Source organism: Sipha flava, unplaced genomic scaffold (assembly GCF_003268045.1).
Source record: "Sipha flava isolate LNK unplaced genomic scaffold, YSA_version1 225_pilon_pilon, whole genome shotgun sequence".
NCBI classification, from domain to species: domain Eukaryota; kingdom Metazoa; phylum Arthropoda; class Insecta; order Hemiptera; family Aphididae; genus Sipha; species Sipha flava.
In genome coordinates this window covers 408,030-480,118 of record NW_020272859.1, presented here as the reverse complement: position 1 = coordinate 480,118, position 72,089 = coordinate 408,030, and the positions used below count along the sequence as shown (strand labels likewise).

Here is a 72,089-nt window from a genome sequence, read left to right as displayed (position 1 = left end):
ACAAATATTTATAGTTTTGCCATTGTTAATATGTGGCAAATATTTTTAATTTAAGTCCAAGACTCACAACTGGTAAAAGTGAAAGAAATAAAAGGGTTAAATGTGTATATAGAACGCAGACGGACGCTTTTTTTCTATCATTATACATATAATGTTTCATTTATCCAGCAACACTTGAATTTGAAGGTATTTATTTAAAATTTGAATGTGTTAAAATGTATGCGAGTGGGTCTGAATTAAATTCATACGTTATTTACGCATGTCTAAAATCATATAAAAGTCTTATTTTAGTTGTTTCAATTTATAAAATACCTAATTAAAAATAAACTATTATTGTATAAACAGTAGACTCTAAAAGTAAAAATATGAAAATGTATCATTAAAAAGCCTCATTGGAAAAATTACCTTATTTGTATAAGTATTATAATGTTCATGGTAAAGTGTATTGAAATACTAATTTTATTCCATTACTGACATAATTTGATTGCATTATAGTATGTGTTAGTGAAAAAACTTATTTTAAATGTATTCCTTAATAATTGTTCATTAAGCTCCAATTATTACAAATTTAATATCGAGAATGAATAATTTAATAACAAAACAAACCGATGTTTTCATAGTTCGATATTTATTAGATGAAAATTATATTATAGTCGAATAAACGACATTAATAAATTATAAACGAGAAATTGTTTTTCAGTGAGCATATAATTTAGTATGTACATTAATAAAATTTCAAAAACATTTTAAATTATGTTTATTCAAAATGCTTATTAAATACAGAATACCTAAAATACCCGTGTCAGTAAAACTTACACATATAATAAAGTTTTACCCTAAACAAAAATTTGTTTAGGTACATAAAAAAAAAAAGTAAAAGTTAAAATTTTTTTAAAAGTAAAAATATTATATAAATTATATTTAAATTATTTTTAGAATTATTAAGAGAATAATAATTATATCAAGATGATTTTATAACGTTAAATATTTCCTTTATGCATAAATTGGTATTAAAGATAAAATGTTGAAGCTATTTTTTTATTTCAAGTAAGTAACAAATAAATTAACAAAATATTGTAAGATCAGTGCTGTGTAAAGGTTTAGATTTATTAAATTGTATTCCCATGGGGAATGCACAAAATTGCATATTTTCAAAATTGAACCAAAACATCATTGAAAAATTGTGTCTAAATGTGATTTATGAGTGTAGGACAAATTATGATTGTTATAACTAACAATATAATTATTATAGGAAGTAAACTGATTGGATAATAAAACTAAAAACAAAAAGTAGTGTTCTTATTATTATTTTAAGTGTTTGAGTTCTAAAAAATGATATTATGAAAACATTAAACTGATAAAAATAAATATGTATATATATATATATATATATTTTTTTTTGATTTAAGTAAATTTCATAAATTGTATCACTTATATTTTATATAATAAATTACATTCACGAGTTTGTACGTAATAGAAGAAACAATATAATTTTTATAATTTGCCATAGAATTCTCCATAAAATATTATGTATTTTGTTTAATTATACATGAATAATTTTCAAATTAACAAAAATTTAATAAGTTATTTTATATTTATATAATGTAGGTACAACACAAATCAACTTATAATTAGAAGCATATTTTTATTTAGTATAAATTTAGACTAGGCAATATTTTAGACCATCATTTATTTAAGAACCAAATATACAGATAAGTATTTATATCGTATATATCTTATAATCCATCAAATATTCGAGAATAGTAAATAGTAATCTAAGCAACATAAATGATAATATAGTGATACATTGGCAGGATTTAATATCCACAACGTAAATTGTATTTTACTATCAAATGTTCATATTCGTATAAATATGTTTTATAAACTTATAATAACTCATATCGGGAAACTAAATAAAATACAAATGTAGATAATTCGATTTATAATTATTAGATTTGGAACTTATAAAAAAATTATAAAACACAGTAATAAACAATAAAATATGCACTAAAAAACAGTAAAATATGAATTTAGTATATTTATTATTAATAATTATTAATTAGTATTAAAAATGTAAAAGATAATAAATAATCATATACTTAATTAAAAATTTCTCAATTTCTTGAAATAGGTACCTTCCTAGTTTTTAATTTTAATTGAAATTATAAAATAACTTTATTATTATCGACCACTATCTGTCCGAATTATGTTTATCCTTTAACCACACATGAATATTTTATAATTACATTGAGGAGTACAGCAGATACAGACCGTATTTCCTTAAAATAAAGTTATTTTTTCAACACGAAAATAATATTGAAATTTAAATCAGGCACGGCTCCGAAGGAATGAGGGAGTTACAGCCCCCCCTCAGGGTTAAGAATTCCCTTAAATAAAACTAATAATTTTTTCTAATTCTAAAAATGTTTAAAAACATTAGGACATTTATTGACAACTCTACAGTAAACATCACTACTGTAAAAAGAAGTTTTTAAATTCTAAGAAGAGTAAAAACATGACTTCGTTCGAGAACGACTGAAGAATTTATATTTAATAAAATTTATTAAACATAAATTCTTCAGTCATTCTCGAATATACGCACATAGATAAATTGAATAATAACATATATGAAATGTTAGATACTCTTGCTAAGGTAGACGCCTAGAACTCGTTATTTAAAATGTGTTTTTTTTAAGCTTTTATCTTAGATCTTGCCCCACCTAAAAAAATAATTCCCTAGAACCACACTTTCTGTAAAGTGTATATTTACAAATAGGTACGTACGATTGTATTAATATTTTATTTTTTCGATCCTCTGAAATTTATATAATTTTTAACTTTTAAATTTGAATAATTTATCAAAATATGCAAAATAAACACAAAAAAGTACAAATAAGCATTTTCCTGCAAAAACCGATGAAATATGCAAAAATATACACATTTAAATTTTTAGATTTGAAATCATGGCATCAAAAAATAAATTTATTTTGTACACTGCTATATTGAACAATAAATAACAAAAATATGCAAATGCAATAAGTACCGAACCCTGATAATTATAAATAATCCACAAATAAATACATACATTTGCATAATATAAGATATCATGGTCCAATTAAGTATTAATAGTACAAATTTAATTCTGATAAAACCGTTGGATTATCTATCGGGTCCTTTTACATTCTCCACAACAGAACAATCAAACGGTATATATTTATTTAAAATTATACTAATAAAATATAGATAGATACCATATTGATTAAAAATACAATATGATGTCAACTCATGTAATTGAGCTTGAATAAGTGATCGCCGAAAAAAATTTTGCAGACTTATAACAATCATTATAATTATTAATAGACAATAATATATCTTGATGATTACGACATTTTATAAAAAATAATATAAAATCAATATCTCCACTAAACAGTTATTATTAACAGTACTTTTTCATTTATTTATTGATCGAACTGTATAAAATAAAATTGTAGTTTGTTAAAAAATAAAATTGGAATCACACAATCCGTATGATAAATATTTTCCGTGAAAATATACATTTAACTTATATTTGATTATATGTACCTACATTTTACGTTCGGATATATACTTACCAGATCTGTAACGGACTAGTCATTCATGCATCAATTATTGGGCCTACATGTAACTAAATATTAGATGAATACCATTTCGGCCTCCGGGCTATAAACAAGTTATAGGGGTTGTAATAATATATTTATAAAAGAATCCAGTTAGGTGCTAGTATATAATCCAATCACGCGAAAGTATAAGAATCATCTTAGTGTACCAATATCTACCGTATTTTGAAGTATTGTCTTGCAATACATATTGTAGTACCTTGTACCCGTGAAAGTAAAATTATATTTTTATTTCGATTTTAATACAGCTCGAACATAAATTGAATATATAATTGTACTTGTTATATTATAATAAGCAAACATTCGTAAAATCCAAACATATATAATGTTATCTCACACACCTTCGTACTTGTTAATTTCGAGTTTATATTATGTATTATTTATATATTGCAGTCATCAGAATTGTATTTTAATAATTTATTGTATTATTTATTTGTGATACACATAGTAGCGCCGAAAGTAGACTCGAAACCAAACAATTCAGGTTGAGGTTGTTCTCAAAAAACGGAGGCACCTAACTACCGACACACCATTGGATTTAGAGCCTAATAATATTTACATTTTATTAACTATATTATTAGATAGCTAAATAAGATACGCGGATTAATCTACTGGGTAGTGTGTACCAACGAGTTGATTACCAACCGTGTTTGTTTATAATTCACAATAACTAATAACTTGCCTATCCAACCACTGGAGACTGGATTAACTCAATTACCACTGAAATATTATCAGATAGTACATTTGCCCAACCTGAACACAGGGTTTGGCGCTACTAAATAAATATAGTTTTAATGATTTAAGTTTAAATATCAGCTGATTTAAATCTATATCAGATAGAAGATCCATTTAATCTATTTCAATAAAGTATTTTAATGCAGTTAAGAAAAAATGTTTATCGGTTTTGATGACACTGATATTAAGTTATTAATTAATCAAAAAATGTATTGTCCCATACGGTTTATATATTTTACATATCATAATGGATCGGACCAAACTTCCATCAGCTATCTAATCCAGTTTATAATAATTTCATAAAATTATATTTTTAGTAAAGAAAATAACTAATATAATTTAATTGAAATTCGTTTTAAATTATAGTAAAACCAAATAGCCCTCCCTTCATTGAGTTCACTCAAAATCAAAAATTATGTTATCACATATAACTAGGATATATTTAATTGTGTTTTGTATCAGAAAAAACTTAAAAAAAAAAGAAAATAGTTAATTATTTGGAAAGAACCAAATTCGTTTGTCGCATTTATTGAACCGGACATAACTATGATAATGATTATTTTATTTAACGGGGTCCAAGTAGATTCTTATCATTTTTATTATTATTGCATTATATATATTATAATATTATAATAAGCAAGCATTTTATTAATAAATAAAATCAAAGTACAAAACTCTAATATAAGACTTTTCTATTTTTTTTTTTTTTAGTTAAAATTGGTTTCATAAATTTGATAATGACATTATAAAGTGCTTATATTGATTTAATAAGTTAATTATCTTCAGTAATAAAACTAATACACTTATTCTTTTTGGCTCAAAATTGTTTTCAAAATCAATAATATATTGATTTAAAAATTATAAGAACAATTTATTTATTTATGCAATCACCTGTTCATGTTTTTTTTTATATATATCAATATGTATAGTATTATATCTCTACCTATATGAATTTTTATGGTTGTGAGTTTTTAATTATTAAATAATAATTAATACTTCGTGTGTTTTTTTTTTGTATAAACATATTTTATATACCTACAATTTTTTAAGTATTTTTTTTCATATCATATTAAATTCAGTGTAATATCATTTTGAACAGGTCTGTACAAGTTTCTTGTATAAAATATTCCTAATTTACTATCAATAACTTAATTACACAATATAACTTGTTTTCAGTCAATTAAACAAAATAACATCAAGTTTAATTTACAATTTTAATCCATTACATTTTAAGTTAATATAGTTACAGTATATTTAGTATGAGTAATATATGAATTCATTCGATAAAACACTTAAAAATTAGTTATCATTTATTTTGAAATAATTATCCTTTTACTTAACGTATTTATCGCATTGTAGTTGTATACATATATAAGTATAATTTTTATAATATAAAATAATCAATATATTTTTAATGTTAACTCTACTAATTATGTTTTAAAACTTGCTAGAAAAAGATACTTTGGTAATTTAAAGCTATTCATCAGTAAATCAATTTATTAATGAATTTAAAAAGTATTAAAAATGTAATTTTAATCATCCGATAACTTGTCTTATTAGCATAGAGATACTTAACTTTTTATCTAAACATAATATAAATAAATAAATGTAAATAACATTTGTTTAAATTATAATATAATAAAAACACGGTTAACAAGATTTTAGCTCAATTATCAATATATATATATATATATATATATTTATATTACTCCACAGTTTTTTAGTGTTTTAATTCCAATAAAATCAATTTCAAGTATGTTTACTGTTTAATCTATAATGAGTAATCACATTTGTTCGATACTATACACTTATTTACAATCATTACGTATTACTAATTTACATATATTGACTTATCTGGATTTATAAGTTGAGATTTGTGTTTACAATTCGTTCGAGTATTATTTCTTGTTGTCCTGTGATTGTAATTTGAACTCAACCAATAATATTTTTGTGGATCAAGATTACTAATCATTTGAATATAATGATACTAGATATTTTTTAGAAACTGGTAACCTTCTCATAATTCATATAATTCAATGATATATATATATGAATTGTTCAGAATACATACGTAAGTGTACATGAACACATACAATATTAGAGGTATAAACACCTGATAAAGAAATGTCACGGCTACTATTAATAATGATAATTATTAATCGAGTATATAACGAAACGATTTATAAATCGAAATAAAATTATACTCCTAAAATTTAAGTGTTTATACATTTTTTCGAAAATGAACGAATTGAGAAGTAATTTGAATGACATCTAAGACAAATGTGGAAGATAGAAAAAAATTAGTGGTCAACGGTTACAGAACGATTCAATGAAGAAAATAGCTTCGACTAGGAGGACATAAAAATTATATTTTAAAATGAAAACATGATTTTGCAAAAACGTAAGTACACTTTAAACTAGGCGTTTACAAATTAGAAATCGTGTGTGAAACGTAAAACCAAGAAATTTTAAATTTTTTTTGTTTTGTTTTACAGATAAAGCTTAGGTTTTATAGATATGCATTGCGTTCTCAGCAGATGTGTAAAAAATCATTTGGATGCAAAACCTGTGATAAAAAAAGTCAAATTTGGGGAGGGGGAAATACGATTAATGCATTAAGAGTAATTACGTTTTACTGGAACGGAAACGGATATCAACCGATTGGGCAACTATCGGCCGTGGAGGCTCGAGGCCGCGCGTTTTTCGGTCATTGAAGATTTGAAGACTGGGTGGCGGCACGATCACGTCGTGACAAATTATCAGTGGCGTGCAACGGCGGGGTACGTTTGCCGGGGACCGTTTCGACGTGATGACAGTACAGAACGAGACAGAACGGGACAAGTGTTACGAGCGTGCAAGAAAATCGTATAAGCACACGTAGGTCATGTAATGTTATACTCACGGTACGTGACAGTGACGCGACGACCACGGTGTACGATCAGTTCCGGTGAGAAGGCTGCGGCGACGACAAAAACGACCGGTGGCAACGGACGCGGCGTACAGGACTGCGGTGCTGCGACGACGAGCGTGTCGCGCGTGTGTATACGGACTGTCGTTAGCGCGCCGCGCGCCTGTGGATGATCCGTGCGGACGTGCGAGCGACGGCAGTAAGATATTATCGGACGTGACGCGTGTCGACCAACGGATCCGCAGCGACGCACAGAAGCGGAAGCAGCGGAAGCGATGGTCCAGCGGCAGCGGCAAAACAGCAGTAGCAGCAGTAGCAACGGCCAGTGGTAGGCGACAACGGTACAGCAGTCGGCGTTGGGGGCGGGCGATGGACGAGCTTAATAAACGTGGTCCGCCGGCGGCTGGGGAGCAGCAGGCGGCGGCAAAGGAGAGTAAATCGGTTTTTAATATTGAACGTCCTTTCCGGTTTGGCTGACGACGGTATCTGTTCCTCTCCTTCCAATCATCCCTTTCGTTTACTCTGCCTCTCTCACTCTCTCACTCTCTCTCTCTCTCTCTCTGTCTCTCTTTCTCTCTTCGCAGAGGGTATCCTCGTCTGCCGTGCAAAACGTTTGACTACATTATACGCGCATATAATACACGTATATATGTATATAAATCGGTGGCGCGCGCGAATGCGTTATAATAAGGTATATTATCGTGCTGTGAAACGGGACTCATGGGCCCCTCGAGGATACCATCGCCGCGCCCCGACCTTCCTCGGTGTCAGCCACGCACGTCATCCCTTCCGACTATTGGCCCACTCCCATTTTCGCGCTATGCACACGCCCTCCGCAGCGGAACGCGCGCGCGCGTCCTCGCGTTGTCGCTCCCGACAATTGATTTCCTCGACGTCCTGCACTCGCTGCCCTTCAGCAGGGGGGTCGGAGGGCGTGGCATCGGATTCGCGCGGACGGGTGGGTTTTCCGTACGCACGCGCGCCCGTTCCGTCCACTGCTGCGCCATCCTCCCGCGTGTATATTGTACATTATCCTGCGCGCGTTGTCGTTTATATCCGCGGCGGACGCGCGCAAACTAATAGCAACGATATTAAGGATTTAACGGCGTGAATAATGGTTGTCGTTCAGATTGTTTTCATGAGTATTTCATTTGCCACCCCCTCCACCCTCCTCCGTGCACCCGCGCACCGCACCCTTATCGCGTCCGCTCGTTTCAACAATAATAATATACACACACATAAGCGCGTGCGTGCGTATTAAATCCGTGCGCGAGACTGAACGCTCCCCGGCAAGCTATAAGTGTACATTATTATTGCACACATGGGGTACGCTGCACGCACAGACGCGCGACCGTGGAGAAATATTGCGCCCGTACACATACACGTGCACGTGCATACCGTACTAGCACGCAAACACCACCCGCTCGCACGTTTCGAACGAGCGAAAAAATCGAACAACTCTGCATGCCGCCGTGCGCCCGTGCGATTCGTTTAGCGGGCGGAGGACCGGTAACCAATAGTCGTGCGCAAATCATGTGCGTCCTGCGAAATATTAATCGTTTATTTTTCGATATCATCATTTTCACGCGCTACCCCTGCAGAACTTATTATGTGTATACAGTATATATATATATATATATATACATGTGCGACAGACTTGGGTAGAAAAAGGCTAACGATCATTCTGCAGTGACGGAAATAAAATGTAGGGCTATTTTCATAATTGTTACTACAAATTCGTTGTATCCTTTATTCAGAAGTTATTAAAAGTGTGTTTAGATTTTTTCACCTCGTAATCGCAGTACGTACCCGTGCGTACACATACACGGTTCTTTCAAATTTTACGTCACAGCTATCAATGCTCCGTCATAACATTTATAACGTTTGATTAAATTGTTATTCTTCTTACTGGTATCCGTTACATTCTGTGTCGTGTGTATGATATTTTTTTTATATTTTTACGATACAATACATACTTTAATTACAGTTACGATGTATCATTTTTAAAATTTGATTCAGTGAATTAAATAATTGCTATTTTTATATTAGTAAATACACAAAAATAATGAATGTATTTTCTAGCTGTTATATGATCTGTCTGACGATTGGAAGTAAATACACGATAGATCTTAAGCATTTTATAAGCACATACAATGATGAAATGAAAATTCTAAATATTTACGAATCGCTCGTTACAATAACTATAGCAGTAGATTTCGGTGGGGTGCATGTTCAATGAAAAAAAAAACTCAAACTAAAAGGGGGAAAAATGATTCGTGATATTAAGATAAGATATACATTCGAAGAGGTCTAAAATGGAAATCAAGTTATTATAACACGAGTATAATATTACATATTTTACAATTGTAAGTAATATTATGAAAGCGGTCATGGTTATCAAATCTCCAATAAGTCAAATGATTTTTATAGTGCATTATAATACCTTCTGCTTGTTTGGTTACTCATCGATCTATACTTATACGTATACTCATGATTTGGTTAGGTACATAGTTATTTTTTTTTACTTTCTTTATTTCTTTTTGGAAACTTGTAGGAGATTCTAACATTTAGTTTATACACGAATTTTTTACTTAATTCTATACTTAGATTTTACGTATTCATTTCTCGTAATATAGTATTTAATATATAGTATTAAATTTAAATGAAACAGTATATAACGAGTATTCATGTTTCACTAATTTTATGTAACTGATGACGTTCTCGTCAGAACTGTCTCATCTTAAGTCCTATGAATCTCAGTTGTGCTATTCCTGAATCACATTAATGATTATTTCAAAATATTTATTTCATTTTAAATGTAATTGTAAATGTATTTTTAATATAAACGCATTCAGTTTTAGATTATAACACAACGATCTTCAAGAATATTTGAATGCATATGGGACACTGTCCCCATTGGGATAGCATATATCAGGCATGAAAAACCCATGGAACACAAAAACAATTTTGAGGGCACACAAAAAATTTAAATATTTATATTATATTTTTATCGATAATAATAAATTACAACATCATAATATTAGTACCTTTTTACTATTGTTGATGTCTTACAGAAAATGTCCTAACGTATATAACATACTAACATTACATGATGCAACATAGTAGTCAAAGGCGCAAATAGGGGATTTCAATGGTAAGGCCTTCAGCCTTACCATTTTTAAATTATTATTATAAAAATTATAATTTCAGGCTTTGTCCCTATACCTTTTAATGATCCAAAATTATCATTAAATTATTATTATTAGTTAGAATCACTAAGAGCTGTAATGGTGTAAGATAAAAACTTAATTAAATGGTATTCGTGTAGCAGATTATCTACCGCCTCTTTTTAGGTGTATCAGGTGTGATATTATTTCAGGTGTACCATATTATACAAGGTATAGTTGGTGATCTACATTTATTATTATCAGGGTTCGGATTTAATAGCACCGAAAATACTAAAATATGCGCTATAATATGACAAAAAATAACTTTACATTCACACAATTTGCAAAATAGAATACTTGCGTCAATCGTAAAAACATCATTGCCACCAAACTCAGACACATATCTAAGTCTTATAATAATATCTAAGTCTCGAATAGTTCGATGTTTTGACTTTCGGCGTTTTACGTTAAGTATCGAAATAGAAAAACAAATAATATACAATCGAGTAATAAACGAATATGAAACAAAATCAAACAATACGGAGAACTGACACTGAAAGCATGAAATACGTACGATAGACGATAATATATAGTAGAACAATAATATAATAAAAATAAATAAAACAGATAAGACGGCATAAATGAATAAATATATTTGATATCGTCAGGCTACTTAAAAATAGATTCTAGTAACATGTTAAATAATAAATACCCTATTATTTATCAATTATCAATATGAAACAAAAATGTGGGAATTTTTGAATTCATCTAAATGAATAAATTTTCATTAAATATAAACGAGATTTATGAAAAATACAAAATAAAGTATAAAATCATGTATATTAGCAAAAAATATCACTAAAACTTCAAAATTAGCATTAAAAATCTAAAATACTTCAAATATGCAAAAATTAGCAAAATAAAATTTCATATTTGGAGTCCCTGATTAATAACACAAATGAATATCTCACTCTGCTATCTTTATCTTTATCCTATTATAAGTAGCGAATGCTATAAAATCCGAACCATGATTATTATTATACTATTATTATACGTAAATTATCGTAGACCGCAGTGGGACAGTATTGTGATAACGATTAATGACATTTACAATATAACACGATTCATTAGCAATTTTGTTGGATAGGTTACTTTCAAATTGTTTATTGGTCGGAGTTTGTCTATAATGCGTGCGTCTGAATTTTATAAAATGTTTACTGTAATTGAAATTATAATTATATTTGGCTAATTATTTTTTTTATTTTTATATTTTACGAATATTTGTATGATATGACATACTCGTAGTAAAAAATATAATCTGTTTTCAACTATTAAAACGTAGATAACTCGTCCTGAATTCGCAGATCACCTATCCCCCGGTATATCACCTGCTACACGAATGCCAATTAAATTTAAAAAATCACAATCATATAAAATAATAAATTTATACGATATAAAATGATAATAAATCCGGGGGTTGAATTCATATTAGATGAGCTTAGCCCTATTTGCGCCTATGATAGTAATATTAGTGTCTATTTTTATTCAACTTATTCATATGAGTCACCATTTAAGAAAATTAGTTTATAAAATCTGATTCAGAAAAACTAACTCATTGATGGTTAGATAGATGGCTTGATAGTGCCGCATGAACTTTATTAAAAGTTAATAATTATTAACCAAATATTAACGAATTGACAATTCAACAAAATAAATCACATTAAAATGATGAATAATTATCAAAGTAATGTAATTATATATTTATTTAAATATTAACTTATTTTTATTAATACTTTAATAATAGTATATAATACATACATACTTATTTTTTATAATATTTAATGGCACACTCGAAAAAAAAAGTTAATTTTTGAACAGAGTGTCAAAATAATATGTTACTTCTAGTATAGATACTACTTAAAGTCTGAAATAATAAATTCAAATAATAATAAGTAAAGAAACATCATAAAATTATTGTTATAAAATATTGAGCTACAGTTGATAAAAAAATACATTTGATGATTATTTGTAATGTATCAATAAACAGTGATACATTTTCACATTAATAAATATTATTATTATTTACTTTATAAGCATAAAAGTAGTAAGATGTGACGAAAAACTTTATAATCGGAACCACAAAAAACCTTAGGGCACACTACATTATTGCCATTAAAGTTATTATGAAATTTTACTAACATTTTATTAATCATTATTATTTGTTCCAAAACATAATATACAAACTCACACAAAAATAACTAAGGTTGCGAATATCTATAAAATATTATTATTCCATATAATATTCATAATACAATCATTCTATTATTGTTTAAAAAAAATACCATGCACTAATAGTTATATAGGTATTATACGTTTTTATAAAATTCGTCAATTAGTATAAATAAAGTTCTTTAAGAGCTTCTGTTGAATATGAATGAGTATGATAAAAGAAATGTAGTTGGGTGAGATCATTTTTAAATTTAAATCATCATATTAAAAACCGGTTCTATGAGTAAATATCGGTTTACTAATATTATAATATATTCATATATAATATATATGATACATGTATATAATAACTGTAAAAATCTTAAGTAATAATTTTATTATTTTTTTTGTCAAGACTAAATAAAAATAAAAATAAAATTTCTATTAAAAATCGTGATAATACTAAAAAAAAGAAGAAGTTCACCGTAATCCAAATATTAAAGGATAATGTAAAATAATCTTTATTATATTATACTAAGTATGATTATCTATAAGATATAAATAAATAACTAATATGCATTTAATTTTGTTTTATAATTTCAAGTTTTATAAATTTGAAGAAATCTAATTGGATTAGCTGTATAAAGAGTATTTTATACTGATAGGTATTTTTAAAATTATTTATAATTTAAGGACATCAAAATCCGGTATTATACTTAAAATGAATTCAATATAATTTTCTCAAATTTGATACAATTTATTTGACACATTTACTATTTTAGTTCATATATGTAATTAATTATACAGGTGTGCCATACGTTAACTCGTAATTTCACGGCGTACAGAAAGTAAAAATATAAGTATTATAATCTATTTCTCATTTGTTAAATTATATTACTTGAAATTTATGTATTTGAATTTCGGGTGTACATATTGTATTTAACGATTATATTTTTATAATTATAATAATAAATATCAAAATAAAAAAAATATCAGATTACTGATTAATACATAATTTTAACTCTTAAATCATTTTAACTCAACTTTGACAGCTCAATAATATGTTATAGCTTAGCTGGAATAATAATAAATACAAAAAAAACTAAAATTATTATTCATGATCTTAGATATTTTTATTCAATATTTATTTAATAGTTAAACTATAAAACTTAAATATTTAACGTCAAGTTTACAATAAGCTATTTAAAAATATAGCATTATGTATTGTATAATTAAAAATTATTTTGGGTTTGATTTAAATTTTACTATATTATGTGTATTAATTTGGAAGTTGTATTCGATGGCGTAAAATGGATCCAATTTCTGGTGGTGCAGAGGAATATTCTCAACTTATAATTTCCAACATACCAATTTTCCAATTTCCTAAGTAAAATTTTTCCCAATAAACTATATATTTTCCCATATATTTCTTTAAATAACAAATAAATTTTGAATTATTTTAGCATTAAAACCTTTATTATTATAATATTAATAAAAAAAACAATTAAATTTTGTTTTTAGTATGCTGATTTCCTTGGTTCTTGAAAATAATATTATAGGTATACAAATTTCAATAATTTTCTGATGGTGCAAAAACATATCTTTGTACTACATTTTAGATGTGGTGTTGCAAGTGCCACATTTACACCACCCAGTTTACGCCTCTGGTTGTATTTATGAATAGATCCAACAAAATATTCCTGGATCTGTGCCTTGTATACACACTAAGGATAATCATATTTAAATTTTGATGATTTAATATAATAGTTTTCAAACTATATATTTGTAAACTTCATGCATAAAAATTATGTTAAGAGATAATGAATGTTTATTAATTTACCTTAATGCGTAAACTAAAACTCTTTAAATTTCTTAATATATTTTGCTATAACTAATAAACAATAAATAATACACATACACATACACATAATACATTAATATATATTAAAGTATAATATAATATTATTATAGTTTGTTAGTTGAATATTTGAATATTTTATAACCCTCTAGTGAAAATTAATGTTTTAAGTCCATAATGCTTATGATACTATGCAATATTATACATGGAATATTTAATGATTTTATTTATTTAATCTCTGATGACTGTTCATCAGATGTGTTAAGAATAGTTAGCATTCATTTTAAATTGATTAATTGTTGATAAATGTAAAGCTCTTTTTAGTTAATAATTGCATGTGATTAATAGAAATATTTTCATAATACCTTGTACATTTTTAAAACAATCGGTGATAATTTTTATTTCTATTTAGTTACTAATTTTCAGCTATTTCGGAGATACATCAAATAATCGAGTACATATTTTTAATATTAAAATTTAGTCTTAAACCGAATCAACACAGAGACGAAAAAATTAAAACAAAACAAAAATTCTGTGTGTCTTCAACTAAATCGAAACATTTTGTTTTAAATATCAATCACAGTTGTTTTAAATTGTAATTTTTCCAACAAATTGTTATTGATTTTCAAAACAAAGTCTTGTATGCTCGGGTTTCGGTAAACATCAAAAGGTTTTTGTTTTGTTGTTGTTTTTATGAAAATTGTCGAATTTTTGTGGACAATGTTTTGAAAACAACTAAAAGGCAATAATTATTGGAATTTCACGAGTAGTACCAATATGGTTATTTATAAAAAGATATCTACGAGTATGTATGTTTTATAATCACAAATTCGTTGTCTATCATTTAGTATAAATTGTGGTAATTGTTCTGTTGTACTATTGACATACATAACACGTGATTTCAATTTTAAAAACTAAATTATTTTAGTTTATTTTGTTCAATTTAATGATTTCGTGAAAATCAATACAAAAATTAACAAAAAAAAAAAAAAAAATGGACTGTTAAAGAAACCTGTAATGTGATAAAATTGTACCGTGAATCACCAATATTGTGGAACACCAAAAACTTAGATCACAAAAAAAAAAAAACAGCTGATGCGTTGAGAGAAATTGAGTTAACTGAATAATAATACTAAATAATATTTTAATTTTGTATATATATATAAATTGTTATTAATATATTCAGAATTAAATGTTAACTATAAATCCTATGATTTTATATGTAATATGTCCATTTAAAATTTTTTTTTTCAAATAAATATTTTAATATTCGTTTAAAATTCATCTAAATTGTAGATATATTAAAAATTAAGTAATTGAAATTATTTGAATATTATTGGTTTAGTAAAATGGCTCTAGAAGGAGTGATGATAAGTATAATGAAAGTATTGAGGAATGCACAACTATTTCGAAATCTAATGAAAATGAAGGAACTACTAATCTATCTGAAGTTGATAAAATCAATGAAGATGCAATGCAAATTATTAATATTAAAAATGTATCAGATACTCCCAAGTCGGTTAAAGAATCACATAAAAAGTACCGAAAACTATCCAAAAGTTCTAAAGAAAATGAAGATAAGTCGCGAAACCTATATGAAATGATAGAATATATTAAAAAAAAGCCGTGTGGAACAGAAAAATTTGGATGAATTTGACGTATTTGGTAGTATTAGAATTAATTTCAAACATAGGTGTCTGATTATTTGCAATAGAAAAATCCCTCAGCATAATAAAAAAAATGTATTGTTAATAATAGTATAATTAATTTTCATTTTTTTTTAAACACTTAAATAATTTTTAAATTGGTATTAATATTTAATTGTTTTAAATTTAAGTGCAAGTTCCTAAATAAAAGTTCGGTTTTTTTTTTTTTTTATTAAAGTTATAGCTACGTTATTTAATAGTTGTTATTATTATTTGTTATTCTAATAATAAATATTTTTTTGTATTTTATTTACAACAAATATGGATAGTAATTGATAGCTTGATAAATTTATTTATATATGTGCCTACCTTGATATATTATGAAAAAAACATTAATTATTGTTTCACAAGCTTCCGGAACTATAAATGATATTGACTGAGTAGATATTTTCAATTGATACATCATGCTATGGTAAGAGTCTCCCTTTGCCAAGAACCTTAAAGTTAAAACTAAGGTTAACTATTAACAGTAAATACATTTGCTATTAAGTAATTATTTATTGTTTTAAATGTATAGTTTTAGTATTGTTTATTTGTTTTTCTAACAAAAATCTGTAAAAAGTTTGTACTTTTTGAACAGTTTTCAGATTTATAAACGGTCTGAAAGCAAAACTTAAGTGAATAAATTTTATTAAATGAGCTAATTACACATTATAAAAGATTAAAAATAATGCTAACAGTTATTTTTTATTAAAACTTAATTGTTTTCTTAATAAACTATTCTTCATAATTTAATAGTTATAATTAACGTAAATATTTTAAAAAAATTTTCATTTTAACTAATTACTAATTACATTATTTACATGTATTTAATTCCTAATAATGTAAATTTTACATACATAAAGAATTAAAATGAGACTAGAGGATTAATGGTTTTATATTTAATGGTATTCGATACAGTTATTATTTATTTTACATTATTTTTTTCGTATAGTACGAGGCATATTCGAAAAGTAAGGGCCGTTGGCTTATATTTCAAAATCGACAAGTCGTAACACGTTTAAATTTGTGTATAACTGTACAAGCACTAATCGTGCAGTTATTTCAGGCGTTGTTCTGATACAGTATAAATTTACCTCAATATGTTTCGAATTGAAACGTTCACGCAAATACTGTAACTAGAACTGGATATTATTATACATAAATCATACATGCACATTCATCATTACTATCCATATTTTAATAGTTATTAATAAATATTACTACTTATTAGTCAACGCATAAAGTATGTTGAAAGGAAAATACTGTAAAATATCTGCGCGTTGTTTTTCATTTTCTGCTATACTGAAACTGTGAGCTTATAGTATACTTATATGTTGTTATATATTTAAACCAAGAATGACATTGTAATATAATCAGCAAAAAATAAATATATATATTAAATTCTCGGTTCACCTACATGTTGTGATGATTAATTATTTTATTCGATTATTAAGATATATATAATTTCATAGAGTGATGAATTCAACAACATGTATTGAAATCACGTACAGGCGCTGTCGTTTTCACGTGAAAAACACATTTTTATGCAATCAATTTATCTGTTGTATGTATTGTCGCTGTGCGTAATGTTGTGTGTACTACGACGTATTGTGTAGTACAAAAAGTAAAGTGTGTAATACAAAATTTGAAATTTAATAATAAAATCTTACTAATTGGAGAAAAAACATATACGCCTGTTATATAATCAGCTTACGCTAAACTCAGAAACTAGTTATTTACGTATATGAAAATTGTTTACTTAATTTCTTTGACATATTTAGATAGATTTACAGAAGGTCAGGCTCATCTTTAACTGCAGAATACGCCAATAGTTATAAATATTTATTTAAAATGTACTACGTATATTTCCTGAATAACATATACACACACGCGCGTGTAAGTATAAATTGTACGAGAAATTGTAGATGATCTGTGTTATATATTATATTATTGTGTCCCATAACGATGACAGTGTTAAATAATAATAATAACAATGTTAATAACAATAACAACAATCATAATAATAATATTTCGATGGCAATAATAATGTTTCATCACGATTATTAAGCAGGGTAGACGAGCGGGGGCGTGACTGATAGAGATGAGCGAACGGCTGATAGGGGGTGACTGCGAGGGGGTGGCAGATACACGACATTAATACACGATGACGGTCTCATCTCGTCTCGTTAATTCGGCCGTTTATCGGAACGAGAAACCGGGCGCGGATTTAATCCCGTTCGGGCGCTGCAGCAGTTTAAAACTACAATTATGACGGCGAAACGTTGTTTTTAATAATATCCGTAGCGCAGCCAATTACGACGAGGGTTAATGATCCATCATCGCGGGCGGAAAACATTGTGCCGGTCGTAATAGGAAAACGGCCGGCAACGAAACGATTTTAATATTCATAAGGTGTGTAATACACGCGCGCGCGCGCGCTACAGAGAACGGATACAGTGTATACAGGCGGTACGAGGTTGAAGGGATGATGAAGTCGACGGGGTCGGTCGGCGTGGCGCGCGAATCCCTTCGGGACAATGATAGAATAGTGCCGCCGCCGACTCGTCGCTTCAGCAATTCACTTGTTCGGTTTACGGCGGCTTCGCGCAGCAGTATAATAAACACCCTCGCGGCATAAGGCGCGCATTACAAAAGGGGACCATCAATAATACGATTATAACTACGGGTCGGTTATGCGCGCGCGAATAAAGGGCGTTAAATTGTATTTTATCCTCGCGCGTCTACGTACGTACGCGGTAACCGGTGCACGTTGTACGCACGCGCGTTTTAACGTGCGATCCGAGGCTTCAGGTGTTAAACTAGTAGTTCGTCTCTCCGTTTTACCGACCGTTTACGCGTTCGTTGCACGCACGCACGCGCGCACCGCGGTGAGGGCAACACTCGTAGTTGTGTTTTATAAATGATAATATTATATTATGCGATTCTGCACGACGAACAAAAATGTACACGTTTACATCGCGTGCCCACGTACCTGTCCGAGTGTTTCTGGTCAATGCATTATAAACGCCGTTACGTACCTATCTCATGACGAAACATGACGGCCATATCACATCACCACGTCGACTGCCGGCCGTAACACATGTAGACACCAACTACTGACCTGTATAAATATTGTTTTTGCAAATTGTTGAAAAAAAACGAGTAAAACGAGTGACCGTATACGCGCACGTACAATGTTGTAGCCAAGGGTTGTAGGGGGGAAATTGCCCCCCGACTATAGCTAACAAATATATTAAAACTGCTCATAAATTTTCAAACTTTTAATCTTTCATGATCGTATTCTTAGTATTCAGATGAAAATTTCCTACCTGATGACAGACGTTTTTTTATTTTTTATTAACGATAACATTTTGCACGAATATTTTTAATACATCAGCATTTTTTTTTTTGTATTCAATTTTTAACTTATAGTTAAGGATCATAAAATTAAATAAAACAATTTTACATTTGTAAACATTTTAAAAAAAAAACTCTTAATAAATAACACTAAACATGTTTCGATAATGGTCCCTCCTTCCCCAGATGAAACTCCTAGCTACGCCCTAGAATGTAGATTTATAGATATTTTAAATTGGAATCGTAGTTGTTCAATATTTCGTATTGTTTTTTCTATTGGTTAAAATAAAACATATTGTTGTGTATGTTTTATTATGGACTGGAACTTCCATTACTATTTCATTTTCGTTTTTTTCAAATTTACACTAAGCAATCTTTAGATTCGTAAATAAACGAAGGTTGTTAAACAAGCCAATTGTAATAATCTACATTAATTGTGTATGTATGCGTTTATACTATTTTTTTTTTTTTTGTATAAATGATTGTCTTTTTTTTAATGTTACATCATATTAAACTAAAACTAGTCTGTTTATTTATTGAACAGATTAAAAGATAATTATAAGATTTTCTGGTTTAATTTTTAAAAGAGTATTTAATGTATTTAAGTAAATGTTATACTACTTATTTAATTTACATTTATTTAAATAATTAGGTTTGATATTCGTCTATGATTATTACGAATTTGGCTTAAAAATTAGTAATACAATATTTCTACTTTTCTAATATGTTTTTCTTTTAATAACGAAATGTACGGTTTTTTTTATTTTTTATCGTGATTAATCTAAGAACAGTCACTTACTGAGTTGGCCTATATAATCTCCTTGCTCTTAGATGATTTTTAGCAATGAATTATTATTTTTGAATTCAAATAGTTTACATTTTGATTTCATTTTTATTTTGTTGCTGAATTTTTTTTTCGAAGTTTAATTTACATAATATGTAATACGATATATTATATCATTATGCTGAATTTTTATTTTCAGTATTAATTAGATACATAATAAAGTACATAGTACAAGTTTATAATTTTTCACTCGTTTTTTATAATTGTTTAACGCCGCAATTTTATTAATTACTATTATTATTTAATATTAAGAAAAAGCATGCAAAATATTTTCATAAAGTATACAATTTAAAACCAAGAAAAAAAAATTTAATTTATTATGGAGTTTATTGTCTATTAGTATAAGAAATAGTAAACGTTAATGGTTAAATAATTGTAATTGTAGAAACAGTTATTACAGTGGTTAATTTAACTAATACTGATTATTATATCTGGAAAATTATATGTACTAAATAAGAACAATGGTTATTAATTTTTCCTTTGTTATAATGTGTATTCGCATCAGGTTCACTTATATCCTATATAGTGTGATAATAAAATATAAGTATAGCCATTACGACATTAAAAGTATTGAATATAGTCTACTTAATATAGATTGTAAAGGAAAATAATAATTACTAAGTATCATGTGCTTATACAAATGATAAACTGAAACTGGTTTTAAACTTTAGGTTCTTATTTGAAATACTTATTGTATTTCAAGAAAGGAAATAGTTCATTTTATTATTTTAAGGATTATAAAAATGCTTACAAAATTATTTATGAGTATATTATTTTAAACATTTCTAAATAACCAAAGAATAACGAAAGTAAAAAAAAAGTTTACAAATTTTGAAAATCTAATAACTCCCCATTTTTACTCATTATTTGGAACGAAAATATTAATAATGGTGTAGTAACTATGAATTAAATATTTTTTAAATAATAATAAAATAAGAATGTATTGGTTTTACTATGATGAGTAGTTTTGCAATCATCATAATCACAAAAGGTTTTTGATATAAAATATTATAAATTAGTACTTCGGCACAGGTTGTTTTACAAATTTTGAAAATTAAATATAAGATTTTACTTATTGCATAAGAATAAAAATTAAAGTCGCAAAAAAAGTTAAAAATTAAAAAGTCTACTTTATTAACCCTTTCAGACCCAGAATTAAATATTTCAAGTAAGAATTTTTTTTTTATTAAATATGTAGTAAACGGGGTATAAATATACTAAAAAAATTCTTAAAAATTTTTTTTGGTTATATCCTAATGAGATATTGGATTGTCCTCTGTGAGGGACATTGGGTTCTTACGCAGTCATAATTAGAATAAAAACAAATATTATATGCTATTATTTATTATGTATTTAAATTATAAAAAATTAATATAATAGTCTTATCCCTTTTGACTAGGCCATGTATAATAATAAAAATTAAAAATAGTTATAAAAATAATAAAAATTTGTTTTAGTTTTTTACTTTCTATGTTTTTGACGGTAACATTCTCGCCCAGGAATGAAACATAAATGTATATTACATTTGTCACAATAAACATGTGTCCTGAATGTGCATGGGGCATTTTTGCATCAAAAATGAGTAAAAATAAATTAATATGTTCTTATTTCGTATTTTGATAACATATAGAAATGATAATATTTTATCATAATTTGACTTCATAACAGCCCAATGTCTCTTACGAGGGACATACATAACAGCTGTTATAACTTCACTGATACTAGTTTTGGGGAAATAATGGTCATTCGTACATATTGACTATGATGTTATTTTATCAAAGAAAAAATTTCAGATTTTTAAAACCATTTCATCCACTAGAAAAAAATATTTCTGTTATCTATTTATTTCAAAAACTCATGACAAAAATTTTTGGAGACATTTCTTACTATAAAATATACATTATAAGACTCACATTATAAATATTATGTTTTTTGTATTCCTTACATTATTAGCATGGCAAACAAATATTATTTATTTATTATAACCTATTTCTAACCATATCAGAATTATTTCAAAAGAATGTCCTCTGTGGGGGCCATAGGGACTGAAAGGGTTAAGAAATTTGATTTTACTACTATATCAATCATCCTTAGAAATATAAACTAATTAGTCCGAAATCTTTCACTTTAAATCATTTTTTGCAAGCAATGGTATTTAAGTTTGGTTTTAAGTTTAAAATATGAATATAGCAATGTCGTTCATCCATCTTTGAATCACACTTAACTGTAGAGTCTCACCCGATTAAGGAATTTTACCCTTTTTGTTATTTGCTTATGTGATTATATTAAATATAAATTAACAATCAAAATTACCAAATAATAAATATATACTAGAATTAGTTTATGTGAAATAAAGTAAAGCAAATTAACAGAACTTGATAATATGTATAAAAACATCTAATAACCAGTTCTAAGTTTCAACCAATATATCCTTAAAAATTGTTAATTTTTTCTTCATAAAAAACATCAAAAGAACTATAGATATTATCCAAACTAAAGATTACCGGATTTTAGCAAGATCATTATTTACATTTATTCGTTATAAAGAAAACTTTTTTCGAATAATGAAAATGGAAACATTAAATTATATTAACAACGAAATTAAGTTATAAATAAGGTAAAAAAAAATTTTAAAGGTTCTATATTGAAGATATAATATGAATTTCATATTTTAAACGAATCTACAGTCGTCTAATCACCGATTATTGCCAAACTTAAAGATCTATGATTTATTTGGAAATTTCGCTCTACATATATATAAACTAAATAATAATAAAACTAATTATAATAATAACTAAACATAATTAAACTAATGAGCGTTGTTAATAAGTACAAAGAATCGTGATACTCCTATTTTTTCGGTAGCAAAATGTTGATTAAACAGAATTATTAAGAATAATAAATGCCACAATACTCGTACCATATCCATTATCTTTTACTTAACGTGACCTCTAAACCTTTCCATATATTGTTTCATAACGGTGTTCTAAATTACAATATAAATTGCTATACAACCGGACATGTGATAAAATAAATAATAATACGCTTTTACACAATACACATTATATACGATTGGTGAATAATCTACGAAAGTCGATTAGCGAGCAGATGTACAGTAAAGCGATTAAGTATGCAAAGGTACATTTATTGGTATTGTCGTTCAATTATATTATAATGAAATAATTGGGTAAATCGTATTTTATAAATTTTATCAAAGCGAAAATAATCGTTGTCCTCGCTGGTGTTAAACAAACGTTTATATTGGGGTTGGTTTCAACGACACATATATATTTTTACACATATATAGCTGAAGCAATAAATACCGAGGAAAGAACAATGCACGCATGTATGTGCAGTTAATATATATATTGTGTGGTCTTTCTCCCTATTGTCGTGATTGACCAATGGCCAGTAATTTGGCAGGCCAATAGCTAGTGAAATCCAATTTAGTTGACAAACGATGGGGTAAACCACATATTGTGTAGAACAATTACTAGGAAATTTTCATTAATTCGGACAAAACGTCGTTCGCGTAATCTTTTTAGACATATTGGACATAAAAGTGAGATGTTACGCATTGATAGGTTTAATAGTTATACATTATCTAAACCAGTGAGGCTTTCATATGTTACAAGTTGTATAAACGAACAGCGTATGGAAAAGGGGAATTTAATTAGCCAATATTTACGATTACATGCGTATATACATAATATATTATGTGGCGAGAGATTTATTTTATTTATTTGGTCAATAAACCACATCGTATCATCCATACTCTTCACTGGGCTTGGTATTCTTTTAAAATATATTTTATCATTGATTATAAATACTAGTATTTATAATCAATGTTTTTATGAAAAAATAAATTATTGATAAACCATGATCATTGCAGTGTAAGATTATGTATTTCTAGTAATTTTAATAATTAATTAGTACTTACCGAATTATGAGTAAAATAAATATCCTAGTGAAGTATAGGCGTTCAAATACTATGGTTATAGTTAAGCTTGAAATAATTTAGCCATATAACCCAGGATAGACTCTCAATATTTTAATTTATATAGGTACTCGTAGTTGAAAATAATAGTTATGATATTGAAAATTATTCTACTATTCTATTATAAAAATTTGAACGTAATGTATCGTCGATTTTTTTTCATAAATTGATCAGTGTTGATCTCTACAATATTTTTAGGTATTATTTTCATATATTATACATATTTTTATCTAAATATTATTATTTTATTTAATACTAAAAGTTTTCTAATATTTGTTTCGTTGGATAAAATTAATAAATAAAATATATTATTTTACAAGTGATATTATATTTTAAAATTACAATTATGATTTACTTGAAAAATAGGGAGATATATCACTGATAATATTCAGTTATTTAATCATTTTTCATTAATTAAAAACTTAGAAACACTAATAATATACATTTTTTCTTAACCTACTATTTATCTCATGTATAATTTAAATTATGATAGTTGGTATTCGCATTTAAACTAATTAAGAAGCAATTAGTTGTTTATTTCTCTTTAAAAGTTGTTAAAAGTATACACAATATGCCTTTAAAAAATTCCAAAAATGTATATATTGATATAATATTATAATAAAAACTTACGTATAGATAAAATGATTAATTAACGAATTTAGTGTTTTGATAATGAACTATTTTGAATGTTAAATAATTCAGTAAAGATATAGTTTTTATACTACTTTAGAAATTAATATTATAATAAATAATTCATAATTTTAAAAGTCAAAAAAAGAGGAATGATGAAAATGTTCTTAAACACAAATTATGTGAAGGGATACATATTTAAGTGTTCCAAAACACCACAACAAATTCTATCAGTTAAGTCAAAATGATAATTGTATGTCAACCAAAAGAAATAGTGGTAAATTAAGGCCAAAACAAAGTTAGATGGATAAAATACGATAAAACTAAGAGATATTGTAATTATATTATAATAAGAATTATAATAAATTGTTTTCTAAAATATTTTTACAATTAAGAATATTATTTTCCAGAACGATAAGAAATATTGTATAAGTACGTTACTTCAGCAAAATATTGATTTTCAACATTGCCAGTCTCATACATTGTAGGAGCGCTGTGTTACAATATTGTTATTTTTACTTTTTTTTACTTCGGTAATCTACATGAAAATGAATTTTATTTTTTTTTTTAAAATTAAAACTTTAAAAAAGTTTCATAGGATTGTGTTTTTTAAATTACATTCAATAAAATAATAATGTAACTATCGTTATGAAAAATGTGTAAAAAATTAAATAATAGAAAAATATTAAAATGTTTACATTATAATACTGATCCTACATAATAATATACTGAATCAAATATTAACTAAATTGGATATTAACATAGCTTATAAATGCATTGGTTTATTCTATGAGTAAAAAGTTTGGTAAATGTTATCGTTGAGACTTTTACAGTAAAAATACAGTTATAAAATGGTTATTTTAACAAATATTAAATATTTATATAAAACAATACAATTAATTTTCAAGGATAAATTTTTAAATTTATTATGTTTTATTTTATATTTTTTTATGACCATTTCTAACGTACCAGCGTTATAAAATACACTTTGTTCCATTTAAGACCGTTTATTTTATTGTAACTATTAAATTAGAAATAATAAATAATATAATAGCTATATTTTTTCAAGTGAAGCAAAATGAGTCTCTGAGATTCACTACAAGTCTACTAAACGGCAATTTTTTTAAAACTTCCATTATTTTTAATATAACACAAAAATATGTAATAAATATAAATATTTATAATATACTGATGCGTGAACGTTAAAACCAGATGAAATTATCCTTTATTTAATACTGTAATAAGATGCTCATGTTTCTTTTCAAACCGAATGATTTTGGCGATTTCATTAAGAATGTATAATAATGCTAAAAGTATTAATTTTTATCATAAAGTTTTAATCGCAAGTATCAACTATCACATAAAAAGGGTACTATGGCATTTTATAGCATATTTTACGTATCTAATAAAAACATATTTATAACATAATATAGTATTTTATGTCATGTCAATAAAATGATACAATTGTATAGTATAATTTAACTGTTTCAAGAAATATAATTTGGAATAGGCCCTGAAAAAGAACAAATGATTCGCATAAAAATTTTACACAGAAATAAAATAGTAAGCGGACATTATTGATCGTTGGAGGTAGATTTACGTTTATGAATAGTTTACGATTTTCTTTAAAGTGTTATTATATTTTATAAGATACAATGTTTACACAATATCTATTATCACAGTTAAAAAACAGTTCTTAGTTTTGGCCAAAGCTTTGTTTAATTTAATATTTATTTTGTTTTCAATCTTTAAGTATTTTAAAATAAACGAAGAAGAATAAAAACCAATATTACGTGAAATTATTTAATATTTATTATTAGTGCCCTAAGTATTTTGAGAGTTTTAAAATTTTGCAAAATAATACTTACTATATTTTATATTGATTTAAAACTAAATTATATGTTTTTGAAAACATTAATTCCCTTAAAAGATATTCTTTTTTAATTCAACAGTAAATTGTCTAGAATTCTTGCTGTCTTAATTCATAATTACTATTATTTTACAGATTTTTTAAAAATAAAGTTGTTTCTAATGACATTCCTAATCTTGGTTTTGTGTTCAATTTTAAATAATTAAATAATTATATTTCAAATTAGTTGGGAAGATTTTTACATTCAAAAATTGTTTTTTTTTTTTTTTTTGAGAGAAAAAATACAACTTGTTTAAATTTGTAGATTTTTCGTACGTATAAATCCAAAATAATTTAAAAAAAAATTAAAAATACATTCATTTTGTATTGAACCAAATTCCAATTAAATTTTATCACTAACTATTACACCAATAATTATTATACTATAAAATAATATGTATGTTTATACTAAAATTATTCATCAATCCAGTGTTATGTAAAGAGATAATTGGGTCTTATCGTTATCTCCCTCTATTATTGTATCTATATTGATTCGTTAAATATGTATTAGGGTTGTATGATAATAAATCATAAAATAATGAAAATCACAAATTGTTCTCTCTATCATAATATTTACACCCCTCGTACATACTATAGAGACTATAATATTTTATTCCAACTCTCAAACCGGCATGTATAATCGATAGGCGTGGTAATCCGTTTTAATAGTATTATACAGAGGGTTTATAACACAATTACTATGAAATGACTTTTTCTTTTGAAAAATACATGGGTTTATTTGATAATGATAAACGGATAAACAATCGTGTTATAATTGATTTATTGTTTTTTTTTTCTATGATTATGACAATCGACAATTTGTAGAAAATATGCTTTAATATTTTAGAGCCCAATTGAAAACAATTATAATATGGTACACGAACTATTTGGATGGTGGAACCATTAATATATGGTATAATATAAAGGGAACAAATATCAATAGTTATAACTAATGAATTCATAGTTCAAATTAACTGAAAAGTACTTACATTTTCATTCAAATAATTAATTGCATTTAGGACTGTAAGTAATATCAAATTATTAAATATACGCGAAGGGATCAATAAATATAAATAAAATGTTTATTGTGAACATAACTAGAAAAATTTTTTTTAACATATATTTTAAGAAGTAATTTAAAATATTTATTAAAATTATATTTTTCAATGAATATTTTTAAAATGAAAAAATATAATTTTCTATCCTAAAGTTCTTTAAATGGTTTACAATTTTTGTTTTTTGTTTTTTTTATATTTCCAACTATACTACCTGATGTTTCAATATTACAATAAATATAACTAATATATATGAATTAATAGAAAAATTAATATTCATAATATATTAAATGAGTTAATTAATTTGAGTAAAATAGTCATTGGTGCCTGCAAATTATAATCTTGTCGGTACTCGCTACTTTTATCCAACATTATTGTGAATTGATAATAATTATTCACTTGTTAATTCATAAGAACCGAGTACTATTTCATAACAATGAGAAAGAAAATAGTTTCTGCATTCTTTAACATGAAAAGGATGTATGGTTTAATCACAATTAGTAATCTATACACCGTGAAAATCTTATATTTATTTTATGACACCTATAAACGGATAATTGTTTACAGGTCACGCAAAACCAATGCTGCATATCAATAGAAATGGAAAATGTATTTATTTTATTTTTTGAAAATATGAAATTGAAACATTTTTTGCAGATGAATTTGTTAGTTTAATATTTATTTGACCGCCAATAGCAGATTAAGATATATTTTAATACAAGCTGAAAAAAAAAACAATATAATGTTTAGAAATAAAACCATTTTAATTGCAATTTTATTAACTTGTGCAAAAAAAAAAAAAGTAAAGGAATAACTATTTTAATAAAAAAAAAATCTGATAATGACAACTCTTATCTAAAATTAATTTTATCTCAAATATTGAGAAATATTTAAATGTTTTTTACATTAATTATTTCTTAATATTGTTAATCTTTATAATAAATAAATATTATCGTTAATAATTTGAATATCTTATTTTCATGATATTATTCAGACTTATAGATTTAGATAAGTATACAGTATATGAAAACTATAAACTGACTTTTAAAATAAAAAAAATAAAACTATATATTACACCTAGTTCTCAGAGATATAAATTAGGGAGGGGGCAACTCATGCATTTTTTACGGTCTAGAGTAGAGATCACCAATTAATATTCAAGGCCACATAGGAAATTTTAAAAAATTTTGAGTGCCTTCAAAGTTCAAAGCAATTATTCTTAACATATTAAAATACAATAAATGTTTGACAAATTATATATATTGTGTTTCATAATGACGTTAAAAAACAGCTACGTCTAGTGGTAAATCAAACCAACTGACAAGGCTTCTGAGCGGTTTGGTAAATCAAACAATAAAATTCCATTTACTTAAGCAAACACTATCCGTTTTCAAATTCAACCGTTCTTTTTTTCTAGTCCATAATCATATAATAACCAAAAAATAACATGAACATACATCAAAACGAAACAAGTAATAACGTAATATAACAGGAATTAAGTTTCGGGGGTCGGCGGAATTTGACGTACTGTTGTTGACGTGTAATCGGCACGTTCCGTAGACGGTCATTCATTCACATTTTAAGATATGCTTAGCAACAAGTATAATATCTGCTTCCACCAAAAAAAAACCAATGTTTTTTATTATCCATTTTTATTTTTTTTCCTTGTTTGCGGATCAGGGCTGTCGCGAAGGGAGGTTTGGGGGGGGGTGTCTTCGAACTTATTTCATTATAGCCTAGAAGGACCTAATTTTACCTATGAAAAACAAATATTACATATTTCATAATACAGTGTATACATGAATAAAATTTATATTAGGTACTACTTATTATACAATATAAAATATTATTATATATATATAATTAAATTGTTATTTATAAGAACGTGCGACACTGACACACACACACATATATATATATGTTAAAAGGTAAAAATATGACTACATATAGTTAATTATACTACTTACATCGAGTAAAAAAACTTGTAGTCGGCATTTTTCATATTATTCACCCCTCTTGACTTTCATCTTCAATACAGCCCTATTGCGGACCGGATAAAATTTGTCTGAGGTCCACCCCTTCGTGACTATCCTTCTAGACCCCGGGTATAGAGTTTAGCTATTCCAAAGTCGGCACATCATCAAAATATAAATACGTCTTTTATAAAGCCATTGACGTGTTGACGTGTGACAAAAAAATGAGACGAGTATAATACAGTTACTTATAAAAAAAGTACAATTCATTAACTAGTTTAATGCCCTCTCTCACTACGTTAATCGGCACTTAGGTAAAATGAGCTACCAAGTCGAAAATTTAACAATAGCATGTCTTAATCTAGAAAAAACTGAAATTACGCCACTTCTAGTTCTGTACTGAGAAGAAATTGAACAAGTTTATTTAGTATCTACAGCAATTAAATAAAAGAGTATTTTCTACTCATTATTCCGCTTTTGTTATGTACCCTATATTTATGATCACGCGAGTAACTGTTAAAAATTAAAAAGTTCATACCAATAAAATCCATTGTCTGTATGCACTACTATATTTGAGCGTACATACGTACTACATACTAACATGAGTTTACGGACATATAGTATTAACATGTTGGTAGTCGTTTAAATACTTACATTTTTGCCGATTGGAAATCTGTGACTATTTGAAAATATTTTTATTTATTGAAAATGTTGAATAGAATTTGGGAGCAGTGATTTTCTATTTACTACAGGAATTTATTATCATCCACGTAGTCGTAACAATAGTGCACATATGTATATACATATATAGTAAAGTATAGAAAAGAAAAACATTCAGACTTACCCCTCTCTCTTGAGAATACGACTTGTCCCTAGTGGCATAAACAAATCCGAGTGATCCAGTCGTAAACAAATAATAAAAAAACAATCTCCAATTGTTGCACATAAATAAATAATGTAGAATATAAACTCAGCGTTAAAAAAAAAAAAAAAACGTCAAATAAAAATTATCGAAAATATAAGCTAAAACGATTTATAAGCTACACAATAGATAATGTACTTTCTTATACGTTTTTAATTTTTTTTCTTTTTTTTTTGGGAACTTTGTTATAATCACTATTATTATAATATGGTTTACTTAAATGTATTATATTTTCTTATAGTAAAAATATCTTCATAGTATACTTTATGTTTTTATTTTTTAGATAATATGATATTTATAAACTATAACCATTTTTAGATTGAAATTTGATTTATAAAATTTACTTCAAAAATACTTTTATTCCTTCTAAAATACATGGTAATTAAGTGTTAATATAATAGCTTCAAATACTGAAATCTGCTTATAAAAAATAAAAAACTACTATATTATGGATTTAACTTAATGGTTGTTTATCCTTAACTATAATAATAAACTATAATTAAAATAAAAACATAAATAATAATACATTCGAAACCTTTTTGACCTATGGAATCCGATCACATTTTTGCACCGGACTATGACATTATTGTGATAGCACATTTGTAGTTTTATCCTAACAATTAAATAATAATTTATGGTAAAAATAAAAAAACACAATATATCATATAAGATACATATATAAAAACGACTAAAAGGAAACAAAACACCACTACTATATACTAATGAAAAACATTTACTTCTACCGATTATTTATGTAAACGAGTGTGAGCGATACCTAATGTAGCATAAAGTTCGAAATCTTCACCGATTTTTCGCTGTCCGGGAATTTATTAAAATATTAGACACAATGATCCGAACAAGTAACTCGCGATCTCATGTATATCAATACGGAACACACAGAAAAAAAATGTAGCCTTTAATTTGATATTTCAACCATCCGAGGAGGTAGCGTTTGGTTTATCCACGTAAAGCTTTGGCGGCATGGGCACGACGTACTGTCCGGACGGTGAGCGGGCCGTCAAGGTTAAGGCGGGCAGTTGCACGTTGTACGGCGGCAACACCGATCCTGTTTGTTGCTGAATAACCGGCGGGATTTGCGGAATGTTGTTCTGGTAAAGGTTAGGAGCCTGGGGCACGAACGGGGCCTGGGGCACGAAAGGGGCCTGGGGCACGAATGGGGCCTGTGGGACGTACGGGGTCTGTGCTACGAATGGTGCCTGCGGGACGTACGGGGCCTGCGGTGGGACGTACGGGGCCTGGGGTACGTACTGCGATGTCTGTTGCACGTACTGCGGGGGCAGATGTACGACCGGTGGCAAAGCGTCGGACACCAACACCGGGGTGCCAGCCCCTATGCTCGGACTGACGCTGCCCGAGTTCGTACCGTAGAGCTGGTTGTTGACGGCATCGCCGGCTTGACCTCCGGCTGTATGATAGCCATCTCCTTTGCCGAACTGACCTTGTTGACCTTCTGCATTCGTTTTGATCGACGAATCGTGATATCCTCCTCCGTAAGTTTTCCCTTCTCCGTCCCTAAACCTGTAATTTATAAATAATGTGTTAAAATGTTTTACACGAATATCAATGTTAAGAAATTTTTTAGCAATTTTCATTGGGCAACTAACTATTTTTTTCTTAAAATAATCAATGAATAACAATTTATACATTTATTTTAACAAGATAAATCTGGAAACTTGAATTGTTATTTGATTCAACATTGGTATTATAACAAGAAAAAGATAATATATATTGATTATTTAAAATAAATGATAAAAATAAAATATCTGAACATGATTTTCACAATGTTAACGATAAGTTCGCCAACTGGACATAAAAATAATATTAATTTGCTAACGGAAATTCAATTTCGATTGAAAAATGAGTGTAATGTTAATATATACATAGATTTATAGTCGAAAAGTAGTAGCAGAATCTTCACTAGTGCAATAAATCAATTGTTATACCTTTGATCTTTCGCACCGTACTGAATCACTCCCCCGTGTCCTAGACCATCGTCGTAATACGTAGCTTTATTGCCGCTTTCATTTTTTTGATACGAAGTGCTGAATCCAGCGACTTGGTGTCCCTTGTTTCGTCCGTTAATACCACCATAAGCTCCTCCTTCCACACTTGTAACGCCGCGATCGTTGACACCTTGAAATCAATTTACTCATTTCGTATACATATGTTAGGGATGAAGTACGAAAATTGGATAATGTACTCGTAAACACTACACATGTCTATTGGATAAAGTAAATATATTTGAAAAACGTTTATTTTGTAGGTACATTAACCGGGTAATTTGTACATTATCAACCGTTGAGTGGATAAAGTGTTTTCATGAAATAAAATACGATAAAATATAAATTGCACATTATAATAAATTGTGTGCATTGATATTATATTTGTTTTGTATTATATATTGTAATTATAAACTTCAGTACTGTGCTATCGGTTTTCGAGTTCACTTGTTTGGTTTATTAATATTTATCTTATAGTTTTTTTTAACAAAAAAAACTTGTTTCTCAAAAAGAGAAATTTTATGAGAGTTTTAATAAATTAATTAATGAAAATAATAAAAATTCGGTAAATTTTACGGAATCAAAATATTATAATATACGGGTTATCTGAAATAAGAAACGTGAAAAAAAACAAATAAATCATAATGAACCATTAATAAATATTTTATAAGTATCGGCTATAAAAAAATCTTTGTGTGAAATATCTAATGTAAAATTTATTTTTGGTGGTCCAAGTTTTAAAAAATGTATGTGTAAAAATAATTGTTTAACAAATAAATGTACGGGTAAATATAAATCTGGAGAGATATTTTGCAACTCAAAATTTCACCTGAATCTGAACTGTTCCAATAAATAACTATGTTCAATATTATTTTTAAAATTTTTTCATATGTAAAATAATAACTATACATCATTTACTTAATAATTTTTTTTCGAATTAATATGATTTGATTTTTTTCCACTTTATACCTTATCCATAACACTCTGGATAATGTACACATTATATTATTCATATGAATAAGGTTTAATTTACCCAGGTAATGTGTAAACTACGAAGTTTACCCGTAACATATACATACAAAAATATCCGCACAAACATGCATATTCTTACATATTTATACGTGTGAATCGTATTATAATACTATTGGAGTGCAATGTGCACTGTTCGTAACTTATAACAACTAACCGCCATATGTATTGCCGACGTCGTATCCATTCAAAGCGCCGTTGTTGTCCCGATAAAATCCATTCTGATCCCGATAACCATTAGCATCGATTTTGTTGCCGCCGAAGGCCTGCAATGCCTGCAAACCGTTCAACGCCAAATTACTGCCAGCGGTAGCATACCCCTGGGGTACTTGGTCCACGCTCCAGACACCCGCCGGATTGATGATGGGTGGACCAGCAGGCTTTATTTGAACAAAATCACCGCCCATCACAGTGTCCAGTGTTAAATTTATGTAAAACGCCTGGACTGCCAATCCGATCCCAGTTAGGTGCAGCGATTTATTAGATGCCGTTGAAGTTTTTGTCATTATCAACTACCTGTTGGCCAATATTAATTAAATACTTTTACACTTCCAGTTTGCATATACCGTCGCTTTTAAAACCGTGATTTATATAATATGCGCAGGATATAATTTATGTGTACCCGTGGTAAATTGTTTTTAGTTTATAGTCCACTTTGATATTTATATTGCTATCATAAAATATATATTTATTTTTAATTTTATCGGAAATACTTTCAACCTAATGGTATATTTAATTTTTTTTTCGGACAAATAGTAATACACAATAATTCTTATTCAGTAGCGTGTCAAAATTGTTGAAAACAAATATAAATACAAATGTCAAATAGTTTTACTTATTTAGTTTTGATCATGCGAATAAGATTACACAATATATACTATATTAATTTGTTAATATGTAAATTTAAAATTAATTTAATCCGTTTTGTATTTCTATATAATATATTTTTACATTATTATCAACTTTTGATTAAGTACAAACAAGGATAGGTTTTCTGTCTATATATATTTTTATATCAAATTAATATTTATAAATATGAAAGTAATAAGTTCAACAACTCACAATGTAGATATATAAATGTGCAATGCATTTGGTGTTAATAGAAAATTAATTATACTAAAGTAAAAAGTAAATAATGCATGGTGCTTTAACAGATTATAGTCCATATAAGTACCTATATCCTTTTGCTCATCTGACAATTAAATATTTCTGGTGTATATTAGAAAATATATATTTATTGCTATGAAAAAGTAATTCATATTAAATATTTACTAATACATATTTAGCAATGAAATGAACAAGAATTATTTAAATAAAATATAAAATTTGAAAGTCATGCTAAGAACTCAGTTATATACATTATGTCAATGACGCTAATGTATGATTATGGCATAATGCGCATTGCAGCAAAAAAATACAATCAAACAATTATGTTTTTTATCTCCCGTAAACCGAATCTAATTTCTCAAAAGTGAATTTTTGTTTTCAAAGGTGCTTGTCCAATGAGTTCAATAAAAACTAAATGGTAATGTAAAAATTAGATCTAAATAAGAATTTGAAATAAATAATTACTTTTTCAATATGATTCATATTTTTATGGAAAGTATGATTAAAATGTGCTTAAACTAATGGTTAAGATAAAAGATGGTTGAATATGTTTTCAAAAAAGTATAAGATTTAAGAAAAATTTACTTAAAATATAATAGTTCTGAAAAGTTTTACAGAGGAAACTTATTATACAGTTTACAGTTCTAGAGGAAATTTATAGAATAGTGAATTTTCAATTAATATTGGTGGGAACAAAAATTCAAAAGTCATAAATGACTTGCTACTAAGGTAAAGAGAAAGAGAACATTAACTTATTTTATGTAGTTGTAATGACTGTAATAAAATGAATTACTTATGTATGTTTTATTATAAGTATTATATTGTATTATCATTGTATTATATGTACTTTTATAATAATAATCACTTAATTTTTAAAAAATGCCACTGAATATTTTATATTATTATTTTAAAAACTCGAAGTTTTTACCACCCTTCCAACAAAAAAAAAAAAAAATACGAAATACGCAACTGACAGATCCCCTTCTATGTATTGTATGTCCTAAAGATTTATTGCTGATGGAATCTACATTACCCTACCATATAAAATTAATAAATTCTCATGAGACAACCTCTATATATATACATACATATGACAGGCACTATTTAAAATGGAAACCTGTAAAAACGGACCAATTTTCATGATTTCAACAAACAGTATAAAAAATATAAAACAAAATAATAAATAATGTACCTATTATTATGTATAATAATAATTTGTTTTTTACCTTTTTAAAACGAAAAAAGAATATTTTTGTTGATTCCTTTAGATTCCGTCTTCAATTAATTTAATATACGAGTATTCCTATATTCATAAATCAGTAGTAACACATACATGATTGAATACTTAGATATAGAATAAAATAATATTTATATCTAAATAATTTATTCTTAATTTTATTTCGCTGTGAACAACTAAATAATTTTAAGAAATACTTATAGATACTTCAAATACATACTTGTAAGATATATCAAAGTAAAAATATTATTATAAAGATAAGGAATATATTTAATTATATCTAAAAAAGTTAAATAAATTCGAAAGTTTTAAAAAAATATAATACTAGAATTTAGTCTTACCATGAATACGAAAATATATTCCATCATTTTTACAAACTTTATTATGACACAAATAATATATAATATAATAATAATAATATAATAGTATAATTGTATACTAATAATCACAGGAGGCGAGGGGCGAAAAGGCCAATTATCCCTCCAACCTCTAAAAAATTGTATTACTAATTTTTTTTTAGTATCAATGATTTAATAAGTTTCACCGCGTAAAATTAATGATAGTTCATAGATTTTATTTTATTTTGACATATTATGAGTTCTAGTTACCTTATTTTTATAACAAAATGATTAATTATTTTTAAAATAAGTTTTTTATTTTCAAGTATGAGCGTTTTATATAAATGTCAAATTGAAATAGTTTTAATTTCACTCAATCATCATCAATCGTCATGTATATTTAGATACACATTGTTATTTTATATAAAAAATCCAATTATTTCAAGGTAGTACAATGACCCATACGGAACGTCTATAAGTATTACCATTACAGTTGTAAATCGTAACTCAGACGTAACAATTTCTTGTGCAGTATGTACACTCCATGTAAGTATTCAAAATTAATCAATGTCGATTTGGATCAAATAAAAATGTAAACATTAATTTCGTTGCGATACAAGATATAAATACTTAATGCATCTAAACATAAATATGAACGGTACCATAAAAAAAATGATCACGTTTTATAATTATACAAAACAATATGTTCAATTTACCTTTTTACCAATTACTTAATCTAACTGTATGCGAAAAATACAAAGTATCTTTTATACGTGTACTTGATTTAATTTGTATCGTTCATAGTTATTGTTCAATGACATGTCCTTAAAAAAGTGATGTAAAATTAAAACGTTTAGGATAATTCAATACGAACATGTCGATAATAAAGTATTATCAAAGAAATATTATTACAATACGAGGTTGTGCACTCTCTATTGTACACGAAACCGAATAAAATCGTGATACTAAGGCTAGACGAATTGTACGAGGCCGAGCCCTTTTTTTTGTTATACATATAAGATAGATATGTGAAACTATAAGGTCAGACGATTCATTTATTTAATTGAACATTTTCTTAGTTGGAAAGTAATAAAGAATAAAGACTATTGTTACGAAAAACATTTATTGTATAATTAACGTATAATAACTATAATTAATTCTATACCCATAATTTGCCCGTATTTGTGGCAACGAAATTCCATACACAAGAAGAAAATATCCGAATTAATTTTGTCATTAATAACCGTCAACCGTATTACCGACTATTTATTAATAGTATATTTCCAAACACAGTTCCTCGAGTTTATTATTCATACTGATAAATGGAAAAAACAACACGGTTGTGTCCCAATCAATTATAAGTTATATGGTATGCAAATGTATACGATAAGAATATTTTTCACTTAAATTTCGACATGTTGAACAAAAATCTTTCCGTAAAGATCACGTTTGGTATACACACTAACCGTGTCGAAAAAATACACGCACCAGCCATAATAACATATTATCGTAAACTTGATGTAGGTACCTACTTGTTATCGTCGCAGTTATAACTTTACAGCTTACCTTTATTTTATGGGTTTTAAGTTTTTTTTTTACATTTTTTTCATGTTACCTAAACTAGAAAAAAATTACACAACCGTGCAATGGATACCAGAATAAACGATATTTATACGCGTGTCGTAGTAAGCGGAATGTATGAACTTACAATAATCACCACCGGTCGGATCGAATAAACTTGTTGATGCACACCGCACGAAACAAAAAAAAAAAAATCAATTAATTTTTATTTTTTTTTTTTTATATAATTATTATTATCGTGTGACTGTTGCCGTTGTCGTCATTACATACGGGCGCCTGCCAATAAACACTGCTGCACGCCGCACCACGCTGCTGCCGCGGCTATCGGTCGTTTTCTCCACGAGCTCTGTTTCGCGGAGTAAACCGTGTAACGCGAAACGTTTAACTAAAATTTACATACACAAACCACTCATTCGTTTTGGCTTGTACCTACCACCCGAACCGTTTTTACAGTTTAACGGTGAATTACCGGGTTCAGGGTCAATTATCCAACGTAATCAGGTTGCTGCGGTGCATTGTGTCCGCCCGCCGCCGTCAAGTGAACACCGCGCACAGGTTACACTGTTGTGTGGTAGGTATGTGTGGGTGTACGTACGACTGCGTGTACATGATTGTATTCTATAAGGAACCGCATTGACCTTCAATTAGAAACGTGTCGTTTTATTCGCATTCCCGACGGTCTTCTGACTCGTGATCAGCAGCGTACACGCAGGATTTTAGCTCGGTTAGGATTTTCACTAATGATCGACAATACAATCGACCGGATAATGTCAACACCGTCTGCTTTGGGAGGCGAAAAGTACCTTTTTTTTTTTTATCGAGGCGCTAGGATGGAATCGTAGAATCCTGCCCCTGCCTACGCCACAGTTTATGATGCATTTTTACGCTCTGCGTACACCGTGTACCTTTACCGTACGTAAGCACCGTTTGCTCCCTGAATTATATACTATTAGCTATATGCATAACCATAGGCATTCCTGTATTTTAAGGGATGCCTACAATATTTTTGGACCCTTTTCTTAATTGAAATCCTCTCTTAACAAGACATGCACTTGTTTTGATAAATTATAATGTACGAATAAATATTATTACATTAATATTAAGTTACTTTTATTTAGTACTTTTAAATTTATTTTTCACGATATTTAATTTTGAAAATACCCGATCACACGAACATCTAATAACGGATAAAATGCTAAACATCTGTAGTATTTTAAAAACAACTAAAAATATTATATCTATTAGAGTATTTTTATTAACTAAATAGTAATTCATATAGCAAAACAATTTATCAGACAATATTTGCTTTAAATATTCAATAACCATCATTAAAATTATTAATATCGGTATTACTATTCCATAGTAAATTAAAATTAGTTATTCTTCAGTAGACAATTCTACAAAAGGTATAGATGAAGAACTCGTGGAAGTAATTAATACCAAATCATAATTTTTACAATTTTTTTTTTCGTTGCCAATTTTAGCTAAAAAAGCTAAAAACATATATTTACAATCATTAATTATTACTACCTAATAAGTAATAATAATAAAAACGTTGATTTTAGTTTATGATTTATGTTGCGCTTATCTTGTAAAATAGAAAATAATAAAATGCATGTTTAGCACAATTATATTACATATTAATCAGTGGTATATAATTACTAATACCAGGGTATATATTTCTTTGAATAGTTGAATCTATTATCTATTTCTAAGATAATTATAGTGTTGATTTAATTTTATTACTTGTACTTTTATAATCAATATTACCTAACTGTTATAATCAAAATTAGTTTTTCCACGCAAATTTAAGATATTTTACGTTTTATTTTATTTTTTTACCCCAAAACATAATTTATTCTTCGTCACATGTTTTAAAAATATTACATAAAATGTGTATATTTGCTATAGGGCTTAAATTTTACAGCCCAAATTAAATTTTGGGGGTGCACAGGCACACCCGGAACCGCCCGTGCACACACCTATGAGCATAACAATATAACCTATACACATATTCATGGTGGCGTGGTAAAGGAGTTTTTATCATCTTACAGGTACTCAAAAGTTTTGTTTATATTAATTGTTTTAAAAGGAACTGAATTTTGCATTTATATTCTAAAAACTATAAAGCATACATTTTAGCATGAAATCTTAAAATATATTAACAGTGGGGGAGTATCTTTATGAAATATATATGGTGGATACTAAACTATATATGAAGGAATCATTGTTCGTAAATATTCACCACTGTGTGATAGGTAAGTACAGCTTTGGCCATATTGGCATTGTGCATATTATGTAGATATAACACGTACCTAGAGTACTCATAATGGCTATTAAATTTCTTTAGTCCGAGATGTTTTTCGTTGATTAGATTTATCAGTTGCGACTGTTGGGATTTAAAATAAAATATATAGATACATTTATACAATTAGTAAAAGAAGTATTCATCGTGTAGGTATTGTCTTGAACATGTTCTTGAATGATATATTTATAAAAAACGAAAACTGATTGAAAACACTAATTAATATATTTATTATATTTCGGATGTACTGTAATTCGTATTTATCGCGTCTTATTCAGGCGCTAACACTTGTTGTTTTATCGAAACAATTTCCAACATAAGAATTAGTATTGAATCATATTATAGATATAATATTATGACATCATTTACTAAACGAGTTCATTTTATGATAATTAATAACGTTGTCATAAACCTTCAGGAATTTTTATGTGCACGTATACCTATCGTAATTTTCCTTATTAATGTTATCAGTCGGTCGTTGCTGTACATACTAATTCCATTGTCGATTAATAGAGATGAGATTTGCAATTTCACGATTTTTATTTCTTAAACATTTAAACAAAATTCTACAATAATAATCGATTTATCGATCTATAGTTACTTCAACGCATATAGATAGATTCTTAGAAACGATAACATGCGCTAATAATAATAATTAGATGTACTCATATTATAATTGGTAACATTTTTGTTAGTACACTTATTACACATATATAAAATACTGTAAAAAGTAAGTTCATAAGAAATTATAATTTTAATTTTAATTATTTTTCCTGTCTATAATTAGATGATGAAACATACATTTGAATAATTTTTGTAAGGTACATCGACATTATTTATTCCGTAATTTTAAACTTTTGTTATGATTACAATCAAAAAAACACTTCATTTATTGAATGCATATATTTTTTCATTATTAAATCAGACAAAATATTTAATAAAAATATAGTATTAAACTATTGAATACTAATTTAAAATAAATAATTTTGATAATTTTAATAAATATAAATTAATATATTGTTATTAATTAACAACAAGACAAATTTAATCTCCGATGATCTTTTTCTGCAACGCATAAAGCAGATGTTTGAATATCAACATCTTCTCTAATTAACATTTCTCTGAAAATAATTTATCCAAATATTAAAAACAAACAATAACAAACAAATTAATGCAAAATAATAGTGCTTAATGTATCTATAACACAACCTTATGTAATTTATATAAATTGGAATAACTTTATAATTCAATATACGTCAATATTTTTTTATTGAATAACGTAATAACTTTTTAATACGTATACTTATTTAAAAGTATATTTATTTTTATTTTAAAATCCCAAAATGAACTTAAATCACTTGAAATAAAAATTTGACTTAGTTTAGACTTATCAAGTATAAGTCAAATTTAATTAATTTATATATTTTATTTAAGAAGAATTATCTGAGAATAAATATAATAATTAAATGAGTATTTATATGCTTTTGCATATACTGATAAATATTTTCTCGCAATTATAGAAGGATTTTCATAGGCACCCAAACAAGAGTTCCAGTGAAGTTCAGGATTCTTGTTTTTGAGAAATAAAAATAAAATAAATACATTTTCGTCGACTTAAATTTTCATGCATATTACTTAAAACCCGTATCAATTACAATTATATACTTTTACATTTAATTAAAACTACGTCTAGATTTCAATGACATCATTTCACTCTAATGATCCGAAATTATTTGATGACCGAACAAACTAAACGTATGCACTGTCATACGAATAAAACGTCGTATTTTTAAATTTTTTTATTTTTGTTGTTGATTAGATTTCAAAATAACTCGCTTATGTCGTTTTTAAATTTAATCAATACGTAGTACAATGATATTCATCAGTCTAAATTATTTAATCCTTTTTATTTCATTTCATTCGTTTGTTATTAATTATAATTTATTCTAATTACCCATTACTATCATTATAATAAACGTATATTTATTTAATGATGTAAAATCAGTTCAAAATTGCTTTACCTAGATATCGTAACCAATGCGTTATTAATATTCGATCCGAGTTTAGAACTAGTTTCAAAGAATAATGCATTGTAATCCTTAGCCAAAAGTTCGCCGTGCTCTGTTGAAACACACGTTAATCCCTGTGACTCCGCTTCTTGCCTCAAGTCAACTTTATTTCCGCAAATACATACTGGTAACTGTTTATCAGATACATCCTAAAAATAGAAATACACCATAAAGGGTGTTAAGTAAATTAAATAACAAATGCTACTCATCATATAAAATAATTCAATAAATTACTTCTTGGTATTCAATATTTATATTTATTCAATTACGAACATGTTTATTATATTATAATCTTTGATAACGTAATACTAATGTAAAAATGTAACTAATTTTTATATAATTGTTTGTTATTGTTTGTAGTGATCAAAATAATTTTAGTAAAAAAACCACAAAACAATGGAAGACTCTGTTAATCAAATCCTAACTAATTCTATACGCTATAATAATATATAATTTTTACCGTAATTGATAAAATCCATTGACGGATATTGATAAAAGATCTTTCGTTCGTAACATCATAAAGCAATACAACTCCATCTGCTCTCCGGAAATATGCCTTTGTAATGGAACGAAATCTTTCTTGTCCTTCGAACAACAATGTTTGTAATATTACTTTTCGTTTTCTTTCGTAATTAGTAACTACTAACATTGATACGTTATTTGATAAAGATATCAAGTTATACAACAAAAATGAAAAACTATAGTTAGAATTTAAATTATGATTAATTTTATATTATGTCAAAAAAAAATAGTTATTATAAATTCTACATTTATTGGAAAAATATTCTTAACTAAAAGTATAACTTATAAAATCTACCTTTAAAGCGGTGTAATAAATATATCATAGAATTCAACAAAAACCTTATTCAGTTCTAATTACGATAAAAGCAGATTATTTTTTATTTAGCTGTTGATGTTCAATATATTTTTAAAAAAACATCTGTTAGATTTATTGAGAATATTGTACTTTACCAGCAGTATCCCATAATTGTAATGCTACGTTTCTATTATCAACTCTGATTGTTTTTACTTGAAAATCAACGCCTGTAAAACCGAATCATTTTTTTTAATATGTTTAATTGGTAATGATTCACTTAAATATAACTTCTAATTAATTTTACAAGTATAATATTTTTTTTACAAGAGCTTTGCATTTGAATGACATTTTATATTATATTATTTAAATAAATAACAAATTAATATTACAAAAATAGGCAGTACCTATGCAAAAATAAATAGATGTTTTTCATAATCCGCAAGCAGTGATGATAAAAACAAAAGTGAAAAGAGTAAGAAAGCTAGTTGTTTGTAGAAAAACAACAACATAAACAAAGTGACAGTTAAATATTACAGGTATAAATACTCTTATGACGACTTGATACAGTTAACTATTTTATTATTTAAAATTGATATCGTCATCCTGAAATTATTTTAATGAATTTAAATTTAAAAATAAATTCTTGTAGAAACTAATTGTACCAAATAGTATTCGTATAAATACATTTTTACAACAATTTTAGTATCAACCGAATATTTCGATGAAGGGACATTTAGGTGGATTAATTATTAGCGAATTGTCTTATTACTATAATGTGAGTATTTTACTGATCAAATGAAAAAACACATATTTTTTAAGTGAAATAATAATTTGAAATAAATTTTAACAATTAATATTGTTATAATATATAAGTCAATAGGTGTCAATATGCATGCTAACATCAGAAAACATATAAAGAAGGTGGAAAAATATTAAAATGAAGACAATATCGGTTACTCAAAAATTTTGTTACACAACATCGATTTTTAATTTTAATTAACTATTATGATTTTTTTCTTTAATAAATATATATTTTTCATTTGCCAAATGACTATTTATTAAAATATCCGTTCGGTTAAATGTCCTTTTGCTAAAACGATTTTGCTGAAATATATATCGTCAAAATGTCATTTTTTAACAGTGTTTATAAACAATAAATCATTGTAAGTTGAATCAGAAGAGAATATGATTTTATAATTCAAACGATAGATTTACAAGAAATACATATTTAATTGACTAACAAAGCAGGCAATTACTTTTCTGTCTACAATTAAATTTGAAATACAAATCGAAATTCTGATTATTTTTATTCCTAAATATTTAAGGTGAGTCGTAGCTATTAATAACTGCGCATATATTGCAAAATGTGTATTAAGAAGATTTTTAATAATAATATGGTAAAAATATAATGAAACTACTTGTATGTAATGATTCTTTGACGCTTTGGCTTTATCTATTAAATACTGATGATCGTACAAAAAATGGGGAATAATTTGAAACCTGAGTGGATCACTAGAACTGGTATTTTTATTATCTTATTATTTAATACTTTTGAATGAATTTCTAATGATTCATCCATTCGAAAAAATATTTTGAACGAAGGTTAGAGAAACATACATATTATTAAATATTTCGCTATAAACAATTATAAATCTGGTCAAGAAATTAAGGAATTGTTGGTATATTATAATATTGAAATTACAAAACCAAAAATGTTAAGCCAAATACTAATTTTATAAATACATTTTTACTAAAAAATACTATAGATATCAATTATATTACTCTTTTAACAACAAATTATTTATTCCTCATTGTTTGGTATACTATTTCTATTGCCTGTTCTTAATAATTAAAATATAACTCAAACCTAATGTGGATCCGAGTTTTGTAGCAAAAGTGCCTTTACAAAAACGATGAATGAAACACGTTTTACCCACAGCTGCATCTCCAGCGAATACAATTTTGTATGTTCTTTCTGGATCTCCATTGGTTATTTCATAACTATTTATACTCATCGCACTAGTAGGTGAGTGGAAATGCATAGTATTGTGCGATTCGCGACCGGATAAACTCATTTCCTCAAATTCTATCTAAAATAAATGTTATTGTTAATATTAAGGAATAAAAAGGCACAATATAAAATAATTATCCCAATACATTAAACTTTTATATCTTTTTAAATCCTTCAGTATTCCTTTCAATATTTATAATATATTCTCAACCCAACAAGAAAATTTATTTAGATTAGATTAGATAAGATACAGTTTTACAGTTTTTAGAGTAATACATCATTTATCGAGCGATAATGAATTAACGGAAAAGATCCTATATATTTCATGAAATAAAAATTCCATTTGGAGTTAGAAATTATTGGATTTATATGGCAGTATAGATAACTGGTTCGACAACATTTATCATGTTTAAGATTTGTTAACTTTGATTACTGTCATATGATTAAATAATCATAAATAATGATGTGTTATTAATATTAATTAAATTATAATGATAAACTATATTAAGTAAAATAAATTATTATATTCCCTTTATAAGTATCTTTAAATTATTAAAATAATATAGTAATAAGCAGTACTTGACTTGATGGGGGACGCAGAGGGATGGAGTACCCCAAATAATTTTCAGAAATTTCAGCGTCCCCCTACTATTATTACGTTATAAATATAACGCTTAACAAATCTTGGGAACGCTATTTTCTTTAAACTAAACAGAATCCCCCTTCTTTATTTTTGCCAAATCAAGCACTGGTAATAAGTAAAATACCGTTTTTGCCGAATGATAAGGTCCATTTATAGAAGATGCATTTGAGAGTTCATCTTGTAAATCCCTTTGGTAATAATTCGATTCCATAAGAGTTGAACGTCCGCTATCTGCAATATTATATGTTGAGAAAATTATATAGTTTTAGAATATATATTTTAATATTTTTAATACATGTAGAATTACCAATATCATCCATTAGTCTTTTTATAGTGTATTGGGCTCCACTTTCTTCTTCTAAAGGGTCGATATTAACTTGTATTCTAATAAATGTTTAAATTTAAATGTAAATAATATTTACTTTACATGTATATAAATAATTAATGACCTTGTAAGTTGATGTAACATATTAACAAAACATTTACACACTTGTTATTAAATTGCTCGCATTTCATTTCGTATTCAGACCGAAGTTTTTCCATTTCTGAACGAACAACTGCTAAATTCGTCTGCGTATCAATCAATTTACGTCTTAACTCTCTTGACTCTTCAATGGTTTCATCCATATCATTTTTATCCACTTTTTTCTGACTTAATACCGTGTTCACCTAAACATTTTTTTTTTTAGTTCAGTTGATACACTCAAATAAATATTATATTAATGGATAATTCTTGGAAACCTTTTGAAACAATTTCAAATGTGTTTTCAATTCAATTGTTTCAGCTTCCATTTTTTTCATTAATTCTTTTTTTTCAGATTCAAATTTTTCCCTTGCTTCGTCTCTGGCTTGAGCTTCTACTTTTGCTACTTGTGCGTCTATTTCTTCTTCCAGACCTCGTAGTCTCATCATATGCATTTGACGTTCGCTTAATATAAAATACTTGTAAATCAGAATATTGTAATGTTAAAAATGCATTTAAAAAACAATTGACTTCATTACCGATTAAACATTATTTCAAGTTTTTCATTGTCCTCATGTAATCGTTTAACATCTTGCATTAAAGAACTCAATGCTCCTTCAAAATGTGTTATAAGATCTGCTGATGGACTGCAGTTTTGTATTTCCATATACAAATCAGCTAATTTTTTCCCACTAAAATACATTAATAAACGTAATTTAATTACTTCACAACATTTATAAAGTCCCTTATATATAAACTAACAACAAAGTTATCCAAGAAATAAAACTTTTTAATTCACAAGTTTATTAAAAGTGTATTGTATGATAACTAAAATGATATAAATTTAAATGTTCTAGACAGTTTTACTTTGTATGGTAATTCTTCAATAAGCAAAATATACAATTAAATAAATACATTATTTTTGGACTATGATATTATGTACTTATTTTTTCTTTTTAATTATTAATTGTTTTCAATATGTTGACTGATTTAAAATACTCTCAATAATATAATTTTGGATTAAATAAAACACGACTATAGTATAATATAAATTTTGAAACTTCTATAAAATATATATTTTGAACATTATTTTGTTAACAAATCCAAAAAAAATTTTAAGTGATACTATTTTTTAATTGATATAATTAAATATATGGATGAACTTATTATATCAACTTTTCGTAAAATAAACATTTTCATTTAGAAACTATTTTAATTTAATTATTAACCAAGAATAATTGAGTAAAGAAAGTATTAGAATATTGTGTTTATCAATTATAAAAATGAGATATAACTTTATTTACTTTTGAATTATATAAAAATTAAAAACTTCAATAGCTATAATCAAAAATCTGATAATTTCTTGTGATACATTAAAGACATGACCATTAAATATAAGTAATATACAGAAAATCGAAACTGTGTAATGAATGGTATTTAATAATTATTTAATTATGAAACATTATCAGTTCGACAGTATAATAATAAACAAAACTTTGCTTAAATACTACCTTGTATGAAATAATTTCTGCAAAGCTGGTTCACCGATGCCAGCTATGAAATTAGACCAGGCGTGCGAGTGTCTCCTTTGCATATCTCCGTGAAACATAATTTTATCAGGTTTATCTTGTTTGTCAGGCGACAAAAAGTCCTGGAATCCCCATGCAAAGTCTTCCAAGCATATTTGCCCATCACCATCGCGATCCAAGTCGGTAAATATTACATCCGAGTCACTGGGGCCAATGTCGAATTTAGCGCACAGCTCTTGAAACTCAACAGGACCGATTTTCCCCTGTCCATTTCGATCGCACTCGTGGAACAAGTCTTCCAGATGGACGTCACTCATCGTTGTTCAGCCTTTCCAGCAGTTTGTTTTTTTTTTTTTTTTTATTAGTTGTCTCTATTATGTACTACATTATACCTGCAATTGCCAACTATAATATAAGTGGTGGTAGTGTACACCAAACCAACGATGAGAAAAACGCTCAGATTGATCATTCACAGGTAATAATAATTAATGCGCTGTCGATGAAATGGACACCCACTAACTATAATAATAAAAGATGTTTAAAAAAAATAAAATGACATATTTCATCACTGAAAATGACTATTGCGCAAATAAATTTTGCTGCAAAACTGTTATGCGTCCACATAGAATTTAGTTTATTAGACCGCGCGACGTCATTTATTTGTTCATTATAGGGCATGTTGTTTAAGCTGTTCAAACACTGCACGAATCATTGTATAAATAGTATCGCAATTTTGTTTTACATTATGCCTGGCTAAAATAAAATTTTGTAAAAATGAATAACATATATTCTAATTTATTATTTTTGTAAATAACCTGTAATAAATACTCTTTTCGTACTCAAAGATACAATTTCAATCAATTAATTGAGTATTAACTAAAAGATTAAGATAGAATTATTTTTACTACAATTATTTTGTTATTGACAAATTAATGAGAATTATGTAAATAATGTTTAATTTTTTTAACAATACACTTAGTTTTAGATAACAGTGGTAACTGACATTTTAAATTGTATGAAAATAAAATTAAGTTATTAATTTCAATGAAATTGCCGTATCGTTTTAAATTTGTCAATGCCAAATACTTTTTATGGTCTCTATATTTTACATTCAATTTTGGGTTATATTTTTATATATTATATTAGTGTCATAAAAAATTACCGGAATCTATATTATAAATTAAATACAAACATAATTTTAAGAAGTAACAGGTGTATTTTAAATAATCAATGAACATGATATATTAGATACATACTTATCAACACTAAATCAATAGCATTTACCATGTTATACATATCATTGCATGTAATGTTATACATGTACTGCTTGTTCAATTTTTGATTATAGGTATAAGAGTTATAATTAAAAATAAGTGCGTATAAAAGTGTTATTTTTCTATTTCCAAATAATTATAGATAAAATTATGTTATTCTAATTAACTCGATAAAATATTTGATGCATAAATGCTCGAACTTGCATAGAATAGTGTTTAATAAGACAATTTATTGAAAACATTTAGATACAATTTCGAACTTTTCAATACATTTTAAATGATAGTTCTGCTTAATCTTATTAGAAATATAAACAGTTATATTTCATTGACAACTTTTTTTTTTTTTAATTTTAAACTATCCAATATTTTTTTGGCACAAATATGCTAATATGAATCGCTTAGTTTTAAATTTAGAATGTTCGATAGACAATTAATTTTGAAAATATGACAAAGAGCATGATAATATAAATCATGATCTTGGTATAGATTATTAGAAAAGTAAAAAATAGTTATAAAATCTTTAGATTTTAGTTAGACTAAATTTCCGTGTAACAATCTTGAACACAACAATTTATTTTTTCTTTGCGCGGTTTTACGACCTAAGGTGCTAGGTGTAATCATAGTATTATAGTATACCTACGTACACCAAATCTAACCAACTCTTCCTCGTAAAGGTAATAATAAATAAAATTATGAAGTATAAAATGTGATATAGATAAAAACATATCAGAATTTAATAACTGAATGTATAAATATTTGTATTATTATTATGCAAACATTAAATTTAAATGAGACAGTAAATCATTGAAATTTTAAAAATAACTGAATTATGTACGTATACTATTTAGACATTTACATGGTTTAACAATTTTTAATTGTCTGAGACTATCATATAATAAGTTACTTGATGAATATAATTTAATTTATTTATTTTATTAAATATAATATTTAATAAACTAAATAACAAGGTAGGTAACTCAAATCTAAGGTAAGAATGAAAAAAAACCTGAAAACTCGTGTTATATAAATTTAAAATTAACCAATACATTTGAAGAGACAAAGAAAATTCTAAATAATATACTACGAGTATATGAGTAATTCTATTATGTTTTGAATATCTATAAATTAAATCGGTTAGTATATTGATGTTTAAACGATTATCTATATTTTTAACATAAGTAGAATATAATACTATTCATCTTATATTCATTTGCACTTAATAACTTTGTAAATTTGAAAAATCATGAAGTATGGAAATTTAAAAATTTCCAATAAGGTACTTATAAAATTTTATGAAAGTGACATTTTTAAAATATACTAAAAAAAAAAATAAAGATTTTTGTTATGACAGAATATAAACGTTAATTTTTTTATGATTTTAAACAATAAATTAAAATTTTATTATTATTATAAAATTTATAACACCCACCCACACACACACACACACATATATATATATATATATATATATATGATAATTATTTTAACTGACGGAGTTCCTCTACATTTTTCAATACAAATTTGATTTTTAGAGAAATATATTTAATTTGAGTATTATTTATTTATAGGATTATCAGAATTTCGTTTTGATTACTATGATTTGTCTTTTCAGCTTTTATACTCCAAATGATAATAAAATACTTGGTTATGCTTAACTGAAATAAATAAACTCTTGAGTCTTTATTTTATCCATCTAAAATGCTAAAAATGTTAAATTTTATTTTTTTTTTTAATTAAAATAAACAAAGTTTTAAGAAAAAAAATTGATTTATACACAAAAAATATAAAGAATTGTGCAACAACTTAATTTAACGATTTTTAGAACGATATATTTAATGTAGGACATAATTTGTGTACATAATGTAGATGTTGACTGTTTTCAACGAATACATTAAAATATAGATAATTTAAACAAATTATAAAGTTTTAAGGGTATACATTCTATGACACATTCATGTACTATCTAAAAACGTATTAATAAGTCAACAAGTTAGTTACAATACGTAGTTTTATACTGTAACAGTAAGGTCACACACTCACATGTTGTATTTGGCCTATAATAATGAAATGTAGTGACGGATGTACTTATATGATAGTACGCAATAATGCAGTACTATAATCATTACAGTTATAACCAATAAATATTACGATTGTAAAAACACTATGATTCTTTTATTATTTCAATCATTATAAATACGTCAGCTAATACAGTTAATATTAATCACAAAAAATGTTGTTAATTTATTTTAATTATGGCATTTGTCTGGTACAATTATCACAATAATGCATTGGCATATTTTTAAAGAAAATTTAACTAATATGATAAATATATAATTTATACTTTTATTAACTCAACATTTTCTGAATATAAGTAAAATAACTGTTACCATAAATTTAAATTATTATGGTCTACATAATGATGAAACAATCATAAAATTATGCCAAGAATTATTTATTTTATTTTAATAACCTAATTTACAATATAATACTACATATGTATATATACTTATATAATACAAATGTATTATAGTTAAAATTAGTTTACAGAATTATTTGGTTCATCGAATTATTGAACTAATATATATATATAGGTATAGATGTATAATACATAGTTATAGACGTACAAGTATTGGAATATAATTTAAATAAAGAGTAATTTATTTTAATTTTTTTTAACGTGATAAAAGATATAGTAATAATTTAAGCTGAAATATTTTTAAATGTATTCGTTCTTTACTTAATATGAAAATATTGTAGGTATTGTGGTATAACTGAGGTTATGATATACTTAAAAAATATTAAATTATTCACATGCTTATTAGCTATATATCTAAGTTATCAAGTGGGTCACGATCGATTACACTGTTCTATAACTATGTATTAGGGGAACGGAAAGAAGAAAATAAGAGAAAAATATATATATTAATATGTATGTATAATATAATAAATATTATACATTATAATTAAATGCAAAAATAACTCTGCATATAAGAGTGTGTCAAACTATTATATTCCTATATAATAGGAATATTATGATGTTATAATTTAATTAATCATGACTAAGAGTAATATACATTTTTTATGTTTGTATTGATTTTATCTAATAAACTTTAACATTGGCACTCCGGAAAATTAACATTTGATACTTAGTGAATATTTTAGATAAAAAAAAAATGATTCATTGGATTCTTACAATAAGCATTTTATAATAAATGATTTAAAGAACTAATTACATTCATTTTTAAATTTGGAAAACTACTATCCTATTTTGGACATTTTCTAAATTCTGTTCGATTTGTTTATGATGATGCGTAATAAATGACAATCAAAACTATTCGTTCATAAACAGTAAACATTTTGTTAAAAAAGATTTTTAATGAGTAAATTCTATTTCAATTACTAATAATGATATAAAAATGTCTAATTATAGAAACATAACACCTTTAAAGTCTCATCAGTTATAGCATAATTATTTTAACATTTAAATTTAAATAGAATAATTTTGTATATCGTCTATTAAAATAATTTGATTTTAATTTAGTGTGAGGAATGAATAAAGTTTTTTAAATAATCCATACAAACATTTGTCATACACACACGTGTCACACAATTCCTTATACAGGAATCCTTGGATAATCATAAAAATAATAAAATCCAAGACAAATAATTTATAATATATTTCAATCATATTATATTCTTGTGTATAAGAGCCAATTATTAACTTTTACAAAATAATAAGAAAACAATTTAGTTTTTAATAAGTTTTATGAAATAGGTGCTAATTTTTATACGATTGAATACAATTTATATTTTATTATAAAATATTCAATAGACCACAGCTCAAATGATTGATATACTAAGCTATATATATATATATAAGTATAGTCAATTCCACGTACAATGATAAGCCGTTGGTATCTACTACATAAAAAGTCAATAAATATTTTATATTTTTCCATTACAACTGCTATAACTTTAGAACACGCAAGCATTGTGAATTCAAAACATGCACGCCGAAATACGATTAATAAATATTTATGCTTCAAAATATCCTTTAGAAGCACTTCGCAGCTAAACATATAGTTACATTCTGAAGGCAATACATTTGACGTCGTGATGACGCAGTACTAATGCACAATGACTTGAATATCCACATCATTGTCGCAATGTATAGCTTAATGGTATATATACGATGTACCGCATTATATTTATTATTATACATACACGATATTTGACTGAGAACAGTTTGTATTATTTTAACAATATTCACAGAGTACGTTAGTAATATATGGAACCTATCTTAAGATGACTAATAGAGACACAAGTTATACATTCCTCTACACTAGTCAATATTTAATATTTATTTGTCCACAATACAATCATAATAACAATACTACACTCAACAAAGTAAGTTCATATACTATCCCAATATATTATCTTGCTCGCCTTGTCAAATGATTCAGTTGGCAGTTATGCAATATTATTAGTTATTACGTAAGTGTATCTTACACGTACATATATGTATATATATAAAGCATTATTGTCATTTACTCCTGCAGTGACTATTACGTGCCTAATATATCGTATTATTTATACATGTAAGTATAATCTGAATATACATTTGTAAAATTATATGTAAAATATTTTTATTACGAATTTGCATATATCTATATATGAATTTTGTGAGTGTGTACTTATTATTTTTTGGTTTAATCTAATAGATTATGTATATGTATATATACGAGTATGTATGTATTATTGTAAATTATTTTTTTCCCCAAATTTATTTTTAATTTCATCATAACATGTTCTTTACTTTTAAAGTTTTATGAGATTTGACAAAAATATTCTTCGAAATTATCAAAAAAAAGTCCTAACATTGGACAGCAGTACATACTACCATATAATAAATTCGTTATAAGAATAGCAAGTGGGATAAAAATGAACACAATATTGTATTTAAACATTTATTCCACACTACGGGTATCTCATGAATAAATAATAATATAGTACTGTTACAGTATAATAAATAACAGTAATAATAACTTATTAAGTAAAATACAAATCAAATATTTCATTGGTCATTTCAGATTCCGAATAATGCGAAATGCTTTTATTGTTCTTAGTTTTTGAGGGTAATTTTATTTTTTAGGATAAAAATACAAAAATGTCATACATTTAGTTATTTTATCTCTTACATTTGGTAATTAAACACAGATTGTATTTATCGTAATCAAACTTTTTATGAGGTAAAAGAAAAAATGTCGAAGTGAACATGTCCTCCTTTGACTGTCACTTTAACTCCTAATAATGCTACAATGGTAATGTGTGATTCACTTCAACTGTGATTACGTGACTTGAACAACTTGCTTAAGTGATACGCGAAGTGAAGCCGAAATGCGTGTGACTTTTACCTAAGATCCGTTTCTGTTAAACGATGAGCACATCATTTTTAATATTTCATGCAATACATAATTAAATTTTTGGTATAAAATTTTCATTTTCCCATAGTAAATTTCTTTATTGCTAGCTCGACTCATTTGCATTTAACACTAATTTAATTTTGGTAAATAATTAATTTGCATTGAAAATATTAATTACTTGACTAGATATGATGAGACGGTTGATTATATTAATTAGGACTCCACCGGCATGTAGGAAATCTAGATACTAATATATTATCATTAAAATGCTGTAGCCAGTAGCTAAGTCAGTCACCAACAGTTTAAGTGATCGAAATATAGACAATGGACTGCTAGTGGATTGTGTGTATATGTATGTATTATACTAGTATACTAATATTTAGTATTTAAGTATTTTAAAACTTTGGTACTAACTAAATGTTGACGAATAACGGAAGTTTATCTTTGGTACATAAGCGTATTATGATACTTCTACCGTGATTATCACTATATTTATGGTGGTTATTATAAAATTTGTAGCGATCCGTCCATAGAGTTTTTACTCTATACTCTCGTCTAACACTATAATTTTATAATCACTATAGTTTTTACATCACATTAAGTCGCGACGCAGCTGACCACCGTTATTTTATTATTATTATAATATACATTTTAATAAATATTATAAAAACTGTTTTAAAATGCTGGAAATACACTTATAAACTTGATGGTGGTGGTGGTAGAAGGTGGTAGAAGTGGGCAAAAGGTAAAATCTCAAGTTCGATCTTACTTAACCTGCCCAACAAAGTGTTAAGACCCCCCTCCCATTTAAAAATCCTGACTACACCATCAAACCAGGCGTTCTTTTACACGGCCGGACTGTGATGAAAAAATGCAAGTAGTTCATCAAAATAAAAAAATGAACACCGTTAAAATCCAATCCTCTAGAGTTCAGTACCAGTCACAGCTCAAAAACATAGGGATATCAAACCGTACATTAGTACCCATACGAACCGGATATAATGTGCGTTCTTTGAACAATAAAAATCTTCCCCCCCCCCCAAAAAAAAAAAAAAAAAAACGGTATGGCACCGTGAGCACGGTGCGTGGTGGTGTTAGTGGTGACGAAAAGGGACAGGGATGGGGACAGAGTTATCGAGCGGTCGGAGATTCTCGGCCGGACATGTCGCGCGCGCGTTGACGAAAAAATCGTACGTTCCACGCGATCCGCAGACATTACGTACGCGCGTACGCGCGAACGGTATAAATAATATAAGCGTGCGTGGGCGAGGGCGGGTGCGTGCGTGCATCCGGAGTGAAATCGATAAGACGCGCACGTACGCGAAACACAATAAAATGTCGAGAGAACGGAACACGATGGCGGTGCGTGCGGGAGGGGATCGCGAGAAAAGTTTGGAAAAAAAAGGCGTCGAGTTGTTCATCGCCGCCGCTGAAGAGCTATCTCAACGCTATCTAACCGCCGCCACCGTTACGCCGCGTTTTTTTCGCGGTCGTTCCCGCGGGACACACGGGACGCGAACAACGTGTGGCCAGAGCCGTCTTTGACAGTGCAGGGACCCTTGGATACACTAACCTTGGATAGTTCAGGGATCCTTTTAAAAGCAAGGGTACGATTATTATTTCACATAACCTACTAGTTTCCAAATTATAACGAACATTTGGAATTGAAAACGATATTCTTAGAACTTCTTTTTTGTTCAAAAACGCATCAACTATATTATTTTATCACGGAAACGCAATAACAAATAACTTCGTATTCGTCGTTACTGTGCGTCAATAACTCGTTGTTAATCAAATATATCGCTAAAGAAGTAATCGTCGTATTTACAGCATTTAAATTTTGAGTTGGGTATTATTTTATATTATTTTTAAAATTATAATTCATTATTAAAATCTAACAGTAAAATATTTAGTTGAGATAGGTTGCACCAATATGTTACAACGTAAAAATGTAAATTATATTTTTCGAAGCCTTCGTCCGTCGGGGGCCCTGAGCTCGTACCTCACGTGCCCTTATGGTACATATGACATTGCGTGTGACCAAACAACTTGGGTTAGTATGTTATGAATACATAGTTACATAGTATACATAGTTATGAATACATTGAATATTGATACGGTTTTGCTGCGCATGTGCCGGACATTTTCACTATTTTGTACACCCGATGCCGTTAGGATATCGCGCGTTCGATTACATTTGAATATTTTCAACCAAATGATGCATGGACGTTTAATAATATCACGTGTAGAATATATTATTGCCGATACAGGGTTACAGATTAAAACCGATGACGTTGGTTTGCACGTCACTATTAGGATGATTTTTGGTTTTATCGACCGATTTTTATCAGATTTAGACATAATGAAACCCTTATTATCAGACCCGTATTTAGGGGGGCACGGGTAGACACATGCCTGGGGGTGTCAAGTGTCAGAGGTGGCAAAATATTTTAGCAAAATTAATTTTAAAAATAATATACCAAATGAAAAAAAATATAAAACAATAAAAAAGAAAATAGTTGTTTTATTATGTTATAATTTGTAAATTAAAAAAAAATTGTATTTTTATTATATTATAATTTGTTAATTAAAAAAAAGAAAATTGTATGTTTTATTATATTATAATTTGTTTAATTTTTTAATTAAAAAAAGTATTAAACGATTTTCATGTATAAGTTATATTTTAATGTTAAAGAATCTCGATTATGGACGAAAAAATAAGTGTTATATTATTATTATTTATTTTGGAGGGGGGCATAAATGATATGCCAGGGGGCACCAAATTTTTAAATATGGACCTGCTTATTACAAATTTATGATAATACTTATGCGTCAGAAACAATTCGCGAGAAGAAAAATCGTTTTAAAAATAAAAATAACTCAAAGTTTACCCGTCTGAAATAACTTTAACAGATATGTTTTACATATCGTATATAATCTGGTATCATAAAATAAGTACGCTGTCGATTTACTTGAATATGACTTCATTGCGGTAAGTTGTTGGGAACCGGTACTTTTTTTAGAATAATCCTGGTTAACCTCGAAGTTATTAAAAGAAATCAATAATTCAATACAACTATTAGCAACGGGAATAGCCAATAGTACGGAAAATAGAGATTTTTATTTACTACACTAATTTTAATTAATGATAACCAAACCTTTATACCTTTTCGCGGCCTGCAATGTAAAAACATGGAATAGAATATATGTACAAAAGACACATTTCTTATTTTTTTTTATAGGTAACTCTAGTGAAGTCATACATCGTAAATACTTAATAAATTAATACTCTCATGTCCATTTTGAACCCTGGTAACGAATAATATTTACTTATTTATTTTTAAATTTATTTAGTACTAGACCGATCTCATTTTTTGTTTCGTATAAGTAATAACATATAAATAGATAATAATAAGTCTTCTACCGATATAAACATTAATTTGATAAAAACAAATTATTTTGAAAAACGAATCTTCTCAATCTTGTTTCAGTTTTGTGAACGATCCGTCACCGTGGACTTCAATGCTTACATGTTAAGAGACGACAGTTGAGGACAGATCACTGTAGCTCGTCCACACCCCAGCCGATACACAGGTACCAGGTGCGAGTTAAGAGAACGGTAAGTGATCCACGAGACCTTTGTGATCATTTATATTAATGTCTCGCGTATTTCAACGGTGGGGAGGTGAAATGCTTCAAAACCGAGCCCTACGCACCATCCGATCGACAAGGGACCACCACGCGGCTCATAGAATTTGAACGGGCGCGGGCGGTACCCTCTGCCGCGAACGGATCGTGTACCAGATGGCGGGTAGTAGTAGTACAACCGTAACCGGTAGTCGCCCGAAATCGCCGCCGCCCACCGCCTCACTGCCATGTCGGGCGGCTATCTCGCACACTATTATTGACTTGAGAATATTACTCACGCACGTACTCACACACACGCACTCACACGCGGCGCGCACGCACGCACACATGCATAATTGATAACGTCCTTAGATCACGCACATACGTCCGCGCGACCGCCGTCTTCGACCGCGTCGCGTATTCTCGTCGTTACGTACTATCGCCACTGGTCGTTCACCGCCTCCGCAGTGGTTAAGCGTGTTGAGCGCTACATGACACGACGCACAGCGAACGGAGGAGCCTACGTCGACGGGAACCGCACGGCCGCGGTGTGGTTTGTAGACGACGCGGGAGCTTTCCGCCGTCCGCGTTTGTCCTTCCGTCAACGAGGCGACCGAGGGTACGCGACTTTTTAAATATTCACACCGTCCGTCCGTCCGTCCGTCCGCTCTCGGCACGATATCGGCTTGTCCGTCGCCGGCGAACCGTCTCGCGCTCTTCGTCATCCGACCCTCCGTCCACGGCTCACTGTTTTTCCTCAGCAATCCTCTCCTAACCGGTCAATCGATTTGCTCTGCTACGGACGACTGTCCGCGACTCGATAATTTTGTAGCCGTGACGCACGCGTGACATCCAGGCGTCCCATGTCGTTTTGTGGTGGCCGCCACTGCAGTAGTCATCATATCACCTCCCCTGCCGTTACTGCCACTGCTGCTGCTGCTACTACTGATCCTAGTCTCGAGTGTGTAAGAACACGGTTCACAGAACATGTCTGTAGCTGTATTGGCTGCCGTGGCGATATTCTTCATCCTCGTGTTTCGCATGCTCAACGTCTCCAGCCAACCACAGAAACCATTGTTCTTTTGCAAAGACAAACAGTTCCTCAACAGAGTCCTGAAGTTTGCACCCCAACTCGAAGAGCCGTAAGTATCTTAATTTTGGTGGGCTACAATATTTCTATCTCAAATCCGATACTGTCTCACAAGTGTTAGGAGGTCAACAGCCAAAATCATTAGTCAGGGGTTAAATAATCATAAGACGGTCCAATATGTTATTGACCAACACAAATCATAACAATATCATGATCAATTGATACAGCCTTGAGCATACTAAATGAATAGGACTGGATACAGCAGACCTTTCTATCAATTTTAAATATTTTCTATCAAGACACTATTTGCCTATTGGTAAATATTTCAACCATATTCTTTATATTATCTAAACATTTATTACATTCAATAACATTGCTATTTTCAGTTAGCAACTGCAAACAATTCTTAAACAATAAAAATGTAAATAATATAATATATATAATAAATAGTTAATGGTATTAATATTGAAAAATAATTTATAAGCATATTTAAAATTAAAGCAATATGAAATATAAGGTAATATTAAATTATTACACATTTTTGGAGTACAGTAATTACATTATTAAAATTATTATTAATGTATTATACACAATGTTTATTTAGATTACTATTACTTATAAAAAATGTTATGTTATATTTAAATTATAATTTAATGTTTATATTATAATATGTTGACTCTCGCTTATCGTCACTCTTACAAACTCTATGTCATTTAATAGGGCAGATGGGACCTTAACAGTATAAATCCAATATATTACATAACATTTTACAATAAATTACGTTGTAGTCGCCTTTTTTCTAAATTGGCTATATTTTTATCAATACTTATTATGTGTATATATCACCCGTACATCCTTTTTCATGCTATTTGATTAAAAACTATTTATCTTCAACGGTCATTACTATTAATGAATTTTGATGTAATATCAAATAAATCATTCATAGAGCTTGAAAACTTTTAACGCTTATTAATTAAGACTTTACTTGTTTTATTAATACTCTTAGATAAATTTTGGCATAATTCGTTCAATTTTTTTAGTTCAAGCTTATATTTATGGGGCTCTTGTGTTGAAATCTGATCTTTTTTCCAAAAAAATATTACATTCTTCAATGACTACATTTGGACTAGTGTCAAAGTTAAAACAAATAATTCAAATATTATAAAAAAAAAAAAAAAACAGTAAACAATCTCCATTTTATGAGAGTTTACTGCCTGTTATTTGTTGCTTATGATGCCCAACGAGATAAATTTCTTGTCGAGATAATGATATTATATATACTTAAGTATAACTAATAATTATTTAAAACAATTATAATACTTATAATCAGGTAAAAATCAAATATTGACGTACTGAATGTTGCTTATGTTATGACATTATAACAAAACTATTATACATAGCACTACATGATATCTTGTGTGATTACATTACCGATAATCTAAAAATAAACTTATTAGCATCTAGTTCTAAGTACTTATATTATTTTTATTTCAATTATCACAATAAAATCAAAATAAAACTATCCCTAAAATATTTATTAACTTAAATAAATAAACTTTTCCCGGTAATAAAACCATAAGTATAATTTTCTTAATATTATTAAATTTGTTTTTCAGAAAAATTAGTTATTTTTATGTTTTCTCAATTTAATCAAAATAAGTCAGCTTAACTCAAAAATTTATAGTTACACATATTTTAGTAAAAATAAATTGGATCAATTTTAGTACTCTGCGATTTTTTTTTTATAATTAATATTTAGAGAGATAATTGCAAAAAACATAAAAATGGTAATTTTTCACAAAATGTTATTTGCATATAGTTTTTTTAATATTTATAAAATAATATTGACTTTTCAAAAAATGTATAAGAACACTTTTTTTAATAAATAAAAAATTCTTCAAAAAAGTGTCTTATGACTTTTAAGAATAAACCAAAACTTGTGTTATAATATCTACAAATTTTTACATTTCCTCTAAACTTTGAGCTAAGCTCTGTACCTTATTAATATATTATTTTTATTAATTACCATAATAAATTAAACAACTATAAGTAAAACATTCAGCTGCTTTTTATAAGATTTTTTTTTAACATTTTATTGCCCTTGTTAAATTTAACAAATAATGTTAATTTAAAACATGGACATTTATTGTGCTTTCATAATACAGGGTAGCTTATTCCTTGAAATATATTTTATTTCTAAGGATAGGTATTTAAAAAAATCCATTAGTAATTATTTGATTTTAAATAGAAAGGTATTTTATATTATGTTTCTGAAACACTACCTATGGTCATTTAGATTCATTATATACCAAATATTTAGTATTCTTGTCGTATGTGGCCTACCGCCCATTTCTACTTATCATATGCGGTCTATCACGCATGTTTATATAAAAATATGCATTAATGTATTATAATATGTAGGTAAATTAGTATATTACAATATAATATGTCAATAGTTAAGTATTAAAAATTAAAAGTTTTGGTTTGTTCTTTTCTTATTTTTTGTGAGTATAGAAATTAGTTTACAAGCCACAGTAAACATAAGGAGGAGTGTTAATTTTAATTAGTCCTCTTTCCTTTAAAAAAGCTATGGTATTTTCCTTTAATTGAGCAATTGAATAAAAATGTTTTGCTAATATAATGCTTAAAGTGTTTTAACTGTAGAATAATGTATCACGTATAACAGCACAAACTAAACTGTAACTAATTTTCTCATATGTTTACGATTACAGTCATGATTATTACTAGACTTTAAGTTAAATTGTTCAGATAATACTTAATCGCCTTCGAATCAATAAGAATGACCTAAAAAATACATATATATATATATATATATAGATGCGTGGTAGACCACATACGACAAGAATATAAAATATTTGTTATATAAAATTCTCGTTTTAAACAATTTAATTACAATAAAATTAAAATTTAACTTACTTGACATCACTTAACATGTAGTCTTCTGTTTATTGTTCTATACATAAAATGCACTAAATTATATATATTTTTACATTTAATTTAAGTAGGTAATAAACTAGGTTATGAAGTTTAGGGCTCTATAATTGTTTGCTCTTTACCTATTATTAGTAGAAGGTTTATACCCTATAGATACATAAAAATAAATTATATAATATGTATAGCTTATACAAAAATATTTAGTCACTTGTATCAGTTGTATCCAATTCAACATTTTTAGGAAAAAAATTAATTTGTTTATAGTGTAGTTGTTTGGCGAAAAAAATCAAAAAAACTAGTGAACTGATGTTATTCCTTAGTTTGTGATGTACCTATGTGAAGAGGGGTTTTGTCTCATATTTTTGCATATATTTAAATTATGAATAGGTATGCTAATTGTTGCAATATGTTTTTTATGAATAGATTACAATGAATATTTAAAAAACATATGTCTTATTGAATATTTACATGACCTATTTAACATATCAATTATAATACTATATTTTACATAAAAAAATTGAGAATTATACATTTATATAGGGTTGGAATAGCTCAGCTTAACCTGATGCCTAAGGAATAACCATGATTTGAAACAATTTTTTTAAGCTTCTACCATTTATAAGTTTTTAAATATTGAATCTTGGTTTTAATATCTGAAAAAATACTAGTAAAATAAACTAGAATAAATCCTAAATAATTTCAATTGTTCCATAAAGAATTTTATAATTACAATGTACAAATTTTCAATTATCTGAAATAGTTTATTGTGAGCTATTTAAACCGTGAAAGACCTCAAATTTCTTGGTTAGACAATCTCAGAAAGTGGTTCAATACATCTATGATATCTCTATTAAAAACAGCCATTAATAAAGATCAAATTATATACATGATTGCCAATATTTGTTAATGAATATGGTACTTGAAGAAGAAGAGCTATTTAAAGAAAGTTTCAGTTATAATAACCTCTTATGACCTTTCGTTTATTTAACAGCTAAATAATAATTTTTTTCCTCTATTGCTTCTGTTTAGATACTGTGTATTAATACATTTTTTAATGTAAAGTTTAATTGGATTGATTAATTTTACTTACTATATAAGGTTCTTCTGGTTTATATTTAACTGCAATTATTGAATTGGTATTGATTAATTGCTACTTATTTTACTAAGTATGAAATAGTATTCTAAATCTGAATTTAACGTTTACATATACAAATATATGAATATATGAATATACAAATATATGTGTTCAATAATTTTCATAATTTTATGTATTTATGTATGCATCCATATATAGGTATAACATATAATTTTTAATTAGTATAATGTAATATTTTTTTATTTTTATTTTAAATGTTATAAGATTTAAATTTGATTTAATCTACATATTATTAAATAATTAAATGTGTTATAATCATTATTAAATAACAAAACAATATTGATTATTATATTTTATACTTAAATTTTATAAACATTTTTAATATCCTGCTTACTTTTTGCTTAAAAAACACTTGATCAATTGATGTACATAACCACATGGTAAACCAAAATTACATATGAATTTCTTATGTGTTGGATTGTATGAATTAATTAAATTCAGTAATAAAATTTAGAAAGAAACAACTATGTTTTATGTTTATAATATTATAATATTATAAGAATAATATATATTAATTAAATATATTATAATAATATATATCATTAATCAAACTAAGAAGTATTATTAGTTTCATTTGTATAACAAAAAATATATTTACTTAAAATAAAATCAATTTATATCGTATTCAAAAATATTTGATTGCCATTAAAATTAGCTTTTATATTTTGATGTATTTATATGTATGTTTAATAGGCAATCAAGTATCAATTTGTTCATTTCTTTTTTTTTAAATTGTACACTTTTGTCATTTATATATTATTACATAATTTTATTTTATTTTAGATATGTACCAACTAGATTATGGGGATTCAGTGGTCATGTTCAAACTATTTTATATAGTGTTTTTGGTAGAGTAAGATGTCCATGTCCCAAAGGAGATAGAAAATTTTTAATGATTGATGATGGAACTACCTTAACATATGATCTGTTCAAACCAACTTTCTATGAACCAGAACTTGGTATGGTTATAAATACAATTAATAATATTATTTACATGATTATAATTATTTTCAGAGGACATAACTGTAGTTGTAGTGCCTGGAATTTGTAATTCTTCAGAGAGTGATTATATTCGAACATTTGTAAATTATACTCAAAATCAAGGCTATCGATGTGCAGTTCTTAATCACGTTGGTGCTTTGCATAATGTACCTGTTACTGCTTCTAGAATATTCACATATGGTAAATATATTTTCAAATGATTTTATTTATAATGTACTGTTACAAATATATTTATTTGTTAAATTTAGTTATACTTGAATCTGGTATCTTCTAAATAATTTTCAAAATATTTTAAACACTTTATTTATTGATAAAAATATAAACTACGCTATTATAAAATTAAGAAAAAATTAATATTAATCTATTAATATCATCTTAGAAAAGTCTTTATTAATGGTTATTTAAATAATTTCAATGGATAAACTAAGTATTTAATTTATTTACAGGTCATACTGATGATCTTCATTTAATGCTTTGCAATTTATCAGAACATTATCCAAGTACAAAAATCATAATTATTGGATATAGCATGGGAGGTAACTTAGTTACTAAATACTTAGGAGAACTTCGTGAAACTCGACCAATTAGTGTTATTGCCGGGATATCTATTTGTCAACCATACGATGCTTTGAAGTAATTTTTAGTCCTTATCATATCTTAAATGAGTGTTTAGATTTAAGTATAAAATATATATTTTTAAATTTATAGAGTATATATTATTAAAAAATGTTCACTACTTATAAACCTTTGATTTCTAATATTTATAAATAGAAAATTAATTTTTTTAATATTTAACTGTACTACTGTATTTTATTTAGAGCAACTGGTGTCTTATTAAATTGGCAAAATTTTCGAAGACTCTACTTGTATGCTTTAACTGAAGCAATTAAAGCTTTAATTTTAAAACATAGAAGTAAACTATTGACAGATGATATAAAAGAAAAGTATTCATTAAATGAAAAAGATATTATTTCTGCAGCTACATTACCTGAACTTGATGATGCTTACACTCGGTAAAATTATTTATTTAAATTGGTTAGGTTAGAAATAAGAAATAATATATTTAAATCTTATTATACTTTAATATTTAAAATATTACCCATTTATGGAAGTTCGACATAATGAATAAAACTGTTGTTCCCTTGATAATCTCATGATGTAACAAAAAACTAAATATATTTTTGTCTCCTCTACATAATTAAGTTTTTTTGGACAAGGCTTTTGCAATGTAATACATTTTTACAATTTTGGAACTTGATATTACAAATTTTATGAGTTTTTTTTGTTGATATTTTTATTGCCCAACAACTTTTTTAAGAGAATTTAATTTATTATCATTCTTATGTGGAATGTTTTGTCATATCAACCGTTATTCTGATACACTTAAAAAACCGTAAAAAAGTTAATTTTTTTAAGTAAATGAAATATTTGATATTGTATAATTTTTCATATAAAAATGTAAAATTATATAGTTATATTTTTTATTAAAAATATAAGTATCTATAATTTAAGTTATGTATATTTTTATGATAAGTTCTATGGTTTATTGATAATATTAAAAAACAATTAAAAAAAACTATTAACAACAAACCAACCCTATTTTGCAATTTTTAAATTTCCTTGTGGTACGTGAAGAGGGTTATTACTCATAACCAAATTAACTCAAATTTCTTTCTTATATTAATGAATAAAATGAGGGGGTGAAAATATTTTAATTTATTTTTCTTTACCTACCTATAACTAAGGGTTGACCCTAATAAACAAAAAATAAATTTTAATTAAACAATAATCACTTATGTTATATGTATATTTAATAAAATATATAATAATATTTAATATGTATGTATGTAATTATAAAAATCTAATGAAATATAAATTTTTTTTTTAATATCATTTAAACAAATTTTATTGATTAATGATTTTAATATAACGAATTTCGGTGTAACAAAATTTTGCTCGGCTCTTGAAATTCTTGAAATTCGTTATATCGCGAGTTGACTGTTTAATATTCTTAAATATTATTATATAAATATTATTAGTGAGGTATGATATTCGATTCCTTCTTGTATAATTGATTTAATATTGATTATATTTATATCGTTTTATTATTAAAATTTTGAAAAATAAATTACTATAGAAAATGTATTTCTTCTATTACATGGTTTGGTTTATAATAAGTAATATTGTGGTATTAAATGTTTTGTGACTTGTTTTTAAAATCAATTAAAAATAAATATTTCATTATTAGATCAAATATATTTCTGACAATTGTTACAAATGAGAAAATATTCCATAGTTACAATTAGTTGTTTCTAATTTCTATGACTAATTTTTTTTTTATTTTTAGATATTATTTTTAATAAATATACCTGAATCATTTATGATATTAATTTGCTATGTAGTTTTTTAATAGAATATTTATTGAATAAAATATCTTCAAACTTTTATTGAATATTTATCATACTAGTCTTAAATTACATTACATATTTAACAAAATAATAAACAAGTAATGTTTTCTTAATATTTATAAAGAATATTGTTATATATGAATATAAATAACCATATTTTTAAAAATGATTTGTAATTTGTGATTGTTTAAAAGTTAATATTTGTGTTATAGAAATTAATAAGTACAAAAAATAAGTGTTCTATCAGTTTTAGTGTTGACATTATCATAGTTTTACTATAATTTATCTATATAAATGGTGTTAAAATTTATATAATTTGATTGTTCAAATATCAACTCAAATTTCCCATCTTTTGAAATAAAAAAATATTTTTTTATATTAAAATTTATTTTATAATATTTTTTTTTAAAATTTATAAGTTTTTGGTTACATGTTTATTGGATACTGTAAATATGCTTGCATTTTAGATTTAAATTTTCATAATCCTATAATTAAATTATATAAATCATTACTTTATAAATAATAAAAGTGTGTGTATATTTATAACTTACAAAGTTATGTAAGTTCTAAATAATTATTGTAATATATTAATAAAAATATTGTTTACTTATACATAAATATATATTAACATTAAATTAAATTATTTGAAATTTTGTCTGCTCTAATCTTGAACCCAAGCTTAACCACTTATATATTATAAATTCATATTAGATTAAATTATTTTAAAATATTTTATAATTCTCTTTTTACAGTAAAGTAAACAATTTTAAGAATCTGCATGAATTTTACCAATGGTCAAGTTGTTTGTACTATATAAATAATGTAAAAATACCCATGATATTTATTAATTCAAGAGATGATCCATTAGTACCAGAAGATTTATTAATACCTATTAAAAATTTTGCAAGTAAGTTGATCATTAAATTTATAAAGAATATTTATTTGATTAATTAAGTTTTAGTAACTATTACTGAAAAATGTTTCTGTACATTAGTTATAATTTTAGTTTAATTATAACATATTTTAAAGTGATTCATTTCATTAATTTAATGTTATGTAATAAATCAAATGTATAAAATAAGTTTAAGATAACTGATATTTTTAACATCCAAAAGCATTGTTTAAGTATGAAACATATTTTCAAACTTATTAATTATTATTATACTCTGAATTAGACGATTGTGTTATTATAACCAAATCTTATTTAGTATAAATTGAATCACGCAAATTTTATACAGAAAATCATTTGCATAATTTTAATTAATTAATTAAAATAGTTTTGAGTATTTTCATGTTTATTGATATTGGATTATCCATCATTTTTGGTGTCACAATGATCAATGTAAATGTTATATATTATATTAAACTTATGACTATATTTTTGGTTATTAATTATATTTTATAATCTTAAATATACTTTTGTTTAAATTAATTTTCTATAAAGAGTAAAAAAAATTATTTGCATGACTATTTTTATTTCTATAAATAAATTGCTTTTAAGAAATTATTATTAATTAAGAATTTTTGTGTTTTAGAATCGAAAGATAATGTATTGTACATGGAACTGATGCATGGTGGTCACCTTGGATTTTTTGAAGGTGGTTTCATGTATCCCAATCCAATTGCGTGGTTAGATCGAACTCTAGTATCACTAATACCAGGACTTAAAGAACATTGTGGTGATGACATGAAAAAAACTGCTGTTTATTGAACTTCATCCCCTAAAAAGTATATTTATATATATATAAATTACACCTAAAATAAAATATTGTTATAATTTTTTATTTAATTATTAATACACTTGATCTGTTGTATAACAAATTTGAATTAGTATTTTTGAAAAAAAATTATAATGAATAGTATAATAGTCATTTTTATCAAACAAATATTTTTAATTTAAATTCTTCTATGTCTAAAAAGAAAAAAACAAAGTACTGTATACTTTATTTCCATCTTGCTAGTTCAGTACATGTATTCCATTAATAATTGTTTATGATCAATTAGTCCTTCAGTTTTTTAAGATTTTTGTACAAGTTAATAGTTAATAGTTTTGATTTATTTTTTTAAAACATGGAAAATATCTTTGTTGAACAACTTTAGAATACAGTTATTTGCTGTCATTGATTTTTTTAAGAAAACTATATTTTTGATACAGTATATTATATAAAGTATGAAAATTACGAAGAGCATTATGAAAATTAAATCATAAATCATAGTAAATTTAATGTTTATTAAATACTAATTTATATGTTTTTGTTTTCTTTCGTTTAGATTCAAGTCCTTTGTATTTATATATCCATTTAAAATAATATTAAAACTAAAGTTATAATTTTTTTTTTTAAAAAACTTGTTGAAGATATATACTGATTTAGTTTGATAATAATACATTATGCACTATTTACTATATAACCTAATTATAATTCCTGTACATAATATATTCCTATAGATATAATCATTTTAAATGGCATTTTATGTGGTTACAATTCAACTGAAAGGACTTCTTCTTGATAATCAATTTCTTTTTTATAAACTCAAATGTTTTATTTTTATTTTAAATAATCAAATTATTTATCAGATGTATTAATTACTAATTAATATAAAATAATAATATTTATTCAGATGTATCCCTTTATAATAAGTTAACCCTAAATCTTAAAGGTATTAGGTATTCGACTGATAGTATTTCAGTATCAACTACTAAATAATACTTAAGTTGTTTTTTAAGCTTTAAAATTGGAAGTCATTGATTATTTAAATTTGAGATTTAAAATTTAGCATTGAAAATAAAAAAAAAGTATTATTTATTTATAATACTATACATGTAATATTTGGAAAAATTGATTATTTCAGACAATTGATTTCTATATTGTGTTTATTCTTTTATACTAATGTCTTTTTATTTATATTTTATTTTATTTTTCTTTTGTTTAAAATATTTATAGAAAAAAGATTATATATTGTTGTTTTAAATAGTTTAAATAATAATTTATTGAAAAATATTGTAGTCATTATTTCTAAATGAACGTTATAATTTTTCATATTTTTATGAATATTAATGGTTTTTTTTAAATAACATTCAAATTGTTGTTGAATCATCAATCATTGGTCTCAATTACTCATAAAAATAAATATTTGGTTTAAATAAAAAATGGTGTAATAATTCTTATTAATATTCTAACACAATAACTCTTTTTTTTCCGGCACTTAAATTATACCTATATCTAAAAATTAAATTTGTTGCATTCCAACACTAATCACGATTAAATGGTTTTTAATAAGAAAGTTCCTTAATTAATATTTTACTTAAATATTATTTTCATCCAAATCTTTTATCACAAATAATTCATAATGCATTTTATACATTTTTTTACTGTAAATTGATTTATTCAATGTATGTTATATTTTAAACATAAATTAATTAAAATAATATGTGTTTTATAATTTTTTATGTTTTCTGCCACTCAGATAATATATATTTTTTAAATATTTTTTTTTTTAAAGTGATATAACATGATTAATAGTGATAAGCACAACATTAATAAAACTAAATCAAATATGTTAGTAAGCCTACTTTGTTGCTTAAGTTTTATAAACACGGATGATTAATCAATTCTGTTTTTATATCTTATAATTTTGTCAATAATTTTCTATATATAATCAAATTACATTTGTATGACTGTGCTAATAAGTTATAAATGTATATACATTATTTTATATTTATTTATTTTGTTTTTAATAAATAGTCTTTTTATTGTTTATATCTAAGATTTGAAAACGACAAAAATATTATACATACAAGGTACCTAAAAAGTTAAAAACAATAAGCTGATGTGTATAAAATATAAAACCATGTAAAATGTTTCTATAATTTCTGAACACTATATGTATGTTTGTAATGTGAAAAAACATGTCTTAAATATATCTTATGTTACAGTGTACTTATGAAGTTGTTTATTTGTTTTTTAATCAAATCGTAAGACTTAATATTTTTTTCCAAATAAATTAAATATATTTATTATACATCCAAGTCTGACTTATTCCTTTTGTTGATTACTCTCTGTTCCTCAGTCACATTAATCGGTCAGCCTATATGTATATATAAGTATATATAAGTAATATATATATATTATTATTTGTGATTAAAAATCAGTGGTTTGCAATCTACAACTAAAAGTATGAATTTTACCAAAATTCTGTTAAGGTTTGTTTTATACATTAAATTTTGTTTTTTTAGGAAAATAAACAACTTGATGAAACAAAACATCATCAATATGAAACTACTAAATATTTGAAAAAAATTGAAAAATAAATAACATTTAATAATATAATATTAATCATAATATATTATGATAAAATGTAATGAAAACGATTCAAAATTATAAAGGTTTTTCGTTGTGGCCATTTATTTTCTGTTACTTCATTTCTTAACAATAATTTTTAGGTAATGTATCAACAAGAAAAAAGTTTGAAATAGAAAAAAATGTACCTAAATATAATATATTATGCTGTTATACAGTTACTATATAGAAACAAAAAAACTATTTTGTGGCCAATTCTTGGATAATTTTAAGTTAAAATGAATTGGAAAAGTGTAAATATTATAAATGTCTTTATGCGTCAGTTCTCAAGAATTTATTAATGGATATCATAATTAATCAATTTATGTAAGATTTGTTTTTCAAATATTTAAAACTGTAAAATGTACAAATAATATTTTTATATTAAATGAAGGTAAAAAATAAAATAATAAAAATTAGTAAATGGTTTATACTCATTGATCAATAAATAAATATATAAACAAGTAGTTAATAAATTATACAAAAATAAATAACTAAATAAATGCTTAACCTGGAATATTTTTATATTTGTTTTTTTCATAATCAATAAATTATTTATACTTTTTTTTTTTTTTTAGTCCAACAAATGTATTTTCACATAAGTACCTTAAAAATATAATACAAATTGATTAAAAAAAAAAAATGGCCAATGGAGGGGAAATTAAATTTTATGACCTCCCTGTGAGTACGCCCATAATCTGTCCATTTTGTCATATCTAATATTTATTAGGGGAATTTTTGAAAAATAGAAAATTTAAAT

At 26.4% G+C, this 72,089-nt stretch overlaps 4 protein-coding genes across 7 annotated transcripts in view; 1 reads left to right on the top strand and 3 right to left on the bottom strand.

The window, feature by feature from the left end:
* LOC112683431 (segmentation protein even-skipped) overlaps positions 1–9,205 on the bottom strand; it is a 14,053-nt gene extending 4,848 nt beyond the window's left edge. Inside the window, exon 1 of the mRNA XM_025554478.1 lies at positions 7,294–9,205. The gene's annotated coding sequence lies outside the window, so the exon portion shown is untranslated. The remainder of the gene's footprint in view (positions 1–7,293) is intronic.
* A 22,069-nt stretch (positions 9,206–31,274) lies between these two features.
* On the bottom strand, positions 31,275–38,621 carry LOC112683428. Of its 2 annotated transcripts, none has more exons than XM_025554474.1 (4): positions 38,348–38,621; positions 34,115–34,473; positions 32,872–33,061; positions 31,275–32,446 (listed from the first exon to the last, which is right to left on the bottom strand). In XM_025554474.1, exons 2-4 carry the CDS (start codon positions 34,461–34,463, stop codon positions 31,837–31,839), a joined length of 1,149 nt encoding a protein of 382 aa, XP_025410259.1. In that variant the 5' UTR covers positions 34,464–34,473; positions 38,348–38,621; the 3' UTR covers positions 31,275–31,836. The 2 variants fall into 2 exon arrangements, with proteins under 2 accessions (XP_025410259.1, XP_025410261.1); XM_025554476.1 differs by lacking the exon at positions 38,348–38,621 and adding an exon at positions 38,206–38,339.
* A 2,899-nt stretch (positions 38,622–41,520) lies between these two features.
* LOC112683381 (ras and EF-hand domain-containing protein homolog) lies at positions 41,521–62,748 on the bottom strand. Of its 3 annotated transcripts, XM_025554403.1 has the most exons (12): positions 62,409–62,748; positions 48,040–48,449; positions 47,068–47,220; positions 46,807–46,993; positions 46,556–46,734; positions 46,373–46,449; positions 46,190–46,296; positions 45,279–45,501; positions 43,567–43,638; positions 43,055–43,179; positions 42,547–42,743; positions 41,553–41,646 (listed from the first exon to the last, which is right to left on the bottom strand). In XM_025554403.1, exons 2-12 carry the CDS (start codon positions 48,372–48,374, stop codon positions 41,553–41,555), a joined length of 1,749 nt encoding a protein of 582 aa, XP_025410188.1. In that variant the 5' UTR covers positions 48,375–48,449; positions 62,409–62,748. The 3 variants fall into 3 exon arrangements, with proteins under 3 accessions (XP_025410190.1, XP_025410189.1, XP_025410188.1); XM_025554405.1 differs by lacking the exon at positions 62,409–62,748 and having other exon boundaries at positions 41,521–41,646; positions 45,345–45,501; positions 48,040–48,671; XM_025554404.1 differs by lacking the exon at positions 62,409–62,748 and having other exon boundaries at positions 41,521–41,646; positions 48,040–48,374.
* Positions 58,602–68,770, top strand: LOC112683383 (abhydrolase domain-containing protein 2). Its single transcript, XM_025554406.1, has 7 exons — positions 58,602–59,523; positions 64,366–64,541; positions 64,597–64,764; positions 65,031–65,217; positions 65,403–65,597; positions 67,745–67,899; positions 68,528–68,770. Exons 1-7 carry the CDS (start codon positions 59,369–59,371, stop codon positions 68,701–68,703), a joined length of 1,212 nt encoding a protein of 403 aa, XP_025410191.1. The 5' UTR covers positions 58,602–59,368; the 3' UTR covers positions 68,704–68,770.
* Positions 68,771–72,089: the final 3,319 nt, after the last annotated feature.

Coding starts and splice junctions, on each gene's coding strand:
- LOC112683381 (XM_025554403.1), bottom strand. CDS start 48,374: ATGAGTGACGTCCATCTGGAAGACTTGTTCCACGAGTGCGATCGAAAT. Junction 43,639..45,278: donor AAAACTCGGATCCACATTAG/GTTTGAGTTATA, acceptor TCGGTTTTACAG/GCGTTGATTTTCAAGTAAAA. Junction 43,180..43,566: donor ACAATTATGGGATACTGCTG/GTAAAGTACAAT, acceptor TGTTGTTCGAAG/GACAAGAAAGATTTCGTTCC.
- LOC112683428 (XM_025554474.1), bottom strand. CDS start 34,463: ATGACAAAAACTTCAACGGCATCTAATAAATCGCTGCACCTAACTGGG. Junction 33,062..34,114: donor CGTCGGCAATACATATGGCG/GTTAGTTGTTAT, acceptor ATTGATTTCAAG/GTGTCAACGATCGCGGCGTT. Junction 32,447..32,871: donor TACGGTGCGAAAGATCAAAG/GTATAACAATTG, acceptor TATAAATTACAG/GTTTAGGGACGGAGAAGGGA.
- LOC112683383 (XM_025554406.1), top strand. CDS start 59,369: ATGTCTGTAGCTGTATTGGCTGCCGTGGCGATATTCTTCATCCTCGTG. Junction 64,542..64,596: donor TTTCTATGAACCAGAACTTG/GTATGGTTATAA, acceptor AATTATTTTCAG/AGGACATAACTGTAGTTGTA. Junction 65,598..67,744: donor CTTGATGATGCTTACACTCG/GTAAAATTATTT, acceptor CTCTTTTTACAG/TAAAGTAAACAATTTTAAGA.